Source organism: Danio rerio, chromosome 1 (assembly GCF_049306965.1).
Source record: "Danio rerio strain Tuebingen ecotype United States chromosome 1, GRCz12tu, whole genome shotgun sequence".
In the NCBI taxonomy this organism is placed as follows: domain Eukaryota; kingdom Metazoa; phylum Chordata; class Actinopteri; order Cypriniformes; family Danionidae; genus Danio; species Danio rerio.
The window spans coordinates 32,119,099-32,191,187 of NC_133176.1; the positions used below are offsets into that span (position 1 = coordinate 32,119,099).

At 36.7% G+C, this 72,089-nt stretch overlaps 2 protein-coding genes and 2 long non-coding RNA genes across 12 annotated transcripts; 3 read left to right on the forward strand and 1 right to left on the reverse strand.

Annotated features, from left to right (window-relative positions):
- Positions 1 to 14,128: 14,128 nt before the first annotated feature.
- On the forward strand, positions 14,129 to 24,430 carry LOC103908832 (uncharacterized). 2 transcript variants are annotated; one of them, XM_073951928.1, is made up of 5 exons: positions 14,129 to 14,233; positions 14,750 to 14,802; positions 14,934 to 14,993; positions 15,069 to 15,170; positions 21,039 to 24,430. In XM_073951928.1, the coding sequence occupies exons 3-5, from the start codon at positions 14,946 to 14,948 to the stop codon at positions 22,932 to 22,934; spliced, it is 2,046 nt and encodes a 681-aa protein (XP_073808029.1). In that variant the 5' UTR covers positions 14,129 to 14,233; positions 14,750 to 14,802; positions 14,934 to 14,945; the 3' UTR covers positions 22,935 to 24,430. The 2 variants fall into 2 exon arrangements, with proteins under 2 accessions (XP_073808029.1, XP_073808037.1); XM_073951936.1 differs by lacking the exons at positions 14,129 to 14,233; positions 14,750 to 14,802; positions 14,934 to 14,993; positions 15,069 to 15,170 and adding an exon at positions 16,343 to 17,247 and having other exon boundaries at positions 21,039 to 23,655.
- Positions 15,426 to 15,963, forward strand: LOC141385765 (uncharacterized). The gene is made up of 2 exons (XR_012406743.1): positions 15,426 to 15,544; positions 15,630 to 15,963. It is a non-coding gene; the product is annotated as an uncharacterized lncRNA (long non-coding RNA).
- On the reverse strand, positions 23,584 to 53,521 carry ednrba (endothelin receptor Ba). 8 transcript variants are annotated; one of them, XM_068222534.2, is made up of 9 exons: positions 52,883 to 53,521; positions 52,710 to 52,760; positions 52,138 to 52,250; positions 51,847 to 52,051; positions 51,511 to 51,660; positions 51,201 to 51,334; positions 50,939 to 51,047; positions 44,432 to 44,506; positions 23,584 to 25,176 (listed from the first exon to the last, which is right to left on the reverse strand). In XM_068222534.2, exons 1-9 carry the CDS (start codon positions 53,309 to 53,311, stop codon positions 24,832 to 24,834), a joined length of 1,611 nt encoding a protein of 536 aa, XP_068078635.2. In that variant the 5' UTR covers positions 53,312 to 53,521; the 3' UTR covers positions 23,584 to 24,831. The 8 variants fall into 8 exon arrangements, with proteins under 8 accessions (XP_068078635.2, XP_068078648.2, XP_073764233.1 ...); XM_068222547.2 differs by lacking the exon at positions 52,710 to 52,760; XM_073908132.1 differs by lacking the exon at positions 50,939 to 51,047.
- LOC141385757 (uncharacterized) lies at positions 44,917 to 48,325 on the forward strand. Its single transcript, XR_012406733.1, has 6 exons — positions 44,917 to 45,191; positions 45,437 to 45,580; positions 46,299 to 46,415; positions 46,507 to 46,548; positions 46,868 to 46,954; positions 47,339 to 48,325. It is a non-coding gene; the product is annotated as an uncharacterized lncRNA (long non-coding RNA).
- Positions 53,522 to 72,089: the final 18,568 nt, after the last annotated feature.

Genomic DNA, 72,089 nt, shown 5'->3' on the forward strand with positions numbered 1-72,089 from the left:
CGCGCCTCCCCTGGGGGGCGCCAGAGCATGTCAGGGGAGGCGCGGGAAAAAATATTATATAATAAAAATATAATTATTATGTTTAATTATTATATGTATTTTTATTATATTTAATTGTTTGAATTAAACAAAGCTAAAAAAAAAAAAATTATACGTCAAAAATAAGAAAACCTTTTTTACCCAGAAGGCCATAGCTGTGAATTTGCTTCTGTTTGGCAAGCCAGCCAATACAGGTATATGCCTGCTAATACAATGGATCGGTTTCTGAGACCCCCCGATTCAAAGCCTTCAAGTTCAAGGCTTAAACCCAAAAGACGACGATATGATGATCAGTATTTGAGTTTAGGATTTACGTGGACAGGACCAGCTGATGAACCACAACCTTTATGTGTGGTTTGTCAAGATATTTTGGCTAATGACAGCATGAGACCTGCTAAACTTCGACTGTTTTGACTGGGATGGACAGTTCTTGGATCTGTTCTATTCATATTGAACCATCATCCTAGTTTTAAAAACGTTATATTAAAATACTTGTTATTACTCTGTAAACAATTGCACTTTCATGCAAATGATGATAAAAGTGAGTTAACAGTCTGACATCTGTCTGTGTCTTTATATATACTGTATATATGTGTATATATATTTATATATGTGCGTGTGTGCGTGCGTGTTTGGGAGCAGGGGGGCGCCAATGGATAAGTTGTGTCAAAAGGGAGGCCCACTGTCTTAGACTTTGAAAAACCCTGTCTTAGAGTAACATCTCCAAATTTGGTTGAAACAATTTGTCAGAAAAACTACAGCCTATGCTCCATTTTCTAAGCCTCGTATATTTATGTTCGGTTATTTCACTTTAAAGACAATAAAAATAATGTATTCGTCACTATAAAAGTAAAATCACTGAGTACACACACAGAAGTTGGAAAAAAATACAAATTTTACAAGAAAATATAATAATGGCATTTAGAGGTTTTTGCATCTAAACTCTTCAAATATGAAAATATACTTATTTTTAAAATAAAATTTTTTAATCATAATTTTTTTTGGGAAATCTGTTTTTTTATTTATTTTTATTTACTTTATTTATTTATACAGGGACAATGTACAACATGACATGTTGTGCCAGAGTTAGCTATAAAGCTAATTTACATCTGTAGTCCCTGGGCAGGAAGTAACAAATTTAACACTTATAACAAATACAATATACACTTACAGTACAATAAATACAATACATCATTGTCAATAAAATGAAATCAAATCAGTGGCTGCATATTTGATTTTGTTTTAGCCAGATTTTAAGAACAGTTTTAAAATTATTAAAAGTGCTGCTCTCTCTGATATACACTGGTATTTTATTCCATCTTTCTGCTGCTTTAACTGAAAAAACTGATTGTTCAAAAGCAGTTCTCTTAAGTTTAACTGAACAATCACCTCTAACAGATGACCTAGTCTGTCTTATATTGTCCTTGCCGACAATCACACATTGTTTGAGGGGTGGTGGTGCAAGACCATGAAATATTTTATACATTAAACACACATCAGCATAAAATAAGAAACTGTCAAATGTTAGCAATTTTTGTTGTGCAATACAGTTGCAATGATGATAGCTCCTTGGCTTTTTAGCTAAAATTTTAACAGTTTGTTTATATATAACATACAATGGTTTTAATGTTGTAATGTTCGTATGCGACCAGCTTGTAGCACAATAAGATAAATGAGGTAAAATCATTGTATTCATGAAAAGTTTAGCAGCAGCCATAGGTAACTGATGCCTAATGTTTCTATAGATCCTCAGGCTTGCTCTAGCACTTTTGGAAACCTTCTTAATGTGTTTTTTAAAATTTAAATTGGAGTCAATAATTATACCTAAATATTTAAAATGATCAACAATATTTATTACTTCTCCATTAACTAAAATATCTGAGCAATGCTCCTCATTTTTCTTAATTGAAAAAAACATTCCCACAGTTTTACTTACATTGAGGGTAAGACATGAACGATATAACCAATCTGAAACCTTTTTGAGTGCAGCAGTTAGTTTTTTAGCGGCATGTTCTTTGGTTTTAGCGTGAGTATATACTACCGTGTCGTCTGCATACATTTGAACCTGAACTTCTGGACACACTGTAGGCAGATCATTAATGTATAAACTAAACAAAATTGGTCCAAGAATTGATCCTTGTGGAACTCCAAAATTACAATTGATGTATGGTGAGCATGCACCATTAATTCTTGTACATTGCTTTCTTGATTTTAAATATGACTCCATCCATGATAATGCGTTAACAGAAAAATTAAACCTTGATAATTTAGATAAAAGTATGTTGTGGTTAACATTATCAAAGGCCTTTTTAAAATCAAGAAAGACCGCCCCAACAACTCCACCCCTATCTAGACTGGATTTAATTTGTTCAATAAAGTAACAGTTTGCTGTCTCCGTAGAATGACGTGCTCTAAATCCAAACTGCATAGTGTGTAATGGAAATTTATCTAAATTTAAATGCTCTACCAGCTGATTACAAACAACCTTTTCAATTACTTTAGAGGCAATTGGTAAAATACTGATAGGCCTATAATTCACCACATTAGTAGGATCTCCAGTCTTAAATATGGGTGTTATTACTGCTGACTTCCAGGCACTTGGAACATAAGATTGTCTTATTGATAAGTTAACAAGGTGAGTTAAAGGTGTATTAAAAACATTTGCATACTTTTTAAAAAATGCTGAGTCACATTCAAAGGCATCTTTAGCTCTAGAACTCCTGAGTTGACTTAAAAAATTTTGTACACAAGATTCAGATACTTCAGAAATATTAAAAACAGTAAAATCATAATTTGGTAATGTAATGTCTTTACTTTTAAAACTAAATCCTTGTGCTAAATCTTGGACTGAATCTATAAAAAAAATATTAAATAACCTAGCAATTTGATACTTATCTTGAATTAAACGTCCCTGAGATTGTAACTCAATGGCTTTATTATTAGTTATCTTTTTTTGCACTTTATTAATATTCTTCCATACTTCCCTACTATTCCCTTTTGCATTATTTTTAAGATCAATAAAAAATTTAGCTTTTGCTTGTCTTAGTTCCTTTACAACTTTATTACGCAGTTGCTGAAAGGTTCTTTTATCATGGGCTAACCCTGATTTAATTGATTTCTTTAGGGCATGATCCCTCTGTCTCATTAATTTCCACAATTGTTCATTTAACCAAGGTAAATTTTGCTTTTTTTTAGAGAAGGTGATATTTCTACTAAATTTACTTTTGGTTTTATTAATTTCTGCCATTAAACACTCAGATGCATCTTCTAGATTATCTGTAGATAATATCTCAATCCAATCTATTTTTTTGATTTCCTCTTCAAATTCATTTTTTAACTTTTTTGGTATAACATTTAACACATTTCTTTTATCTTGTTGATATAAAAACCTATGTTTTGTTAGTTTTCTTACCACTAATATAAGATTATGATCTGATATCCCTGTTAATAAGTTTATTGACTTTGTTACTCTTTCTGGTTTATTGCTAAAAATCAAGTCAATTTGAGTTTCAGATGATGAAGTAATTCTAGTAGGTCCCTGAATTAACTGCACTAGGTCAAAACTGCTTACTATTTCCTGAAGCTTTTTTCTATGTAACTTTTCAGTCCAATTAATATTAAAATCTCCAACCAATATTAATTATTTTTTTGGGTCGAGCTCTTTCATAAGATTTTTTAAATTATCATAAAACCCACTCTTCAATGAAGGAGGTCTATATATACCCATTACAGTAAATGACATACATTGAGATAAAACAACTGTTACAGCAATATATTCTATATCCTTTACGGAATTAAAATCTATTTCCTTACATTTAATGCCGTCCTTCACGTACATAAGCAATCCACCGCCTTTTCCAAGCTGTCGATCCTTTCTGAAGACTTTATATCCCGGAACGAGATATGCAGATTTTGGGGATAATTCGGTCAACCACGTTTCCGATAAGCAGAGTAAATCAAGATTTGAGTTCGTAAGTAACTGTTCCACTTGCTCTGTTTTTGAGACAACGCTTCTAATGTTTAAATGTCCAACAAGTAATCCTTTAGGCTTTGAACGCGGATCCCATAGTAGTCTCTCGTGGTTTGCAGTTTTGAATGGTCGAAAATCCTTGATTTCATTGTATGCCCGTAGTTTGATGTTGCCCTGTAGTGTTTTAATTCCAAAAAGTTGTGCGTCGTTTTTGTTAAAATTAACGTTAGGTCCCGGATTTTGATGGACATCGCTTGCCAAAAGAAGCCTGATGGCTAAGTAGCTGATTGTTCTCCGAAATAAATGAGATGGTTTTCTTCTTTCTATCGATCGTAAATCTTTTGTTGGAGGAGTCACTTTTCCCTGATTTAACATCACAGAGAAACAGGTAAACTGACTTCTTAGATCAAAGGTTGTAACAGCTGCTTGCGTGCCTGTCCACCGCTGATTTGTGTTTGTTTCCCAGCAGCAGCGTGTTGATAGGAGTAAAAGTACCATAATATAACCAGTGATAACACTTTTCTGAAACTTTCAAGTTGAAACTTGATTTAAATTTAAATTAAAAACTGAAGCCTACTGGCAAATAACAAACTGGCCAACGCATTCAACCTTCCTCAGTGAGAATTTATCCATTTGAATATCAAGATAAATTCAAACATAATAATAATAATCCAACTTTTGGTCTTTCAAACCACCTGACCCCCCTTGGCAACGCACATGACTATGTAATTATAACTTAACTTAACTTAAGAAATTAACTTATTAAATTATTAACTTAATAAATTGTAACAAGAGAGGATTACTTAATTATACATTTTAATAGCAGTTAAATAATAAATAGCAATATATATATATATATATATATATATATATATATATATATATATATATATATATATATATATATATATATRTGTGTRTATATATATATATATATATATATATATATATATATATATATATATATACAACAGTTATGTCTGGTTCTCAAATCTGATTGGCTGATAGGCGTGCAATATTCTGCAATATCAGAACTCCTACAGCCTCTTTACCCTTTGTGTATTACTCCGCCGGTGGAGCTGCCAGGGGGTATGAGGTGATCCCGCCAGTGGAGCGCGCTATCGCGGTCAAACTTTGTCCGCCTGGCGCCTCTACTTGGCGGGGTCCACCCCGTCTCCCGTCCAAAGCCTGTAGGTTATCTGCCTCCCTCGGAGCTAGAGCTTACAAGGCTGCGGGCCAGGCTGCTTCCGCCTTGCACGCGATGGCCATCTACCAGCGCTACCAAGCGTAGGCGCTGGCCGAGCTGCACGAGGCTGGGTCTAACCCAGGCTTGTTACACGAGCTGCGCACCGTGACCGACTATGCTCTTCGGACTACTAAGTCCGCCGCGTGTGCGCTGGGGAGGACGATGTCCACATTAGTGGTTCAGGAACACCACCTCTGGCTAAACCTGGCTGATATGCGTGAAGTCGACAAAGTTCGCTTTCTTGACTCCCCCATATCCCAGGCTGGTCTGTTCGGCGACACCGTCGGTGAGTTCACCCAGGAATTCAAGGTGGTGGGAGAGCAGTCGGATGCGATGGGCAATGTTATCTATCGGCGGGACCGTAAGCCCGCTCAGACCGCCGAGCCATCCACCTTCGCTGCTCCTCGCCAAGGGTGCCCACCAACGAGTGCTGCCCCACTCCCACCTGCGCCTCCGGCGAAGCGGGCGCGTCGAGCACCTCGGAAGCAGGCAGCCCCCCCTGCCCAGGACGCCGTTAAGTCTGGTAAACGGACCGCGAAGCGTCCCTGAGACAGGCTATCCGGAGAAAAGGAAATTTGCTCTTTCCCCGCTGGAGGGCGGGGCCCCTATTCCAACGGCACTTTTCAGTGCCACGAAAACATCAATGAATTCAAGGTGGTGAGAGAGCAGTCGGATGCGATGGGCAATGTCATCTATCGGCGGGACCGTAAGCCCGCTCTGACCGCCGAGCCATCCACCTTCACTGCTCCTCGCCAAGGGTGCCCGCCAACGAGTGCTGCCCCGTTCCCACCTGTGCCTCCGGCGAAACGGGCGCGTCGAGTACCTCGGAAGCAGGCAGCCCCCCCTGCCCAGGACGCCGTTAAGTCTGGTAAACGGACCGCGAAGCGTCCCTGAGACAGGCTATCCGGAGAAAAGGAAATTTGCTCTTTCCCCGCTGGAGGGCGGGGCCCCTATTCCAACGGCACTTTTCAGTGCCACGAAAACATCAATGAAAGAGCACTTTTTCGCTTCCCCGGATGTGACAGCACGAACCCTGCCATTCCGGGACGCAATGCTTCCCAGCTCGCAGGCTTTGTGTGCTTTGCCAGTGGCTCACGAGCACTGGGGGGACGGTCTCCTTTCCCCCAACCCTCGAGCCCCCTCTCCGGAGTTGGGGTGCGGAGCCAGAGCGACCCTGCCAGAGTGCCCCTGTCTTGCGAGAGGAGATTGCTGCCCTCCTGGCGAAGGGTGCAATCGAGCCGGTCCCTCCGATCGAGATGAAGAGCGGGTTTTACAGCACGTACGTCATCGTACCCAAAAAGAGCGGTGGGTCACAGCCAATCCTAGATCTGTGCGTTTTGAACCACTGTCTGCACAACTGCCGTTCAGAATGCTCACGCAGAGGCGCATCCTCCAATGCGTCCGTCCTCTGGATTGGTTTGCAGCTATAGACCTGAAGGATGCGTACTTTCATGTCTCCATTCTTCCACGCCACCCTCAGTTTCTGCGGTTTGCGTTTGAAGGTCGAGCCTGGCAATACAAGGTCCTCCCCTTCGGGCTTTCTCTGTCTCCGCGGTCCTTCACCAAACGCCCGCGTTTTGGGTATAGGTGCCTGCTATGTGAGATCCCCACTAGGCGGTCCTATATGCTTACTCTGCCACGGTTCAGTCCCCCCTCTCGGGCGGACCCGTGTCTTCCCTCTCCGCTAACCACGTTTTATTATGCGTACTCCCCTCCTCATTCTCCCCACTGGGTAGCAGATGGCCTCTGCAGCGTCCTCCCTATCGGGACTGCACGCTTCCCAAGGTACTGTCGTATTTTCCTAGAATTATCTAGATGTTTGTGACTTCCCAAAAAATATATCTAAATCCGTAAAACTTCTGTTGAAGTGGCCAGTAAGGGCCAGGGACCACGTTGGAGGACCGCGCCTCTCATGATGTAGGAGCGTTCACGCTTGCTTGACTATCCTCTCATCAGAGGCGTTGGTAAGGTGCAGTCATTATGCTGTTTTCCATAGCTTCTCCCATTCGTGGATTTATAGATCAAATCCACCAATAGCATTGAAGTTCCTCATCCGAAGGGGAATGCAAATGCTATTTACCATCACCATAATGACTGTCCCTTAGCTGTTAGTTCAAGTCTCTTCATCGTAAAAGGATAGCGTGTGCTTGCTCCACCTGTTCTTATATGCGGAGATAATTGGCAATGAAGCACACGTACGCAAGCTTACGCTACCAATTCATTGGCATTCATTTGCCCGTTCCATACTCTTTCAGACAGTTGGCTTTTCTGAAACGAAACCTCCAAATCCACCAATAGCATTTCAGTTCCCCTCCTCGGGGAACAAGGGTTACTTTAGTAACCAGAGCGTTCCACGTACAAAAGGGTTTTTTGAGATTTTCCATGTTTGATTTTGTTTTTATATACACAATTATGCCGTCAAACTGTTGTATAAACCAATATCACACTTGTAGCAGTGCGATATGGCTGTATATCGGCACTGGTGGATGCACTAAGGCCCGCCTCCCACCAGTGCCGATATACAGCCATATCGCACTTATATATATATATATATATATATATAAAACAATATTCATTCTTGGGGTGTGGTGGGTTTGTATTTACCCATCCCCAGTCCCCACCAATGTCAAGCGCAAACCTATGCCCTTGTTCACCGCAATGTAAATATAGCTGCAGCTATGTGACGTTGCGCGACCTACCTTTGTTCACTGTGCGACCCACTAGTGGGTCATGACCCACAGTTTGAAAACCCCTGGTTTAGATTGCAACTATGCAGTTTATTTGCAAGAATAGTGCCTATTTTAAAATATTTACAATTTATGAGAGACAGCTTGTCGGCCACAGTTGACGTTTTCTATCCACAAGATAGTGACAGAACCGAATAATAAGCCCTTTCGTTTAACAGATATAACAGTCTGATTTCTAACTTTTTTTTCATTATAATTTAACAATATAAATATATATTTTAAGTTTAAAAGTAAACATCATTTCATATTTTATTTATTTGAATTGCATATTTTTTTTCATTATTTGTTTCTTAGCATGAATGCAAGATTTGCATTATGCTATTAACATTACATTAGCTTACCACTAACCTGTGGAAAGGCTGTCATCAAAATCAGGCAACATCTTTTTTCTGGGTTTGGGGCTTTTACATGGACATCGGTGATCTAATGCTTTGCCTTAATCTGAATAAGACAATAATATGATTCAGGTGTTTACATGAAAAATCAGAGTATTGGTATCCATGTAAACATATTGAAAGTGCCAGATGATGTCAAAAGCTGTCAAAGACAGTCCATTCCTCACCTTTGATTCCATGAGCCCTCACTTTTCATAAGTTCTGTAAGTTCTATAAGTTCTATAAGTGCTTCTGTAAATCATGTTGGTGTGTCAAAATCCTTGCTTGTAAAATATATACCATACTGTAGAATGCTATGTTTAAGCAAATTAGATGAATGCGGTCATGCATGCTGATGAAGGGAATCGCTCACTGCCGTACTGTGTGTTGACATCGCTGACAAGCATATCCCTAAAAGCTTTTTAGAATTAAACATTTAGTTTAGAAGCGGCGCTTCTGGTGTGCGACCTGCTTTACGCTCTTGTCACAGCACCAGTGACACCGGAATTAGGCACCGAAATTCTTATGCTGATTCAGTCCAGTGCATACCGGTTCCAATGGCACCAGGTTTCGGTGCCCAACCCTACCTGGGTGGTTTTAACATTACAGAATATGTTTTTCCACCATTCATAGGCTTTACACTGATTTTACACTGAAAATTACAATTTTGAATTTAAAACTATTTAATAGTTACAAAATTTAAATTAATTCACAAATTATTTCTCTAATAAATGGAAAAAAATATTTGAACCTATAGGTTTACAAATATATATATATATATATATATATATATATATATATATATATATATATATATATATATATATACATACACACTCTAAAAAACGTTGGGTTATTTATTTAACCCAATAGTTGAGTTAAAAATATTTGGTGCTTTGTTGGGTTATTTTAAACCTTTATTGGGTTATTTAATTAATAACTCAACCAGTTGGGTTAAAATTTTTGAATTTCAACCATCAACTGATTGAGCTGACAGAGAACAGCTGTATTAATTTGCGTACGTGATGATGTTTTTGCGCTCTAAAGTTTATGTAAGCTGTAACGGTAAGTTAATGTTATTTTTTTTTTATCACATTGCCTCTGCATGTTGTGTTTTTTATATCCGTTTCACCTGGACTCTTAATTATTGATGATACAAGCGTTCGTGCTTCATAGCTGATCTATATGCGGATAAAAACGCTTTCTCTACCTTTGTGTCAGTCTCTACAGCTGTTTTGGAGGAAATGATACACGTATTTTAGATATTCTGCCGTCATTTTTATGGAGCTAGATTTGTTTCTTTATTATTCAATCAAAAATATTTAGTTTTAAAGAAAAATTAAGTATGAAGTAATTAAAAAAAATAAATATTTCAAATAAAAAACACGTTTAATTTAAAAACTTAGGACAATGATAATAAAATATTTTGCATTGCAAAAAATAACCAATTGTCCTATTATGCAGTTACCACAATTTTCAGTGTACACTCATTAATTTTGCTCTTTTCTGCTGTCTTTTATTGCACATTTAGAATCTTTGCTTGCAGGTTGAAATGTTTTGCTTGTGAGTTGAAAAGTTTTGAACCCATGAAAGCCAGGGTTAATTTTGTGTCTTTTTTATTCAAACAAACATATGAAGTTTTTGACCAAAACTAGGTACAATGCAATTAAAAAAATAAAAGAATTCAAATAATAAAAAAAAACTTTTTTTTAAACAAATTCACACTGCAAAAAATAAACTATTGCCATTTTATGCAGTTACCACCAGATTAATTCATTGTGTGCTCATTCATTTTGCTTTCGGTTTTGTTTCATTTTTGCGGATCTAAAATCTTTGCTTTTGAGTTGAAAAGTTTTGCGAGTTGAAAACTGCAGCTTAGTGGGCGGGATCTTATGAAACACCTTATTCTGTTGGTCATCTTGATTGAGGTCACTTACCATCCACATTTCCCATCTGATTATGTTACGACTGCTAGTATTAAACTTTGTCTAGTCAGATTAGCTGTATGTCCACCAACATAATCTGGATGCAGACACGATGGAGAACAGTTGTGCACGTCTCAGCTGTGCACATACTTTTGAACACATGTATTGGTTTATATACATCTTGTACATATTTCATCTGTTAGTCAATCAAGAGTATTCATCAATATCACAGACTAGACAGAGTTTAGGAAAATGTGGATGGTAATATACAAGTTATTATACACTTTCAGTTAACTTACCTTAAAGAAGACCTGTTGCTCGCTCTGGTCACTAAAGGGAGTCCATATATATATATATATATATATATATATATATATATATATATATATATATATATATATATATGTATGTATGTATATCATGAGATGGACTGTAAACTCATCTTTAAAAAAGGTTGATTCAGGTCGCTGCCACAATTTTATATTAAATTAAAGCTGACAGGCATTTTTGAACATCTCTACTACTACAGTATTATTACTTAACACGCTTATGCAAAATATGTATATGCTGGCAAATGCACTACTAAATATATGTATCTGCTACACATTCCTTCCACATAAAAATATAATTTAAACAGACACATGCTATAGTACTTTACTGTAGTAAAGTGTATTATACCATTTATGTAACAGTATTTTTGTTATTAAAAGCTACAGCTGGGAAATATTGTAGCTGAATTAAGAAAAAATAAATAAAACATTTATATTTCTTCATTGCAAAATACACAGACATAAAACTGTATGACTCATTAAATGATTACTAAAGAGCTGTTTATATTACTTATATAATCACTATAATCACTTATAAAAAGTCAAAATCTACTATTGTCCAAATCCGACACAATTCCAGAAAATAATTCAACACACATCAGGTGGTGATTGATGAGTTTAGTGAATAAATGTCTGTGGTCAGTCAATCCAGATGTTGATGTCTAAGGAGATAATGCAGATGTGGACGCCTGTGGAATCATTGTAGATGTTGATTCATTGATTTAAGACAGTGCAGATGTAAACGACTGTGGAGTCAGCGCAGATGTGGACATCGGAGGAGTCAAAGCAGATGTTTTACGCCCGCTAAGACAGTGATATACCTGTTAGAATAAACTAAAGAAACAGATGAAAAAATAGTTCTAATTAATGTAATATTTTATTCCACATATTTCGTGCCTATGTATTGTTGTATTTTGTAAACCACATTTAAATTACTTTACAACTGATTTATAACGGTTCCTTTAAAGACCAAATATTTGCAATAATGCCTAAAAAAATTATATAGCGAAGGTCACCTGCAAACTGCCCTGTTACTTTTTTCAAAAACAAAGACTTTAACATTGTATAATTTGTTACTAACATTTGTAAACTCTTTACTAACATGGATTATAACCTAGTAACTACGCATTTTTCAAGGAAATCAGAAAGCTTTTTATGAAGTATGCACCTCTCCAACGTTAACTCTTTACTAACGTAATTGTTCTTATATATATATATATATATATATATATATATATATATATATATATATATATATATATATATATATATATATATATAGTAAAATCATTAATCACTGCTTTGTAATAAACCCAAAGATGTTAGTAACACATCAGTTATAATGTTGGGTTAGTGGTGAGTCAGTTTAGAAATGTAACGTGTTGAAGTAGTGTACACTTTACAACAATGTTCCTAATTCCCTTAACTTATGCTTTGCTAGAGATAAATCATGTTAGTAAAAAGTCTACAAACATAAATAACATGCCTGTTGAACAATGTGAGTTAAGTAACATTAAAAACGTTAAAAATTTAGTTTTACTGAATAAATGTTGTTTATTTAGTTATGTTATCTAGTCAATGAACAAATAAATTATTGGCTAACATCATTGCCTAATTACATCAAGCTGTTAATATAAGGAGATACAATAGAACATGACTAAGTTAACGTTAACAGTTTATGCTAAACAAACTCGTTCATCATAATTTTTTCACTAACGCATTAATATGTTTAGTTAACATTAACAAAGATTAATTATTGCTTAACAGACTGAACTAACATTCATATGCCTAACAAAATATACTAAATAAATATTTGTCACGTTTGTAATGAAATACACATACACTGAGTTACTACATTTTCTTACAGTGGAGAATGAATATGATGCTTTAGTTCAAAGAGACAGTAGCTCTTGAGTGGAAACTAAGAGCAACGGGCTGCCGATAATGTTTCCCAGTCTGTTTGCAGACCTACTGTACACCTGGCTATCGTCTACAGACAAAAAGCCTGACTTAAACGGTACATCAATGTATATTTTCCAAAATACACTGGCCTTGCGTTGTCCTTTACAACTGTACAGTAACTTACTGATGGCCGACAGACAGGGCCGGCGCGTCCATAAAGGCAACCTAGGTGGCCGCAGTATAGAGAGGGCGGCATCCGCGACACCTCCCTTACCACCCGCATCCTTAGATATATTCGCCCATAGACGACAGAATAGAGAGGGCGGCATCAGCGACACCTACATCAGCACCCACGCGTCCTCAGTTATATCCCTCCCTTACCTCAGTTATGTCCGCGACACCTCCCTCACCACCCGCATCCTTAGATATATTCGCCCATAGACGACAGAATAGAGAGGGCGGAATCAGCGACACCTACATCAGCACCCACGCGTCCTTAGTTATATCCGCGCATAGTGCGCTGGAAAAGAGGTCTGCGACACCTCACTTCATTTTCATAACCGGTCACTTTCGTTTTCACATTGGGGTTGAGGGTGGCATGATTGTCCTCTGCCTAGAGCGGCAGTTCAGCTTGCTCCGGCCCTGCCGACAGCATAATGTTAGTTAATCGAGAAAATTCAAAAATATCACTGACTAGAATTTAATTCTAGCAGTCGTAACATAATCAGATGGGAAATGTGGATGGTAATACACAAGTTATTATACAGTTTCAGTTACCTTACCTTAAAGAAGACTTGCTGCTCGCCATTAGCTCCCTCCTGTAACGGAAGGCAATTCCAACCGCGCGAAAATGTAATGGGCGTGGCCAACCTGTGACCTCAATCAAGATGACCAATAGAATTAGGTGTTTCATAAGATCCCGCCCACTGAGATGCAGTTTTCAACTTGCAAAACTTTTCAACTCAAAAGCAAAGATATTAGATCTGCAAAAATGAAACAAAACCGAAAGCAAAATGAATGTGCACATAATGAATTAATCTGGTGGTAACTGCATAAAATGGCAATAGTTTATTTTTTGCAGTGTGAATTTTTTTAATTGCATTGTACCTAGTTTTGGTCAAAAACTTCATATGTTTGTTTGAATAATAAAGACACAAAATTAACCCCGGCATTCATGGGTTCAAAACTTTTCAACTCACAAGCAAAACATTTCAACCTGCAAGCAAAGATTCTAGATGTGCAATAAAAGACAGCAGAAAAGAGAGCAAAATTAATGAGTGTGCAATGAAAATTGTGGTAACTGCATAATAGGACAATTGATTATTTTTTGCAATCCAAAATATTTTATTATCATTGACATAAGTTTTTTAATTAAACGTGTTTTTTATTTGAAATATTATTTTTTTAACTACTACATACTTAATTTTTCTTTAAAACTAAATATTTTTGATTGAATAATAAAGAAACAAATCTAGCTCCATACATTTTCACCTTTAGGACCCAGCAGAGACATCAAACCGAGCCCTATATTATTGTTTATTATTCGCCGCTAGAGGGCGCTGAATGGATCGCAACGTTTCTGTCTGTAACTTAGTCAAGAAGAAGTCAACCTTGAACGGGCCTGCAGCTGAATATTATTGTGGACAAGACCAGCTTGCTATATCATCTTTTATCAAAAGAGGATTCATTATCCATTTCAAGGTACTTGATTATTAACTATTGAAAGTTAAATGTTGTTGTTATTACTGTTTGTGTGTACTATATTAAAGGTCCTGAAAATTGCATTTTTACTACATCTTATACTAACCTACAGGGATGAAACCACACCCTGATAATGTTAGATGTTAATGGAAATTTTTAATCAGTTATAGATGACATACAGCAATTAAATATAAGCCTAACAAAATTTATATATATATATATATATATATATATATATATATATATATATATATATATATATATATATATATATATATATATATAAGAATTGTAACATCTGTTAGCTTTGTATAATAATAGTAGTAAGTTAAGTATGTTAATGGGCAAATAGTAGTATGTGCAAACAAACAAAAATACAAATCCCTTAAACATACATTGTCCTTGCCCAGTTTTCTATTCAGGTGAGATTTTAGTGATGCTGTGACCACTGAAATAATAAATGTTGTCTGTCAGCTCATGTTCATTTGTGGTTTATTTTTTGTTTGTTCATTGTAGTTTGCTCTGGACAGAGCAAGGTTTAGACCTCCTTGATAATCTTGCTGAGAAAGGTGAGAAAACAACAGCTCTGTATTTTGTAATATTTACATGATGTAAAAATGCACAGATACACACACTTAAGCAATAAGCAGCTAAAAATGCACATTTTCATAGTTTTTTTTTTTCTCTCTATCTGTTTAAGGTACCCCTGGAGATGACCACTTGCAGCCTTCCAGTTATCTTTTCTCCGTTGCTAAACTGGGTAAGTACATGATTTTTGTTGTTATTTGGTCCTGCAAACATGTGCAAATTAACAATTAAAAAAATTTGTTTTAAGGTTGGAGAAAACATCATTTGGTATATGGAGGATGATTTGCTTTGTCCATCAAGTTGTCATTTGTGGACAGCCGAAATAAGACAATTAATCAACAACTTGAGGGTGAGTAAATGATGATTACACCCAAAAATCTGTGAAACACCCATACACTCATTCAGCAGCAGAGGTGACTCCATGTCCTGGAGCTACATATATATATATATATAATTATTTTATATATATTATTATAAATATATATAATTTTTTATTATTATTATTATATATTTTTTTCATTTTTGTGTGAAATATCCCTTTAATAAATCCAGTCTACTGTTTCTTTGGCATGGATTGAAGTGCTGTTTTTGTTTTTATTTTTAGATTGCTCAAGACAGGTATTTTATACCAACACGCCAAAGATAAACTTTTTGAGGTTTGGGGAGATTCATCACTGTGGATTCTCTTGTATTGCAAAAAAGAGAGGAGAGCATTGGATCCTGGTGAGAAAATCTTGCATAATTTCACCTTTGATATAAGGGGCTTGTTTTGAGTTTAATTATTGTTTTTTTTCTGTTTGATTTAAAGAGAGCCTTGGAGATCCCACTTTGGAGATGGTGTTTAAACAACTCAGCCAGCTATCCGTTCTCCACTGCTATACAGATTGTGCAGCAAGATGGTTCGGCCCTCATACCAGGAGGCAAAACAAACATTTGTTGATTTGCGACCTAGGTGCATAATTTATGACAATAAATGTTGGACATTATTTCATTCATGTGTGTATACTTGGAGGAGCAACAGATACAGAACCCTTTTGTCCTGCTGCTTGGGGATGAACTAAACTGGTCTCAGACATTTGTTATTGTTGGAGGAGTGACACTAAATTCATGGATTTAAATAAAGCTTTGCCAATGTATTAAAAGCTGTGTATTTTATTTACATATAAAGATTACTACTATAATAATAATAATAATAATATAAATTTATTAATATATGGTGGTGAAGCCACTTTTTAGCGAAATAACCCAACAAATTAGTTGTTTTTGTAACCCAAATTGTTGGGTTGACCTTAACAACCCAATGTTTTGGGTTAAAATAACCCAACTGAAAGTCGGTGCCAAATTGACCCACCATTGGGTTACCTGTTGGGTTATGGGAAAAAAACGATTTTTAAAACTTTTTATTAAATAACATTTAAAAAATCTTTATAAACTAAACATCAAAGCACAATATTAACTATGCAAATTATTAACAATATAAACAGCCATATATAAAATAAATAAATAGCCAAAGCTATATCATACGGAAGCGTAGAGCTGCCACCCAGGTAAAAAAAAAATCTGAGCTTTATCACGTTTGTACAATATACTTTTCACGTTCTTACAATATAATATCACGTTTGTACAATATAATTATCACGTTTGTACAATATAATATCACGTTTGTACAATATACTTTTCACGTTCTTACAATATAATATCACGTTTGTACAATATAATTATCACGTTTGTACAATATAGTTTCACATTCTTACAATATAACATCACGTTTGTACAATATACTTTTCACGTTCTTACAATATAATATCACGTTTGTACAATATAGTTTCACGTTTGTACAATATAATATCACGTTTGTACAATATAATATCACGTTCTTACAATATAATATCACGTTCTTACACTATAATATCATGTTTGTACAATATACTTTTCACGTTCTTACAATATAATATCACGTTTGTACAATATACTTTTCACGTTCGTACAATATAATATCACGTTTGTACAATATAATTATCACGTTTGTACAATATAATATCACGTTTGTACAATATACTTTTCACGTTCTTACAATATAATATCACGTTTGTACAATATAATATCACGTTCTTACAATATAATATCACGTTCTTACACTATAATATCATGTTTGTACAATATACTTTTCACGTTCTTACAATATAATATCACGTTTGTACAATATACTTTTCACGTTCGTACAATATAATTATCACGTTATTACGTGAAAACTTTATTGTCCGGTGCGAAGACGAAGAGCCCGCCTAACGTTACCTGAAAACTGGCAGTTTAAGCTATGAGCTGCTTGCAACATGGCCACAATAAACGTGGATAGCCCACTACTGAGATTTCTACGGAATCGTGGTGTACCCGAAGAATGTCTCCAACGGATGCAACAAGAAAACGTAAGTGCTGTCGTTACTGGAAAATGAGTCAAATCGCACGGTGAAAGTACGAGGGCCCGGGCGAGTTTGAACCCACTACCTCCCGGGCAGTGATGCCTGTTACGCGTTACTTAATAATGATAAAAGTTCTTTATCCAAGTCAATGTGCGTTACTATTTTTGTAATTTTCCTTAAAAAAATGTTTGATTTCTTCTTGCGTCTCCTATACGTCAAGTCACGTTTTCAGCATGAGGACAAATCACGTGTAATAGCCCTGCTTTCTTTTACGGTGCAACCCCATATACCCACTCCTCCGCAGGGCATGATCCGACTGTTTCAAGTTAACAGTAAGAAAAGCGAACTCTCTTTACTACGGAAGCGTAGAGAAATGTTACATTTGTTATTTATTATGTGTTTATGCACGTGTCAGCATATGCCTATGATATCAAAGTAACATAAGAACAGTTACCAAAAGACTCTTACAAACCACTCCCGCGGACTCATGTGCCAATTGCTCTGCACATCACTGATGTCCCACAAACCTAGCCTAATATTTGAGGCAGTTTGGATGTGGTGACACAGGGCTACGTGTAATCGGGATGTACGTATCATTTATTTTTTTTATTATGGTGACAGCTGAAGCTAAAAGAGGAATTTAAACACACCCGGCATGCATTCAGATCAGGGGCGTTGCTAGGGTCGAAAGGGATAAGGGGCTTAGCCACAAAGAACCCCCCCCCCAACCCCCAAATTTTCTGCATGTCTTCAAATCTGAAAATATGATTTATTTTTTATAGTGTGAGTTGTTATCTAATGTGATACAAAGCTACAAACATGTTCATTTGGACAGAGTGATTAACTGAGGTGTAGTGTTGTCAAAATAATGGAATTTCTAAATTCAATACCTTGCAAAATATTGATATTCAATAGGCTACTATTTTTTACATAATAACAATTCTATCAAAAATAGTACGCTAGCTAAGGCTACAAAAAAAAATAAAAATAAAGATCTATATGCTAGAAATATGTTTACTTTAAATTTCTTCAGAGGGATTTTTTTTTCAGTTTTCCTCAAAATAGGGTGATGTGGGCATTGTAGCACTTTAAATGCATGTAATGCCTGTTTTATTCATACTTGAGCAGAAATTCCATATATATTCTTCACAAAAGTAGTAGAACATTCTAGGAAATCCCTAATATGGATGAAGGCATCCAGCTGTTGCTGTAGTAGAATAAAAATACGATCTGAATCAAAATAAAAAGGCTTTAACTGATCATTTACACGACTGCGACAATATTTTTTTTATACAGTTGAAGTCAGAATTATTAGCCCTCCTTTGAATTTTATTTTATTTTTTAAATATTTCCCAAATGATGTTTAACAGAGCAAGGAAATTTTCACAGTAGCCTATGTCTGATATTTTCCTTTTGAAGAAAGTCTTATTTGTTTTATTTCAGCAAGAATAAAAGCAGTTTTACATTTAAAAAAAAAAACATTTTAGGGTCAAAATTATTAGCCTCTTTAAGATTTTATATATTTTTCCTATAGTCTACAGAAAAAACCATCGTTATACAATAACTTGCCTTATTACCCTAACCTGCCTTTAAAGCCTTTAAATGTCACTTTAAGCTGTATAGAGGTGTCTTAAACAACGTCTAGTCAAATATTATTGCACTGTCATCATGGCAAAGATAAAATAAATCAGTTATTAGAGTTGAGTTAAAACTATTATGATTAGAAATGTGCTGAAAACAATATTCTCTCCGTTAAACAGAATTTGGGGGGAAAAATAAACGGGGGCTAATAATTCAGACTTCAACTGTGTGTTCTTCCAACCATTTTAGGTATTTTCATAAGAAAGTCGATTTATAATTTGATTCAAACTGACATAGCATGTTACAGTAGAATATAATAATAAGCTAGATGCATAAACTCACTGTGATTTAACTATTACAGAAACAGATGTGACTTGCTGTATCATATAAATATATGATATCTAGAAAGCTAGTACAATTTACGTTTTTTTTACTTGTATTTACATTGATATGATGCACATTTTACTGATTATAGTTATTTTATGTCACCAAAACTACACATATTTTATACTGTGGAAACAAGCTTCATCAGTAGTTAAAACTATTCAGTTTCGCGAAAGAGTTGTATTATTACCTCATTAGCTTCAGCTCCTCAAAATAATAAATGAATGATGTGCAGTGGCGGGATTTTTTTAACACCATGTGACAACAGAGCCACTCCCACCTGCCGGTAGAAACAGGTACTGCTGAACAGCTGACGGTTTAATTACCTGACACAAACGCTGCGTTAAGTGGAATGTTCGTGATGTATGTGGTAATTTTTAGTACTTAAATAACAAAATAAATGTTATACAACATATTTTTATTTAAGTGCAACATATTCCAAGAGATCAGGGGCTTTTGACAATACATCAGGGGCTTAAGCCCCCAAAGCCCCCCCCCTCGCAACGCCCCTGATTCAGATGCGCATTTAGGCGCGTTGGACAATAAAGCTGCGTTCTGTACCTAAGCAACAAACAAAAAAATACTCAATACATACTAAACTTAGAAAAAATGCCATTGAGCAGAGTCTGCAATCAAACTGCATATTAAAGAAAATACTACAAGCATTTTGCTAAATTTACTTAATAATGAAACTAAATAAAAATATTACTAATTTGCCATTTAAAACAAAACTGAATGATTATAATGTCTGCAAAAGTAGAAAAAGCTGTGTGAATGACAGGTAAAAACACATTGTCAAAAAAAAAAGGGCTTCAGTAAGGCTCGGGCTGAGAATTCTGATAGGCTGTTGGACAAGAGCTAGGCTAGGGCCTGAGTGTCTCGGGCCAGGGCAGGGCTAGGGCTAAAATTCTTAGTTCTATTCTTTTTAACTCAAATTTTATTTTGTATAAATGATAGCTCCACTAAATGATGCATAAGAAGTGGTTCCACAATTTACAATACATTTTATTTTAGAAAAATAGGTTTTAAAATACAAGTTTAACATTTTTCTTTTTAAAAAAAGGGCAACAAGACAAACAGGGAATAAAACTTGCAGGGCTGAGACTAACTGGAGGAGGAAATAGACACACGGGGGATTAAATCCCAAAAAGAAACAAGTACGAATAATATAATAAGGTCACCCCAGGCAATAGTGAGCATTCACGCCAACGTAAGGGGACCCACCACACGCACAAAAATGGACCGCCACCACCGAGGCCACCTTCACCACCTCCTGTCCCAGACTGCCCAAAAGAAAAGGGGAGCTACAAAAGGGGAGTTATCCAGGTTTAAACAATATATTATTCAAACAGTGGAAATAAGCTACAGGGAAATGTGACTTTTGTTTTCAAGAAACGAATCAGGAATGTATTACATTATTTTTTATTCTGTAAGGGAACTGATACAAAATGTACATGATATCAAACTAAAACTGGGCAACCAAGATGTTTTTAACCAAATTTATAGTGTTTATAATTGACGATATCTTGTAAAGATTAAATTAATAGAGAAAATATAGTTTAGAGAGAATATAATTTAATAAAGGTAATCAGCAAAATTGGATAAATGTTATTCTGTTACTTGTTACCAACTGTAGTAATTTATTCAGCATAGGTTGGAACTGCATTCTTTTTTTTTCACTTTATTATAGAAAAAAAAAAATTAAAAACATCTGAAGAGTGTATTTATAATTTTTACGTTTTATTGTGATCTACAATTAATGTAATCAGTCAGGATAGGCAGCAGGTATACCTTGTGTACTTGTAAAGTAATAAATATTTTTGTCATTACAGATTGATGCCACAGTGATTGATCTCATGGATGACAAGACCCTGTCTGGTTACATCCCAACATATGGTGATCGGATAGCTGCAAGACGGTTCTGCTTGCAAAACAATAGTGCAAGTTCAAAAGATTCAAGAAAAAACTCATTGTTTGAACGATTGAAGCAAAGGATGGGTATCAATGAAAATGAGAAGAAACCTGACCATGAGGAGACATTTGGGTCCAAGAGGAAAAGAGAATATGCACAAAATAATAGATGGGCTGAAAAAAAGACTCGAAAAATTGAGTTGGGGTGGATCCATGAAGGGAAGCAAGTGAGAAAGCGCAGAGGAGGAGGAACAAGGACCTTCCATGTTTCTGAGATTTTACAGCATGCTAAAGATCTTTTCTTTCCAAGTGGAAAAAACAAATTTGGGAGGTGGGAAGTCTTTAATCATGACATATTGGACTATCAAGAAGAGGCTGTATTTGATGAAGATGTCACAGTTGGAGACCTATACTATGCACTTAAAATGGGAATGCAGAGATTTTACTTGTGCACTAAAAAAATATCCAATGATGAGGATGATGATGATGAAGAGGAAGCTTTTGAAAATGGGGAAACGCATGTGAACACCTCAGCACAACTGACTGATCCACCTCAAGATGACATGGAAGCTCCTCAAACAATTGTGGTCTTGTCATCTGATTTTACGAATGCCGATCAAGATGCATCGGACACATCAGAGGTAATGATTGGCCCCTACCTTGGAGAACCTCTAGCTTGTCATCTTGATGACACTGTAATACTTGAAGATGATGATCTGGTCATCACATCCCTTACACCTCCTTCAATAAACATAGCAGTCAGTACTCCAAACCCATCCATAAGCAATGAAGCAATGAGTTCTCCAGCATCATATGATCTTGTCTGTATCACCATCAAACTTCATAGGGTCAATATTCTGGAGGAGATGATCACCCAGTTCAAAGATCCAGCACTCCTGGGCTACCCTCTAAAATACATCTATATTGATGAAAAAGGAGATGATGCTGATGGCGTATCAAGGGATGTGTATGCTGCATTTTGGTCAGAGTTTCTCGATAACACAGCTGAAGGGGAGGAGTTCAGGGTGCCTTCACTGTCCCCTAAATGGCAAGAGGAAGAGTGGAAGTCCATGGGTAGAATTTTACTAAAGGGATTTCAAGACCATGGATATTTTCCTTGTCGCCTTTCCCCTGTTTTCACGGTGGCACTCATCTTTGGTGAAAATCAAGTATCAAATGAAATGCTGTTTGATAGTCTTCTCTTTTATCTTAGTCAATCAGACAGGGATCTGGTAACGAGGGCTCTAAACGAGGATCTTTCAGATGAAGACAGGGATGAACTGCTGGATCTCATGGATCGCCTGGATGTATCAGTGCTTCCAACCACAGAGAACTTAAAAGGCCTTCTTTTGAAAGTTGCACACAAACAGTTAATCCAAAAACCAGCATATGCAGCAGAGAAAATGTCCTCAGTTGCAAGCCATTTCCTAAAAGAAGCTTTTCAAAGTCCAAAAGATGTCCTAAAAATGTATGAAGAGAAAAAGCCAACAACTAGAAAGCTTTTGAAGTTGTTTTCTGCATCTCCCACTACTCAGGCAGAGAAGCAAAGCTTCAGATTTCTGCAACAGTACATCAGAGGACTTGATGAAATAGGGTTTAGAAGGATGTTCAGGTTTGTTACTGGGTCAGATGTCATCTGTGTTTGCCAGATAGAGGTCCTGTTCACATCGTCGGATGGATTGGCACGACGACCCGTGGCACACACGTGTGGTCCTGTTCTGGAACTACCATGGACCTACACCTCTTACCCAGAGCTACGGACTGAACTTGACAATGTTTTAGCCGCCAAAAGCTCTTACGAGTTCAGCATAGTCTGATAGAAGTACACCATGTGTAAACCAAAGAATGAAAAGTTTGATGGAACAATGAAGTCCAAATTAATATGGTAAAATAACCTATAATGATCACATTTTTGTTTTGAAAAAAAGAGGAAGAGCTTACATATGTTAGGGGAAAAAGCTGTAATTGTATTTGAATTTCCTTTCAAAAATAGAAGATAATTTTTTTCTTCACAAGAACAATTTTTTTTTTCAATTTAAGGGTTTCATAATTCAAATGTTTACCAAGCATGTCTAACCAGCTCATATTATTATGCAACAAGAGGTCCACATTGTTTAAAATTACAGTTCTTAAAGGTTTCATAGTTCAAATGTTTACCAATTGAAATGTTAACTAAGCATGTCTAACCAGTTCATATTGTTTGGCAGCAAGGGTTTAAAATTACAGTTCTTAAGATCTGCCTAGGCTGTTTTTAACAGGTCTGTGTTATAATTCTGTGAAATGCAAGAAGTTGTATGTTTAATGCAATAATTCAAGAGATTTATTATTTTAAAGTATCTTATTTACTTTTTGCCATCATTCGCTTTATAATATTTTGAAGAATGACTTGAGATAATTTAATTGGCATTTTTTTATTGAAGCAATATTTGACGAGAAAAAAGTACACAGAACACTGGTATTTGAGTTGAGTTTTACAGTGTTTATTGAGAGTCCATGTTTTCTTCCATTTACATTCAAATTAAAGGGAGATTTATATATAACGGTGTTTGTTTATTGCTAAATAATTATGATTTATTTCTATTTACTAGTTAACAAGAAACTATTAAAGGGTGGATAACAGTTGAACAATGTTTTTATCCAATTTAAAGACACTGGTTACAAGATCTCATAAATGACAATGAATAGCATATAACATATTTTATATAACATTTTAAGAAACACCAAAACCATTTGTAATACATTACTGTTAGCCACTTGTATCAAATAGAACATCATTACACACACAATTATTGGTGCTTTACCCAGTCATTGTATAAGTTGGTATTAAGTTTAGTTTTAATCTTCATTTTGTATTCTCCAGATTGTCCACCTGCTCCAACAACCAAGCTTTAAATTGGTGCTTAAATCACAATGCAGTCAAAAAGCAGTTAAAAATAAGGAGGAATTTTATTGTTGAAAAATCATCTCTGAAGTTGAGTTTTTATTTGAAAACAACCCAGTAACTCCATTACAAACATCATGCTGTAATACTCAAAATTCAAGCCATAAAGACATAATGCCACCTTATACAAAATAAAAAGGTGTATTTCATATTATTTATGTTGAATGTATTTTATGGATGTAGATAAAGAATGATCACATTTACAGTGTTTTCATCTTCCGAAAGAATCTGGAATATGTTTAAACTAAGAAGGCAGTTTGAATCTTTGTACTTTTGTTTTTTCCTGCCTTTTGTCTGAATAATGTTTTGGAGGTTATGTATTATCGTGTGCTGAACTGGTTAAAGATGCACCAATAAATGAGTCATAGATTGTAATTTGCCAATATTCAAAAGGTGACATATCAAAAGTAACAAGACATTGTAAATTTTCAAAATATTTATATAGTTTTCTTTTAGGAAAAAACCTTAAAGAATTTTTTACAGATTATGCAAATAATATGTATCTTTCTCAAAAATTAGACTATAGTAATGTCACTGCAACTAAAAATCTCAGTTTATTAAAACAAAGTAGTGTACAGCAACCACACTTTGGCACTGCATTTGGAATTGTTAATGTCAAGGGATTTGTTTCATTTTGATTGTTCAATTGAGTACATAGATTTGGTTTAATATGTCAGCATTCACTTGCTATGATCTTGATTAGAAAACGAAAACAAATAAATAACAAAAGTGATAAATTGTCACACAAATAAAATGATGTGCCCAAAATTGTATCAGTAAAAGTGCCCAAGTTGTAAGTCCTTCAGGATATAGGCTCTCAGGAAAAGATACAGTTCAATGGATTCATCTGCTGTACTTGGTGGAGTTAAGAAGTTCTCTGACATTATAAGGCAGCACAAGCTGAAAACTGTTTCATCACAGGTATAAGGTCCTCTCTGTTGGCATTCTTGCTTACAAACATCCACTGAATTCTGAGAAACCTCTTTTAAATAATCCTGTCCTCCAAAAAGATGAGGGATGGTGTACATCAGAATCGGACGTCCACTTGGGGCAACTGCACTTCTGCTTCTGCGTATAATGTGGGTGTTCCACAGATGCACAACTTGCTGGAGCTCTTCCTGTAAAAAAAAGAAATAAACAAAAAACAAAACACAGGGACAGAGAAGAAGTCAGTTTGTCAAAAATACTTTCATCAAAATAATAACAGTGGTTGTGATAGAATGATGGTATCAAGAATTGCCCTGTTTGTGTGATATTGTGTAAATGTGTCTGGACAGTGAAATATTGCATGTTTCAAGTCTTGAACAGAATCATATTAAGTCTATTATAGTTATATGAGTGGTGTCAAAGCACATTTTATGTACTCTGTAAGAGGTAGGGCAGCAAGAGTACAGCTATATCCGTAAGTTTCAGAATTTCAAGTAGGCTATATAATAATACTGCATTACAATATTACTGGGGTAAAGTTGTGATAAGCTACTTGTCAAAGAAAACGTGTAGAATACCCAGTAAGTAAGCATCATCAATCTCTCTCTCCCCTCTCTCACTCAAACACGCACGCACGCACGCACACACACACACACGCACACACGCAATATACGCGCACGCACACAAACGAGAAAGTATAAGGATGGTGACGTATACCTCAATGACGTTCAGGCATGTAAACAATATGAGCTGCTTGTCCAAAAAGCATCCAGAGAAACTGTCATTGTCTTTTAGATCCTGGAAACGATTCATCCAGTCCTGAGCATGATGCCGTCTCAGAAAGGCCCACCAGCTTTCAATTCGCTGATTGTGATTACTAGACCCAGTAATAAAACAGTTAGTGACGTTATGATCCGTACTCCATCGCAAGAATCTTTGCATGTCTGCCATTGTGACATTTTCTGTTCCCAGATCGGAGCGAATCTGGGAAGGTGTCCCAAGCCTCTTTTCAACTTCTGCTATGAAATACCCAGCAATGATTTTGGGATCACTGTTTGTTGAAAAGGCATGAAGCCAAATCATAGCTCTCGAAAAACCATCAATGGCTCCATTTATACAGATTCCAAAGGGCTTCAGTTTGTCGTAGGAGTCGACGTGCCACATGAAATTTGGTCCAGGATTAACATACATCCGTCGGATTAGACGATTTTTGCGTCGTTGCTCAACACCATAAGGATCTAGATATTTAAGCAAATGACGGACAGTACTCTGAGTGACAACATAACCCGCTTGAATGCAATTCAGGTGGTGTAGTTTGTATCCATGGAGCCTCCCGTGTCCCTCGAGCTGATCAATAAGAAATGCAGCCACTTCCATCGGATCAGACTCATTCTTCCTCCTGTACAGCCCCATGTGTTTTAGGTTCCTTCTCAGTGTCCGCATGCTGATAACAACATTGTCCAAGCTGATCAGTAGCTGCAAAATTTCCCCATGTCTCAATCCAAGCATAAAATAAAACTTGATTAACTGAGTTAAACGAGACATTTTCTCACGCTCTAATCGCACCAGGTTAACGTAGCCTAAACAATTACGTTTTCACGTAATAACGTGATAATTATATTGTACAAACGTGATATTATATTGTAAGAACGTGAAAAGTATATTGTACAAACGTGATATTATATTGTACAAACGTGATATTATATTGTAAGAACGTGAAAAGTATATTGTACAAACGTGATATTATATTGTACAAACTATTATATTGTACAAACGTGATATTATATTGTACAAACGTGATATTATATTGTAAGAACGTGAAAAGTATATTGTACAAACGTGATATTATATTGTAAGAACGTGATATTATATTGTACAAATGGATATTATATTGTACAAACGTGAAAAGTATATTGTACAAACGTGATATTATATTGTAAGAACGTGAAAAGTATATTGTAAGAACGTGATATTATATTGTAAGAACGTGATAAGTATATTGTAAGAACGTGATATTATATTGTAAGAACGTGATATTATATTGTACAAACGTGATATTATATTGTACGAACGTGAAAAGTATATTGTACAAACGTGATAAAGCTAAGTTTTTTTTTTACCTGGGTGGCAGCTCTACGCTTCCGTAATATCACTTTTGTTTTCTTTGTAACAAAATACTGTTGAAAAACCAAACAGAACTAAATTGTGTAGATGGTTCAAGCATGTTGAAAAAATTTTTTTAATCAAGTTCTCTTACATAGAAAAAGTAAATTAAATAGCTACTAGGGATGCTCATTTCGGTTAATTTTGCTAACCGACAACCGCCGCTCATTAATCGGTTATTAATGGTTAACTGGTCAGATTACTAGGCTATTAATTTTATATTAAACAAATTGACGTGTCTATTTTGTGTCTGACACATTCAATATTGCATTTTAAAATACTGATTTATTTTTATATGCTAGCATATTAATAACAGAACAGAACAACAGAGCATCTTCACGCATCTGCAGTGTTTAAACAGAAGAGCAGAATAATCTAAATAAAATGAATAAAATAAATAAGACTGCCCTAAATTATTTTTATTTAAATAATTTATATTACAAAACGAAAATACTGACTGATTCTTTTTAATAACCAGCATAGGCTGTTTTTTTCCAATCATATATTTTTGTCTTCCGTCAAATAAAAATCGCAGACTTCCTCAAATTGCCCGCTCCACGGAAAATATGCATTTATTTAATGCCCCGCTGTTATTATTATAATAACAAAACTTTTTACATTTTTAACAGAAATCATTATTTTAAAGATTATGTCTTGCTATATGGTTATTTCTCTCCCTCGCGGTTCAAGTGCGCGCTGTGTGATGAAAAGACAACAACGAGCGCATATGTTGACTTTTTGTAAACAGTTTTGTTGTTTAAATATGATATTGCATTAATGTGCATACATGCTTTATAAGCTGTAAAATAAAAAGTAAAGCCTATTTGTTGCGTTTATTACGCAGATCCAGGTCAACATCAGCACTGGTTAGCATCACCACGTCTGTATCAAACAGCAATATTCTTCTTCCATTTTGCTTCAAATGTGTCTGTATGCATGGGTTATACGTTATCGTCCTGTAAGTTATGCCTTGCAGTTGAACAAGGGGCCGGAGACAAGGCGCACCTCACTGCCTTTATGTTGACAAGAAAAAAAGAAGAAGGAAGCGCGGTCCTCATATAAAATGACTGAATCAGCTGGGTATCGATTGTGCAAAAGTGTTGCTGTCTGTGTTGTTACAATTGTAATATTTATTACTATTGTGATATTCAAGATTTGTACATTCATCTAGCTCTGGATAACTTAAAACAGTGATTAGACCTTCAGAGCGGCATTAATGCGTCCTGAAGTAAAGCGAAACGGCTATAAACTCCAGCAAGATAGAGTGATTATATACAGAGCCATATACCTGTATCTATAAATAAACTATGATTATAGAAACTGTGTTCATCTTAACTAAAAGCTTTGTCCTGTTTCCTGGCCTCACGCATCGCGCACCTGTCAGTCAGCACGTAACGTTAACTCCCAAAGGGTTAAACAGAAAGCGCAGAGCACGGTTACAGAAAAGTTTCCTCTGCAGGGGAGTCGGGCATCTGGTGAACGCCCATCCCTCTCTGCGCAGCCACATTAACAACAATGCTTTGACAGCATTGGCAATATTTCAGCCGTTGTCTGTTGTCAAGCGGGGTTACGTTGGTTTTGTTTTTGATATTCCTGACACATTCAGACGGTCCCTTACTAAGAGCTCCGTGCGAGCTCTCCCGGTTAAACGCGTATTGCGAGGGCTTAAACGGAGCAGTGCTCATAATGTCGAGCGAAAAAAAGTGTTCCCCTTCGGGGGGAACTTCAGCACTATAAGTGGATTTGATTGTAAAATCCACGCATTGGGAGGTTCGGTTCAGAAGCTACTCGTCTGAAAGAGTATTGAACGGGCCAATTAAGAATGAATTGGCAGCGCAAGCCTGCGCAGGTGAGCGGCATGAGCAATCAACTGAGTATATAAGCTCACCTGGCGCCAGCAGACGCTATCCTTTTTCGCTTCAGAGACTTTCTGATCGAGTCGATGAGGGTTCCTCCTGCTGTGACCAGCGATTCTGAGCGAACGAGAGCATTCTCCTGGTCCAGAGTGTGTACACGCAGTGGCAGACGGTCGAGCTGGGTTTCTCCCTTGCCTGGCGTTCTTTGGGTCCGGTCCTCCAGAGCGGTGCGTATAAAGTTGCAAACTTCACAGAAAGAGCAACACAGTCGTGCAGCACGTCCTTATCAGGACGGCGCTCCGACTGTGCGTTTCTGGATGCGGTGGTTTCCTGTCCTCGGATGATGGGCGCGGGCACTGCGTTACATGTCTGGGGGTCCAGCATGTTAATGCGCTGCTCGCGGGCAGTTCATGTCGTCATTGCGATGCCATGACTGTTGCGCAAGATCGCGGTTAGCCTTTGCAAAAGGGCGAACCACCCCAGTTGTCCCCTGCTCTGCAGCGGGCACTCGGGCAGATCTGAGGGTTTCAGCGAGAGATAATCCGTCGCCCACGGGCCCGCGGACCTCCCGCTCCTCTAAGCGCTCCATCCAAGCTTCGGGCGGGGGAAGCGATCCGTCTAACAGATGGTAGCCCTTACGCCCGATGACACCGGAGACCAGATGTCCACCGCGGCATCGGAGGGTGGGCTTTTATTGTCCGATGATGATCCAGACCCGCTCGCCCCCTTCGGGCTGGTGAGCGCTGTCACTACGGATCCTGAAACGGACATGTTAGCCGTGCTTTCCCGGGCTGCTTCGGACCGACTAGAGGGGCGTTCCCTTCTTCCCGGAGGTGCACAGTAGGCTCACGCGGTCTTGTAAAGCACTTTTTTCTGCTCGTGCTGCGTGTTCCTCCACCCTAACCACTCTTGACGGTGAAACAGCCAGGGGGTATGTGGCGATTCCTCAGGTTGAGTGCGCGATGGCGGTAAATCCGAGCGGCGCCTCTTCTTGGCGGGGTCCGCCTCGTCTCCCATCCAAAGCCTGTAAGTTATCTACCTCCCTCGGAGCTAGAGCTTACATAGCTGCGGGCCAGGCTGCTTCCGCCTTGCATGCGATAGCCACCTACCAGCGCTACCAAGCGCAGGCGCTGGCCGAGCTGCACGAGGGTGGGTCCAATCCAGGCTTACGAGCTTCGCACCGCCGCCGACTTGGCTCTTCGGACTACTGAGTCCGCTGCGTGTGCGTTGGGGAGGACGATGTCCACATTAGTGGTCCAGGAGCGCCACCCCTGGCTGATATGCGCAAAGTCGATAAAGTCCGCTTTCTTGACTTCCCCATATCCCCAGCCAGGTTCGGCGACACTGTCTGTGAATTCACCCAGGAATTCAAGGCGGTGAGAGAGCAGTTGGTGGGTGATGTTTTATCGGCGGTCCGTAGCCCGCTCCGCCCGCCGTGCCATTCATACCTGCTCCTCGCCGAAGGCGCCCGCCTACGAGAGCTGCTCCGCCCCCGCACACGCCTCTGGCGAAGCGAGCGCGTCGGGCACCTCGGAAGCAGGCAGCCCCCCTGCCCAGAACGCCGCTAAGTCCGGCAACGGACCGCGAAGCGCCCCTGGGACAGGCCATCTGGAGAAGAGGGAACTTGCTCTTTCCCCGCTGGAGGGCGGGGCCCTATTTCCAACGGCACTTTTTACTGCCATGAAAACATTATGAAAGGGCACTTTTCACTTCCCCAGATGTGACAGCTCGAAATCTGCCAGTCTGGGACGCTATGCTTTCTAGCTTGCAGATTCGGTGCGTTTCGCCAGTGGCTCACGAGCGCTGGGAGGACGGTCTCCTTTCTCCCACCCCTCGAGCCTCCCCTCCGGAGCTCGGGTTTGGAGTAAGAGCAAATATCTCACCTCCAGCTTTTCCGTGGGACCCGCGAGCTTCCCGGATCAGCACACCCACTCCGCGCTGCCCCACTGCTGGTACGTCAGCGATTGTAGCGATGAGTCCATTAGCGAGAGCTCTGCCTGCCTGGTTAGCGCGGGCCAGCTCTTCGCGGTGGCTCATACGCACAATCAGACTCGGCTATGCGATTCAGTTCGCGAAACGGCCCCCCAAGTCACGGGTGTGTATTCACCAGGGTCAGCCCCCTGTCCGCCCCTTGTCTTCGCCCTCCTGGGATGCAATCGAGCCGCTCCCTCCAGCCGAGATGGAGAGCGGGTTTTACAGCCCACGCTTCATCGTGTCCAAAAAGAGCGGTGGGTCACGGCCAATCCTAGATCTGCGCGTTTTGAACCGCTGCCTGCACAAGCTGCCGTTCAGAATGCTCACGCAGAAGCGCATCCTCCGGTGCGTTCGTCCTCTGGGTTGGTCTGCAGCATTAGACCTGATGGACGCGTATTTCCATGTCTCCACTCTTCCTCGCCACCGACAGTTTCTGCGGTTGCGTTTGAAGGTCGAGCTTGGCAATACAAAGCCCTCCCCTTCGGGCTCTCTCTGTCTCTCTGTCTTCGGCTCGCGGGCATCTGCATACTCAATTCTTTACGACTGGCTGATTTTTGCCCTCTCTCGGAGCAGTTGATTATGCACAGAGACAAAGTGCTCTGGCACTTCCACCTGTGGGGGTTTCAGGTCAACCGAGAAAAGAGCAAACTCGCCTCCGTGCAGAGGATCTCTTCTCTCGGGCTGGAGCTGGACTCGGTCACCATGGCAGCGCGCCTCTCCGGAGAGCGCGCTCAGCTGATGCTGTACTGTCTGAGAGAGCTCGACAGTAAAATAGTGGTCCCACTGAAACTATTTCAGAGGCTCCTGGGGCATATGGCATCCGCAGCCGCTTCATGCCGCTCGGATTATTCTATATGAGACCACTTCAGCACTGGCTTCACGATCGAGTCCCCAGACGCGCATGGCACGCGCGCGCACACCGAGTCTCTGTTACTGCGCTGTGTCGCCGCGCCCTCAGCCCTTGGAGCGACCCCTCGTTCCTACAGGCCTGGGTGTCTCTAGAACAGGCGTCCAGTCTTGTTGTCGTTTCAGCAGACACTTCCAACACGGGCTGGGGGGCTGTGCGTTGCGGGCATGCGGCTGCGGACCTGTGGAAAGGTACCCAGTTGCATTGGCATATCGCCTGGAGCTGTTGGCAGTGTTCCTCGCTCTCCACCGTTTTTTTCCGGTGCTGGAGCGGCAACACGTGCTGGTCAGGACGGACAGTACGGCGGCGGTGGCGTATATCAGCCGTATAGGGGGTATGCGCTCTCGCCGCATGTCTCAGCTCGCCCGCCGTCTGCTCCTCTGGAGTCATCCGCGGCTGAAATCGCTGCACGCCATTCATATTCAGGCAAGCTCAACCGTGCAGCCGATGCGCTCTCACGGCAGCCTTGCGTCCTGGAGAATGGAGACTCCACCCCGAGTCTGTTCAGCTGATATGGGCGCGATTCGGGGAAGCCCAGATCGATCTGTTGCTTCCCCCGAGATCGCTCATTGCCAGTTGTTCTTTCCCTGACCGAGTGCTCTCGGCACGGATGCACTGGCTTACAGCTGGCCTCGGGGCACGCGCAAATACGCGTTTCCCCCAGTGAGCCTGCTCGCGCAGTTACTGTGCAAGGTCAGGAAGAGGACGAGGAACAGGTTGCTGGTTGCGCCCCTCTGGCTCAACCGGACCTGGATGTCAGAGCTCTCCCTCGCGATAGCCCTCCCCTGGCAGTCCCTTCGAGAGAGCACCTACTCTCTCAGGGACAGGGCACCACCTGGCACCCTCGCCCATCTTTGAAGAGATTTTAGACGCGAGGAAGACTTAGGTAACCTCCGATCGCGGTGGCTAATACCGTCACTCGGGCTAGAGCCCCCTCCCCGAGCGCGCCTATGCCCTGACGTGGAGTCTATTCACTGAATGGTGTGTCTCTCGCTGAGAAGACCCCCGTAATTTGCCAGATCAGCGTTGTGCTTTCTTTACGCCGAGAGAAGTTGGAGAGCAGGCTGTCGCCCTCCACACTCAAGGTTACGTGGCTGCCATCTCTGCTCTCATAACGCGGTGGCTGGCAGCACCGTGGGAACGCATAACCTCATCATCCGGTTCCTCAGGGGCGTTAAGCGAATTAATCCACCCCGCCCCCTCTCATGCCCTCTTAGGATCTCGCCCTCGCTACACAAGCCGCGTCAGATCCCTTCGATCCTCGACTCAGTATCTTTCTGTCCCTGAAGACAGCTCTGCTGGTCGCGTTGATATCGATTAGAGGGTCGGGGACCCGGAGGCATTTTTCGGTCAGTGACTCGTGCCTGTAATTGGGCTGGCTTCTCTCACGTCCTGAGACCCCGCCCGCGATATGTGCCCAAGGTTCCTACCACTCCGTTTTAATACGAGGTAGTGAGCCTGCAAGCGCTGCCCTCGGAGGAGGCAGACCCAGCCCTTCTTATGGTCCAGTTCGCGTTTTGCGTATTATCCGGACCGCACTCAGAGTTTAGATCATCTGAGCAGCTCTTCGTCTGTTATAGCGGTCGGCAGCAGGGAAGTGCCGTACCGAAATAAGTTCCCACTAGATTGTGGATGCCTTTCTTTCACTATCAGAGCCGAGATGAGCCGCGTCCCCCGAGAGCTAACAGACTTCTGTAGAGCTGCGGGCTGGGTGACACCCAACACATTTGCAAGGTTTTACAATCTGCGAGTGGAGCCGGTTTCCTCAAGGGTATTAGGTAACCCTTGGTGATTGAGGAAACAATTCGGTAGGGTGTTGAAACACGCTTGCTGCGCCATTTTCCCTAACACGGAGATACGTGCGCCTTTTTATCTGTCAGTAAAGTTCCCCGTCAGGTGAGCCCTGCAGATTCCTCCGTGGCCCCCAGCACTGACTCAGCGGAGGAGTCACTTGCTGGCCCACTACGTTGTAGGTCTGCACGCTGGTCAGCCCGCGTTTTGGGTTAAGGTGCCTGCTATGCGCGATCCCCACTAGGCGATCCCATATGCTTATTCCGCCACGGTTAAGTCCCCCCCCTGGGCGGACCCGTGTCTTCCCTCCCCGCTAACCACTCTTTTGCTATGCGTACTCCCCCTTTTTAGGGCTAGTCCATATGTAAATTCTGCCATCTATCCCCCCTTGGGTAACGGATGGCCTCCGCAGCGTCCTCCCTATCGGGATTGCACGCTTCCCAACGTACTGTCGTATTTTCCTAGAATTATCTAGATGCTCACGACTTCCCAAAAAATATATATAAATCCGTAAAACTTCTGTTGAAGTAGGATAAATTAGGGCCAGGGACACGTTGGAGGACCGCGCCCCCCATGATGTGGGTGCGTCACGCTTGCTTGACTATCTCCTCATCGGGGGTGTTGGTAAGGTGCAGTCATTATGGCGCTTTCAATGGGCTCCCAATGCGTGGATTTTACAATCAAATCCACTTATAGTGCTGAAGTTCCCCCCGAAGGGGAACGTTCGAGGTTACTAAAGTAACCCTTCGTTCCCCGAGGAGGGGAACGGAAGCACTATACTCCGTCGCCATAATGACTGTCCCTTAGCTGTTGAAAGTCTCTTCAGCTTAAAAAGGATAGCGTCTGCTGGCGCCAGGTGAGCTTATATACTCAGTTGATTGCTCATGCCGCTCACCTGCGCAGGCTTGCGCTGCCAATTCATTCTTAATTGGCCCGTTCAATACTCTTTCAGACGAGTAGCTTCTGAACCGAACCTCCCAATGCGTGGATTTTACAATCAAATCCACTTATAGTGCTTCCGTTCCCCTCCTCGGGGAACGAAGGGTTACTTTAGTAACCTCGAACGTTTCCTCACGTTCTTCTTCAACAAGCTCAACTTTTGCAGGCACGGGTGACGTTATTGGAAAGGTAGTCACGGGGTGTGTCGCGATTCTCCCTTATCACACACGATTTCGATTTCATATCGTGTATCGTTACAGCCCTAATATATATATATATATATATATATATATATATATATATATATATATATATATATATGTAGAGGACAAACTAGCCAGACAGTAGTGTGTGAATTGTGGATTAAATAAAAATAAAAAAAGGCTATATTTGTTTTTGTTTTTTGTCATTAATGTTTTAATAGACTTTATTACACTCACAAAATGACGTTTGTTGTTTTTTTCAAGCTTCTTATTTCACTTGAGCTTAAACAACACAATTCTTGTTTTTTTTTTTTTTGGAACAACTTATGTTCAATCCACTTACATTTTTAAATAAAAATAAGTTACCTAATTCCTTCATGCTGTCTCAACACAAACCGATTGTGTGGAGCGCAGCATTATTTACAGTGTAGGTAGAACTGTAGTCTGAGATACGAACGAAAGCAAGTGATACATCAAAGTTTTGATTTAAAAATGGTGTCATGTTTGGTATCATTTTAAATGTCTCTGCGTAATTGGTAAAATGGTCTTAATTTCACTGTAATATTTCACTTGTATATGTTGATTTGGTTTTTGGCTTTGATAAGATCTTTGCCAGATGCTCCCCCTCCTTAGAGATGATTTACTCCTCAAATTAACCAGGCAAGGGTCTCGGAGACCCTTTTATTGTCTTAAATGTATGGCTGTTTGTTCTAAGTTGAGTATTTAAGGTAAATTTGTACAAATAAAATTGGGATCTTGTAGGCAAGACACCCCGTTGGAGCATCTCTGAGACTTATGCTGCATCATACTTCTCTGTTAAGGTAAGCATCTCTAGCTCTTTGATTTATCAATGAGTAATGGATGTTGTATTTTTGCAGTATCATCTCTTAATTGGCTTTTCGATTGTTTTATTATGTAACTGGTCTAGTACAATTTTACCTGACAAATAAAATGTTGTTTTAATTCATCGTGAATTTTCCTGAAATATTTTTATATCCAGTAGATTAAGTGGAGTCTTGCGCTACCGGTATATGACTTTTGATTTAAAGACACATTTGACTGTTCGGAGCAGTGTGGCACGACAGCATGGAGATCTTTAATCATCTAATCACTGAAAGTAGCAAGGGGCATGGACTTGGCTAAATTTTCTATACTTTTAGGAATGAGTGAGCAGTTTGCAACCAGCCTATTTGAATATTAGTTAATCCTGCACCCTTTGACTTATTTTAGAGTGTAGACATACTGTCCTTGAAAGGACATAAAAACCCGGGGTGTCTGGTCCCTAATGAATGTATAACTGAAGAGTAAGGGAACATATATAAATTAAAACTCTAAATTAAGTCCTAAATGATGAATGTGATCAGTTCTTACAATTACCTGACAAAATTCAAAGCTAAAAAATAAATATAAATAATATAAATAAATTCTAACAAATAACAAAATTATTTTCAGAGGCACTAGAAAAGGCTTACATGTATTTAACCTTCGACCATGCTGTTAGTTTTGTCATGGGCTAATAGATGGACTTCTACGCTATACCAGATAAAAGATGGCTTAATTTGTGCTCAGATTTTTGTAACAATAACATTATGCATGTATACGTAAAAGCAATTGCATTTAAAGTTGAAGTTTTAAAAAAGAAAAAAATATATCAATATTGAATCAATGTGAGTATTTTTAATGCTGGGTAATGAATAAATTATCAACATTTATTTAATATAAGTAATTTTAACAATGGCAAGTTATTGAATCATCAATATTAAATAAATGTAAGTTTTTTTTCAATGTTGGGAAAGTGGAAAATTATCAACATTTACTTAATATCTGTATTTTCAACATAGGTAAATTATTGAATTATCAGCACTGATTCACTGGAATTAATTTCAATGTTAAGAAATCTGTAAATTATCAACATTTATTCAATGTAAGTATTTTCAACAAAAGTAAATAACCAAAACATCAACATTAATTCAATGTAAGTATTTCCAATGTTACGAAATGAGTAAATTATCAACATTGGTTAAATTTAGGGGCGAGGCAGTGGTGCGGTACTGCTGTCGCCTCACAGTAAGAAGATCGCTGGGTCGCTCTTTCGAACCTCGGCTCAAATTGGTGTATCTTCTCTGGTTTCCCCCACAGTCCAAAGACTTGTGGTACAGGTGAATTGGGTAGGCTAAATTGTCTGTAATGGATGAGTGTGTATGTGAATGTGTGTGGATATTTCCCAGAGATGGGTTGCGGCTGGAAGGGCATCCGCTGCGTAAAAACTTGCTGGATAAGTTGGCGGTTCATTCCGCTGTGGCGACCCCGGATTAATAAAGGGACTAAGCCGACAAGAAAATGAATGAATGAATGGTTCAATTTAGGTATTTACAACAATGGTAAGTGATTAAATTATCAATGTTGATTCCAAATATAAATTAATGCTGAATATTCAACCTCAACCAAAATGATGATTCTGATAGAATTTTAACAGTAAATCAATGCCTGTCTGCTATCTGGGACACATTGATTTCTTATTTGAGAGTGCATTTTGTTTTATTATTTGATCATTTGATTTATTATTTGGGTAGTTGTTTGAAAATTTCGATTTATTATTAAATGTTTAGACATATACGTACATAACCATTAAATACAAATTAAAAGTTCACATGTGAGAAGCGTTCCTTTTGTAGGGTGAACTAGGTAAATGTGAGATGAAATTTCATATTAAAAGCAGTTGTGGGTGTACTCACACTAAGCATGTACTTACACTAGGCCATCTGAACCATGTATTACATTTTGTATAGGCCTTTAGCATTTGTTGATTTTAATTTAGTTTTAATTTATTTTCAGAAAAGTTTAAAGAATGCAAAATTAAACATTTCATTGACAGATATTTAAAATAAACTAACCATACAAATTTAAATTTTGGTTTTGAATGCTATTCAATGAATATCTGAGAACAGACAAACCATTTAAACACATTTAAATACATCACTCTAATTTATTTTAACCAGAAACTGGCAAATGACTCACAAAATAAATATAGAGATAAAAAAAACTATCAAACATAAAACAAAACAGGGCTACATAAATGTTTATTTTTCTTATTGTAACTGAGAAGCAAGGAAAGTAAGAATTAATGATTACAAACAAGTTTGTTTATGATAGATTTAAGATGTTTATGTTTTATTTAATGTAAATATATTCTGGTTGCTATATTTTTGAAGACTCTCAAAATATATAAAAAATATATTTAAATTATTATATATCATATCATTTTAAAAGTAAAACAGACACAGATTGGATTGGTGTGTTTAAAAAGAAAAGGCCTTAATAATAAGTACCTGAACAAAGTAATGGCTTCACTGCAGAATAAATCTCATACAGAATCATTCCCCTAATAGAGCTATCCTTTTGTCTGTTTGAAGCCAAGGGTATTATTTAATAAGAGCAAGTGACGTGGAAAAAGATTTTATTTGGACATGAGGTGGGCAGTCCATCATGTGATGACTCTAAGAGATGCTGTTGTTGTAGTTTATACAGTCACCAAACGAGGAGGAATTCTGTTAGGAATGAAACAAAGAGACTCTTTCATGGCATGATTTGCCATGCATTATGATCATTTAAAAAAGGTCATGAGAAAAGGGCTCACATGCTTATCTTTAGTCATGCCCTTATGAATCATGTGATCTTGTTTCTGAGAAGGTTATACACAAAGCTGTTGCTATCATTTAGGCTCATTTTTGCAAACTGTCTTCCTTGGTTTTAAATTGATAACAGTACGGCTTGTGGGAAGAAAAAGCTTCTTTTTTTTTCTGAAACAACGCTACTATTCACCATTAATATAGAGACAAAGAATGCAACAACGCTACATTTTATGTGAGACATTTTATTTTACATTTAAGATCCATATGTAATTTTGTTTCATCCTTAAAGATAATAGTAAAACCAGATCACATATCTGAATCCTACAAGACAAACAAACATTTCAAACCAAACAACAACACCATTAATAATAAAAGTGAAATTGTGTTGATTTAATCATAACTAGTTGATTTAATTATAGGGCATGTGATGATCAGCCTAAATGAAATAATTAAGCTACTAAACTATTTTATTGGTAAATGTGAGTAAACTACAGCAGTTAAAATAAACTAGCAAATTATAATAAATCTACATAAGTTATTAATCTTATTTTTTGTCAAAATTTTAAAATCAAAAGCTGTATATATTAAGATTAGTTGCTCATTATATCATTGTTAGTACTTAATGCTGTAACTGAGACTAGGACATGGACAGAAAAAATAACTGCAAATAGTGTAATCAGTGATTTACACTGTCATATGTTTTTCTACCTTTACAGTAAAAAATAATTTATTTGCAACAAATTTAGGATACAAATCTTACATAATAGATGGACAACAGAACAAAAATTGAAATACTATAGACAAGATTTTTAAAAGAAGCTGAACAGCACAGCGGGATTTATAACACACGATTAAGAAATAGGCAACATGCTCAAGGCTTCGAGACATGGAGATTAGCATGTAGACTACTCAAATCCCTTGCTGCACCCATGCAATAAGCTTGTTGACTTGAAATGTCCTTTTGGGCAACTACTTATTTTTTCACTTAAAACAAGCATTGTTGTTATAATAATTTGCTTTAAAGACATTAGGATATTTTTAAAATGTCCAGAGAACTGTACATGTGATGTGCATTTAAGAGATTACAGTCAAATGTGGTCTAACATTTCTATTTTGTTCCTAAAGCATAAATGTATGAATAAAAGTTAAATGTGTGAAACAAAAGACTTTTGTTTTAACCTTCTCATAACAGCTCAGTCTTAAACATGATCATTATTCATCTGTAGATGCTGAATGTTAATTCAAATGAATTAAAAAAAACAAACTACTACTCAAATGCTTGCATAGAAATCATGACATGACACATCATGAATATAAAGGGGAGTCCATATGTGCTTATGAAAATTGCAAGCTGATCAATAGTTTTAGATCTCTTTATGAAACATTATCAATAAATGTACACCTGTCAGCATCTTTCTCATGAAAACTTGGCATTATCAAGACAGCATAACTTGTCATGAATATGCTATAAACATGATATATCAGATATCAAAGATGATAAACAAACTACTTTAAATTTACATTAATTTAAATATATCAATATTAATATACAATTTTATGGAACAAAATCAATGACAAAAGTCTTGAATTAAAAAGCTTGTTGAATAGCACAAACTGAAAAAAATAATACACCGTATTAACAAGTTCTTGCATTTTAATGACTTGAATTCCAGGGTTTGTATTTGTAGGTCCTGAAATTTAACATAGCTGTTTATTTAAGCTGTGAATTTTTCAATGAAAAATATTTCAAACATGTTTTCATACTTAAAAATTAAATAATTCATATTCAATTTCCAGATTTCACTTACGAAATATTCAATACCCTTTAAAAATACAATGTATAATATTCAAAATGTCATTTTCAGTTCATTTTATTTCAGTTCAAATATTCGCTTCCATAAATTCAGTGGCTCAAATTCGACTGTTCAAATTCAACATTACATCATCAACATACAACTGCAGGAAAAGCAATAGATTGCAGATTGAAGATCGTCAGCTGCTCTAGCTTTCACCAGCAGGTGGAGATGGAATAATGTAAGATTTTTAACCCAGTAAACATGCGAGAAAAAAGCTAATAAAGGCACAAAAGTAGTATTTAATATTAATATCAATGCCTTGGACATTATATATGATAAAAAGTATGAGTAAAATGAGTAAATGAGGTTTTAGTCATCTATTTAATTGCCCTTATGTAACGGAAGCCAGCTGGTGATCGCGTAAAGCTCACTCCTTGGATCCAGGGACAGACATTCTGCAATCTGTAGCATCCTCAGAGCATTTGTCTTCCATGCCGGTATCGCCGGCTCGCTCCCTGCTCGGACCGGTGCGGTTACACATAAACCATCTTTTGATGAATATGATGTTACACATTCTCTATCTTTATTAACTCTTTCTTCCATAGACGTGAAGTATTATTTTGACAGCTAAAGAATACAAACATAAGAGAAACAGGAGAGGAAATCTTATAATAATACAAAATAGATAAACGAGGAACAATTAAGAACGAAGATATTCAAAACCAACAGTTAAACAAAAACCAAAAGTAACAAAACAGTTTTTTCAATAAGTCATCTGTGATTCTAAATTAATATTTCTATTTTCTCTTATTTTTTTCTAGGTTTTGGGGTTCTGCCATGGTTAAACATTTGCAAAATATCTTTAGTTTGTCCAAATTATTATTTTATTGTTATGTAGCCTATAAGCGAGAAAAAAGTATTAACGCAAAAGTGGCAATGTTGCAGCCAATTATAAGTAATCAAATGAGTCGCCTGTGGTTTGATAATAGGGCCATCATAACTGACTTTAATTATTTTTCAGTATAAAATAAGAAATTCCTTCTCTGAACAGTTTTTATTGTAGTCTAATAACTTTTCAGCGACCAGTTGTATTTTATGATTAGCAATGTTGATCTTTTTTGCAGTTATTACACATCTAAACTTAATTAAACTGGATTGAATTTAATATAGTTGTCACTTCAGCTAGTTTCATAAGATTAATGTTTAAAATGTGTGGTTTAACATACATGGTTGAGTGGTTCGTGCAAAGCAGCTCAGTGTTCATCATCATGGGGTTATTACTGAGCTTTATTCGCCATCCACTGGAGAGAATGTATTTGCTCATTTATTCTATTAACTCTTTTCTGCAAGTCTGTTTTATGATATCACAAAGTCAAACCATTATGTTTTTATTTTATATTTTGAGATGATCATATTTAAATAAACAATTGCTAGGGTAGCTAATAGTTTCTTTTTTCTTGTTTTTTTTTTTTTTTTAAATCAGTAGCCTATAAAATTATAATTTTTGCTTGACATAGTTATTGGTTTAGGATTCTCGATGCATTTTTGCTAAATGAGTGTTGGATAGTCATAAGCTTACACTAGTTAAATCAATTATATTATCAGAAATGACAGATATAAGAAAGCCATTAATATTCATCACTCTTTTTACAATTATACAAGCAACATTTTGAGCCAACGTCAGCTCCACTTTCGGAAATGGTAAACAGTGAGGTGTTATTCATATAAACCCAAGCCATGTCATGATTAATATAATAATCGAAACACTCTTGTAGGCTATATTCTTATGCTTGGCCAAATGTCACGACTTTCACTTTCACTTTACATAATTATGCACAAGCCCAGATATCATCTGAAACTTCAGAAGAATTCCCATCATATATTGGCAGCCATCCAGCATCTCTTAACCAGTTTGATGTGCGGCGCTGGCTCTGACCGGCCACCGGAGCTCGTGGCCACTCATTCGACTTTGTCGTGTGCAAGCCGCAAAGCACAGGTATGAAAATGCCAATCATTTCCTTCATTCATCAATTCATTAATTTTCCTTCTGCTTAGTCTCTATTCTAGAGGAAAAACTATTAATCTGGACAAACTAAAGACATTTTGCAAACGTTTAACCGTGGCATAAAATAAATGTCATAAAATAATAATATTAACAATCATAATAATAATTTAAATAATGAAAATATATAACCTATCCCAATCCTGACATATCTGCGTTTAAATAATAACTGAAGACGCTCCTTTAATGCATTCGCATGTTATGTTAAATTATTTTAAATTACACGCCCCATCCTTACCCAACCTTAAATCATACCTGAACTCTCTGTTTTTACAGTTCCAAGTAACTGTTTTGTGTGACATTCTCATAAAATCTCTCTGGTTTTGAATATCTTTGTACTTAATTGTTCCTCTGCAATGTTTATCTAACTTGTATTATTATAAGATTTCCTCTCCTGTTTCTCTTACGTTTGTATTCTTTAGCTGTCAAAATAATACTTCACGTCTATGGAAGAAAGAGTTAATAAAGATAGAGAATGTGTAACATCATATTCATCAAAAGATGGTTTATGTGTAACCACACCAGTCCGAGCAGGGAGCGAGCCGGCGATACCGGCATGGGAGACAAATGCTCCGAAGATGCAACAGATTGCAGAACGTCTGTCCCTGGATCCAAGGAGTGAAGTTTACGCAATCACCAGCTGGCTTCCGTTACATAAGGGCAAAAAATAGATGACTAAAATCTCATTTACTCATTTTACTCATACTTTTTATCATATATAATGTCCAAGGCATTGATATTAATATTAAATACTACTTTTGTGCCTTTATTAGCTTTTTTCTCGCATGTTTACTGGGTTAAAAATCTTACATTATTCCATCTCCACCTGCTGGTGAAAGCTAGAGCAGCTGGCGATCTTCAATCTGCAATCTATTGCTTTTCCTGCAGTTCCCGGATGTAATGTTGAATTTGAACAGTCGAATTTAAGCCTCTTATTTTATGGAAACGAATATTTGAACTGAAATAAAATGAACTGAAAATTACCTTTTGAATATTATACATTGTATTTTTTAAGGGTATTGAATATTTTGTAAGTGAAATCTGGAAATTGAATATGAATTATTGAATTTTAAGTATCAAAACGTGTTTGAAATATTTTTCATTGAAATATTCACAGCTTAAATAAACGGCTATGTTAATTTTCAGGACCTAAAAATACAAACCCTGGAATTCAAGTTATTAAAATGCAAGAACTTGTTAATACGGTGTATTATTTTTTTCAGTTTGTGCTATTCAACAAGCTTTTTATTTCAAGACTTTTGGCATTGATTTTGTTCCATACAATTTTAAATGTCATAAAAAAACATGAACAGGTATTAGAGAAATTAAATTACATATAAACCAAAAATACAGTGTTACAGTGATCTCATAGATGGCTATGAGCCTGTTGGCTTAGAGAGCAGGTAAATTACAGATCATTTGATTATTTGAATAACTCCTAAAACTGATTAGAAATACTGATGACGGGGAAAAAAATTATTTTGGTTGAAGGAAACATTATTGAAATGAAAAAGAACCATTACATTGTTACAAAAATATTTGACTTGTAACACCTACTCTTGAGTATTAACATTTAATGACATTTTAATAACAAAATCGAATTTGTATCCATGTAGTTGAGGTCAAAAAAAATATTAATGATGCAATTATAAAACAATTTGACATTGTTAACACTTTTAATGACAAATTGTTTTGACCAATTTAATTTGTACCACTGAAAAAGGTTTTCAAAAATATCTGTAACAAAATTATAATCCACATATGACAATCAAAGAGTCAAAACCTCATAAAGCTTAGTTTAAGTTTGATAATTAATCTGCTGAATGACCCTTAAAGACAGTTGTAAAGATATAAATGCCATAATTAAGAAGGTGTCATGACAGTCTTATGCAAACACCTTTAAAACAGGAACTTATATGTAATATGTATGCTTTTTTTAAACTTACAAGCACAATCTTAGATTTGCCTTTTATATCACCATTTTATGGTTCATGGTTTTATTTGCATAGTATTAAATGTTAAAGTAAATTTGTTGGCCATTGATACATGTAAGCATATCAGTGCCTAATTTGAAGTATACTTGTTGGAGACATGGCTGTTATGGCTGATCCTCGCTCTGTTACCTTCAGCTTTATGCAGGACTGTTTGTCATCCATGGCTAGTATTTCAGGAGGCAGACACCAGCAACACAGACATGACTGAACAAAACAGAAAAAATACATATTTATCATATAATGTACCAGGACAACATCAAGTAAATATAGAGTTAAACTAAATAATTTCTTAAATAGGGAGCATAACAAATAAAATATAAAAACTTTTGAAAACTGGATTTTACAATATATATATATATATATATATATATATATATATATATATATATATATATATATATATATATATATATATATATATATATATATATATATATGTGTGTGTGTGTGTGTGTGTGTGTGTGTTAGTTTTATTTTATGTTTGCCATGATGAAAGTAAATAATATTTTACTAGATATTTTTCAACACACTTCTATACAGCTTAAAGTGACATTTAAAGACTTAACTACACTGTTAGACATTTCTGTAAATTACACAGTTATTTACTGTATTTCACCCAGTGTAATACTGCAAATTCCTTTTACGGTAAATAACTGTATTTACCGTTGCATTATGGGAATTTAGTGTGACGTCGAACAACATATACAGCGATGTACTGTATTTGTAAAAATTCGTGTATTATACTGTATTTTCCACAACTGCTTCAACGCCACCTTGCGGCGATTCGACTACTCTGCACCACATTTTGCCTGAGGACCCTGGAGCAATTCTGGAGGACAATTTATTAGTGTGCCTGAAGAACATACTGGATTTAACAAACTTTACTCTGGTAAGCTGAGGCAGTGTTTCATTTTACAGAATATTTTGTGGACGAGAATAGAACAAAGTAAAGTATAAAGTTGGCTATTATTATTTTCTCTGGCTTGGCGTTATTTCGCCCATTTGAGAAATATATCATATATTAAGATGTTACCTTTATTTAATTTATTACATTAACACTACTATTACTTTAAATAAGACTGTTTATGACTATTAGCCATTGTTCTCGTCATATCTTTTTATTTATTTACATAGGAACCGGTGTTGCAGCGGGTTTTGGTTTAGGAGGGAACCAGAGGTATGCAGACAGTTTTGGAGGACACTTAGCACGAGACAACGGTCCGGCAGAGAGTGTTTTCCCCCAGAAGAATATGAATGAAAGACCAACAAATAATCCAGGTAAAAGCGCGTCTGTCTGTGCTGACAACACTCGACATTGATTTGAGCACCTCTATTAGCATTTGTTTGCTCGGCAACATTGGCTGAAGCGATCTTAAAATGGTAATGTTAACTGTTAGCTAAACTGAGCTAAGTTTATACTGAATTGGACTCAAACTCATTTTAACGTGCAACGTTTAACTTATATTGATTTATACTATATATATTAGATGTTGTGAACTTATTTTTCTCTGGTTTAGAGTAACTTATAACGTTAGCTTGAGAAAATAACATCGCGACGTAACCTATAAGAACGTTAACGTAAATCTATAACGTTACAATATGCATAACGTTAGAGGTAAAGTTGGTTTTATATTCGCACATTCGTTCATTTAGAAGTCTCTATACTGTTTACCATGTTGAATATTCGATCAGAATTAGCATGCCAGTATGACTTGAAATAAACATTAACACTGTTTATTTGACCGTGAGCTTGTTGTACTTTGATAGTCATTAGCTGCTAAAATGATTTCGCTATTTAGAGTTTGCAAATAATACTTTTATGAAATTAAATTATTAAGGGGGAAGTCTGAATCTGCTAATATAAAACCAATTTTACCTCTATGCATTATGCTAATAACCACCTTTTTGCTATTTATTGTTTGCTAATTATTTTTTTATCACAACTCTTGACATTTGGTTTAACATAATTGTTACCATTATATTTTTTTCTGTTTAGATATGGCACTGGCACAGCAGCAGGTTTTGTCTGAAGAAACAAACAGCATTTCAGAGGAACATCTTGATCAGCACAGCCTTATGCTTAAAAAATAAGCAAGACCAGTAAGCAACCAAGGTAAACAAATAAAAAAAAGTTGTGTGGAGGTTGTGGATTGTAGCATGGTATTCTTATCTGTATTTTTGGCTTTTTTATGGTCTCAATATAGAATACTGGGAGCCTGCCTGTGCAAACTGGACCTCATACAACAGTAAGTACTGTACATCTATTTGTTTCTCAATATAGTAACATTACTTTTAATACAAAATGTGTCACATGTTTAGTTGCTAGCTAAATAAAAAAATCTTTTCCCTTTTTTATTAAACCATTTAGTAGGTTTTTTTTCATCTTTGTTTATAATATTTTTGAGCAGATTGAGGTCTGTCATGGGTCAGACATTTCAAAATACAATAATTAGTATTGGGATACATGCATTTGTCTATGTATTAAATGTCTTTTTCCCCATTTCATGTTGCCTAAATATTTTGTAATAAATAAAATAATACAATTTTTTGTATAAATAATTCCAGAGGATGAAACAAAATGCACAGCAACAACCAGAGTGAGCCAGAAGATAGCAGGAGAAGTAGTGAAGAGAATGACAACCATGAACAACAGTGAGTTATCCTTCTTTCACCAGCTAACTGAGAACTTGGATAGGTGAGACACTCTCAATAGTTGTATCAGTATTCAGTCAGTTTTAGTTTATTAGGAATACATAAAACAAATAGTCTAATCTGTCCTGCAGTGAATCAACCCATCACAAATGCTACAATGTTTTTGTAAAACCTTGTTAGGGAAAAAAATAAACAGGACATTCTGGTTAGTTATCTTTTAAACATGGTAGTGAGCAGGTTATGAGCAGGAGCCAGTTGCTCAGTACCAGCTGAAAACTACCCCAACCTAGCTGCCATGCTTCAAAATAATTAACCAGTATATGATTTATTTTTTTTTAAACAAGCTTCTTCTATGCTTATGTTAGTCTGTTTGTCCTTATCCAGAGTTCTTCATAATCCTGGACTGGGCCAAATCCTGACCAGATGCTGTGGTGGTCATGGAGGAGTGAATCCTGAAAGACACACGTGATCAATGAGTTTCCGCATTGATCCAATGGGCCAGCCTGACCACCCACTGGTGAACTTTCAAGCCTCTGGTGCCTAGACTGCGGCCTTGCACAAGTTTGGCTAGAGGAGAACTGGTCGTGCCCAACTGAGCCTGGTATCTCTCAAGGGATTTTATTCTACACTTTCGTCAGTTGGTGAAGTTTGTTCCATGCCACTGTCGCCACTGGATCACTTGGCTACGATTGGTGGATCGGTGGATTTGCTCTTCAGTGTTTGGACTTTCAGCAGTGACATTTACTGCTTCAATTCTGAAAACTGGACTGAAGCAGCTTCAATTTACAAGAACTTCTATGTTAAGCTGCTTTGACATCATTGATCTACATTGTAAAAGTGCAATAGAAATAAAGATGAATTGCATTTGAACATGTGAATTCAGACCTTGTTGAGCATTTGACACCAGAACTAGTAATATTTTAAAGTTGGGTTGTTTCTGAGTCGGCTAATAGTTACAAATATTTATTTTTCCAACAATATGCAATTCAGAAGTTTAAATTTTTATTGTACATGTATGTTCTAGTGCTTTGTGTGATTTATTTTTAATGTGTTGATTTTATTGCTTAATGTAATTTTCACACATTTTCCTTAAATGCTTTAAGCATTATTAATGTTTTAAAGAATGGAATATTTTGTAATTGTGTCTGGTTTAATGTCAGTAGTACTTAGTACAATTGTTTTTTTTTCTCAACAATATGCAGGTCAGACACTTAAATTAGTTTTGTACATGTATGTTAATGTGCTTTGTCATTTTCAATGTTTTTTTTTCTTAAAATAAAATATTTTGAATGATTGAAATGTAATGTTTTTACACATTTTTAAGCTTGTTTTAAGCATCTCCAATGTTTTAAATAAAGAGTGTTTATTTTGTTAATATTTTGTAATTGTGTCTTTTTTAGGTCTATAGTATTAAAATAATATTAATAAAATTATATTATAAAATATTTAGGACAAAATTAAAAGGTTTACAGTAGCTAACTGTTAACTTAGGTTTTTACAGTAGTTAACCATTTTCAGACACTACGGTAACATACTGTAAACGGATTTACAGTTGTATACTGTAAATCTAAAATACAGTAACTTACTGGCAACAGTGTTGCCAGTAAGTTACTGTAAAAACCCTTTGAAATGTCTAACAGTGTAGGTTAATAGGTTAACTAGGCAGGATAGGGTAATTAGACAAGTTATTTTATAATGATTGTTTGTTCTGTAGACTATTGAGAAAAAAAAATGCCTAAGCGGGCTAATAATTATGTCCTTACAATGGTTAAAATTAACAACAGCAAAAAAAAATAAATATGACTTATTCCAGAAGAAAAAAATATTATCAGACATACTGTGAAAACTTCTTTGCTGTTGCAGTTTTTTCCAATTGTTTACACACAATTACTTGTACTTCAGATACAATGACTACAACATTATAAGTGATGCACCAACCTCCTGAACCAATTCTACTAAACTACAAGCACAATTCCTGCACTCAAATTGCATATTTAAAACACACTTTTTCCAAAACACAACACACAATTCTCTGCATTTGGCACAATTTTCATGCAAAAAAATCTCTTTTCACAAGGAAATTGTAAAGTCAGTTGTCCTTCTTTGCATACTCACTCACCACCGCCCTGTAACTGTAACTGTATTCTGTAAATGCTTATGTTGATGGTATATGTAGACCACGTTATGTGCAACTTTTTGTCGATTGGGATGAACACTGTGTACACTGTCTTTGTGGGAAAAATAGAGTAAAATATATTTGGTACTGTGTATTTGTGTGTTTTGTATAAAAACAATATTCTGACATATTTTACAATGCACTAATGTAGGCTAATGTACTGTCTGTAGTAAGTGTAACACAAAAAAGGCTTACAGTAAGTCATTATGATAAATGGAGACGAAGCTGTCGGAGTGTTCAAATGTTCTTATAAATGTCTATTTATGTGATAGTTGGTGTGTGTCATTTGAAAACAAAATGCCATTTTGAAAAAAAATCACATTGTTTTGAACGTTGAGTTTCATTTTGCAGAAGAATTGAAGGGTTTTGCCCTATGTGTGTGTTATGTGATATGTGTGTAGAGTTCTGACAATATGAGACATGCTTTCAGAAAATGTGTGTAAACAATTGGGAAAAGCTGTAAACATCATTTGGGAAATATTTAAAAAAGAGAAAAATATTTAAAGGATGGCTAATAATTCTGACTTCAACTGTGTATGTTACATGAGTAGTTTTTTTTGTTTACATTTACTTTTTTTCACTTACATGACATTGCATCTTTATTGTGCATCATACTAAAAAGATTCCTGTCTAGTACATGTTAGACAGCATACTCTCATAAAAGAGTTCAGTTGAGTGCAAACGTGTTTTATGTAAATAATCTCTTAAATGCAGGGACCTTCATGTATGACATAAAATGTATTATTTCTATTATACTCACATCAAAAAACTGGAAGCAGTATTATTTATTTTTTAAATTATATATATATATATATATATATATATATATATATATATATATATATATATATATATATATATATTAGTGCTGTCAATCGATAAAAAAAATTAACTAATTTAATCACACTTTTTTTGCAATTAATCATGATTAATCACATTTAAAAGACTGAAACTTGCAATTTTAGCTATTCAAATGTAAACACAAGACAAAAACTATTTAAGTTCAAAATATAATTGTTCATTAGAATTTTTGTTTAATTTGTAACAAAGATTTCTTCATGTAAGCAACATACTTGAAATAAACCATCAAGATCCTGGCTTGACAGCCATATTTATTACAGAAATAAAAACACAGGCATGTTAGTGCCATTTGAATGTAAACATGTAAACCTTACCATGGTGCCTTACCATGTAAACAGCCATGTAAAACATTTTTGACTACCTTAAAGGACCACCAGAGTCCCGAAATGCGGAGGTTTTTCTTTCCGTTTGCCATGCAGTATCAAATTCAATTAAAACAAAAGTCGAAAGATTAAAAATTAAACATACAAAATTAGATGAAACGAGGAAACGCTGGATAACCGAGTAATGTGACATTAATTGTTTTATACTGAAACTTGTCTTCAAAAAGTGCTTCATTTGTCTTATCCATACTTCTGTGTATGTTGAACACACGTCAGCAACAACAGGAAAAAAAACCTGCAACTGCGTTAATTGCATAAATTTTTTAACGTGTTAAATAATTCAAATTAATCGCATGCGTTAACGCACTAATTTTGACAGCATTAATATATATACCAGTTCTTGGAGGGCCTTAGCTATGCAGTTTTGTTTCAACCCTAATTAAACACACCTGATCAAACTAATTAAGTCCTTCATGCTTGTTTAAAACCTACACGTAATGTTGAAGCAGGGTTGGAACTAAAGTGTGCAGGTCAGCGGCCCTCCAGGAAGTGAGTTTGACACCCCTGCCTTACATCATAGCATCATCATTAAGCTTACTGAATTTGTTTGAACTTTGAACTTACTCTGAAGCAGCTCTTGAAGCGCTTGCTAACCATGTACAAAGCAATTGGGTTTATACATGAGTTCACTGATGCCATATTGATCCCAATATAATCAAGAACCAAGAAGAAACTACATGTAAACAAACACAGTTTGATTATTATTAAGAAGAACACAAAGTAAAAAAATGAACATATTTGTTTTTACACTACATGTCAGAATTGTTGTGCTCCAATAGAAGGACATTGCAGTATTTTAACAAAAGCTTGTAAGACGAGATCCTACCTCAGAAGCTCACAACGGTTGGGGTCCCTTTCATCATAAATTGTACGTTGAAGAATACGACTAAGATGCAGTGGAAGCCAGCACAGTGCAAAGACTAGCACCAAACAGAAAACGGTTTTAGCCACCTCACGTCTCTGAATCATGTATAAGAAATAATAATAAGTAAATAAGTTTCCAATCATGTGAATTAGACATAAGTACATTAAATGATTATTACATATTTCAACTAATTAGCAGCAGAAAATATGATTATTATTTGTAAATAAGCTTATGTTTACTCTGAACAGTACTCTTTCAGTAATACTCTGACCTGTTTTATGTGATCACTGAGTGCAATTTGGACTCCATTTTTTTTCCGAAGCATTTCACAGGTCATAAGAGTGTAAAATATGGCAGTACATGTCAATGGCATGCAGAAGTAGAAGCTGAAAAGCCACCAATCTTTGGCTTTCTTATAAAACTGTAATTTAAGAAAGATTAATTTAGGGTTGCAATTTTTAATTGTTAGGCAATTCAAATATATATATATATATATATATATATATATATATATATATATATATATATATATATATATATATATATATATATATATATATATATATATAATATGCACAGGACATCTTTACTATATATGCAAACTGACCTGCATAAACTTGATTCTTTGCTTAGGGTGCAGAAGGCAAATCCTGAGCTGCTCTCCTTTGTAGTCCATTGTGATCATGTCAAAGGCAATGGCCTCTGGCACTGCAAGTATAATGGACAACACCCAAATCAGAATGATTTCAATGGCTGTCCATTTGGGAACACCAATGCCTTTGATGCGGTTCCAGGATGACACTGCTCGAAATCTTGGGAAAATGATTAGTGCCAGATGCAAAACTGATTAGTTAATAAATATTAAACAAAACAAGCAAATACAGTAAATTAAGAATACCTGTCTATGCTCAGTGCACACAAACTCAGAATTGTAATGCCAACTGATGTCTTTTGTATAAAAGGAACCAGTTTGCAAAGTCCAACACCAAATGGCCAATCTTTAGCCAGAAGCTGAAAAACAGGTACTTTTGTGTAAACATCTAAGAGCAAAATAAATAGTAAAATAATAATAACAAAAACATTGTTGTTGACTTCACAGTTTCAACTAAGATAAGATAATTTGTTTTTGGACCTTCAAGCTGTTTTGTATGAAATCATATGACGATTGCTTCTGTGAAATTTGACCTTTGAAATATGTATCTCATTGCAACTTTCAGATTTAACACCTCCAGATTAATATGGAAATGCAATATCCTCGTTGTAGTAGGCTATACTTTAAACGTATAGAAAGACAAAACAGTATTGCTAAATACTAAAAACATTTTATTGTTGTAATTAAAACATACTAAAATATAGTATACTGGTGCCGGAAACTAGATTTTGAACTGGACGTAATGATTTTGTTTAGAAACTGAAGGGGGAAAAGCATATATCCTAATTCACACACTTGGAACAATTTATTTTACATACTGGAACGATCATGTCAGTGAAGAACTGGGTTTCAGATTTCAGAACTGTGATCTATAAATAATGTTACAAGTGGCAAATTAGGAACAACTCACAAAATAAAAATATATTTATTTATGTATTTATTAATATTAACTTAAATACTAAATTAATTATTTGCGTTAAATAATACTTACCTTATACACATTGATGGGAATGTCTATCATGATGTGTAAGAGGTCCCCAAGCGCCAGACTTGCAATGAGAATATTTGGACCGTTCCGCATGCATTTGTTTTTATAAATGATTCTAAGCAGCGTGGAATTTCCGATTATACCAACTACAAATACAAGGCATGAAACCACGGTGTTAATATACTTGAAGGTGTCCCTGATTTCCGTGGGATCTGTACACATAGGAGGCAAAACTTTTGGTCGCCGAGGCATGGACTCGTTGATCTGGTTTCCTATTACAATCGTAGATTTTTGAGTTGGAGACAAAGGTCCCATGGAAAGCCGACTCTGATTAAAATCCTTTCCTTGAGCACTCATCACTGCAATGTGTTCAGTCAGGAGAAACAAAAAACAAAAAACGCATCTTGTTTCCATAATAATTTGGAAACGCATGACTATTTAACAGTCAGCACTGTTTTCTTTAGCATAACACAGATATCAACCCGTCTGTAGGCTAGAATTACAAAATCATTAATAAACCTATTGCAATAGTTTTCTATGCATGGTTCTTGCAGAAAAAGTCAAAATGAATACACGCACATGCACACAGACATTTGTTTAAAATGACAGCAGCGTTTCTTTCAAGGATTTTATCTTCTGTGCAGTTTCTCAGGAAACGACTCTTCTCTTTACTGGTTGTCTAAATACATTGACAGTCAAAGTGGACCAATGAGATGAAAGTGGGAGATAGGGATTATGTTGGTGTGGGTGTGATTAACAAATTTAAAAATAGCAACAGGAATAAAACCGGGACTATCCATTCTCATGCTCAAGATTATAAAATATGTGGTAGTATGAAAACATAATAGTAGTAAAATTTATTTTGCAATGTATTAAAACCGGGGCGGCACGCAGTGGCGCCCCCAGAAAATTTTCTTAGGGGTGGCCAGAAGAGGCCGCTCCAAATCTTGGGGTGACACACAAAAAAAAATAATGAATTCAGTGTAATGTTATATTTTTGTTTCTGGTAAATGAAATAATGTAGTTTTATTCATTTAATTAATTCTACTTGAAATATTGCAATTTATTCTTTGAAATAATTCAGCAAGTACATGTGCAAACCAAATAAAAATCTATGTTTAGTTTAAAAACACTTTTCATATACTGTATAAATGACTTCTTTTTTTACGTGCCTTTATTGTACATCATACGAGATATGCCATGTCTAAAATGAATGAAGATTAATGAGTTTATTATTCCCAGTGATGGGTTGCAGCTGGAAGGGCATCCGCTGTGTAAAAATGTGCTAGATAAGTTGGCGGTTCATTCTGCTGTGGTGACCCTGGATTAATAAAGGGACTAAGCCGAAAAGAAAATGAATGAAAGAATAATGAGTTTATTAATTACCCAAACAAATGAACAAACTGAACAAAAGGCATTACTATACACACTCACTATACCTAATAATATTATTTATCCATATTGCTTTTTGAACCATTTTATTAATGCAGCTTCTTCTATTGATATACTGTAGCTTAAGGTAAATATTAAATAGCCATTGCTGTCTATCGGGGAGGGTAGTGGTGGTTCTAGTTTAAATGACACCCTGGGCGAACCACCCTATACACCCCCACCTCTCTTGAATTGTTAGATTTGTTATTCAATAAATATAACAATTTATTTATATTTATTCTAAATAAATACAATTAATATTAATATACAATTATTATTCTAAATAAATAACAGAAATCAGTCCTAAATATTACTGGAAAACAACAACTGGAGTGATATGCCAACATCACTTAAGAAACCTTTTGCATGAAAATTAATTATGACAATTCTAAAGAATACAAAAAATGTATTATAGAATTATCTGTGGTCTTAGACCAGATCATGGCTGAGAAATCATGTTATGAAGTCTTACCTCCCTGACTCATTATCCCTCCTTTCTGCTTTAAAGACATGCTTAGTGAAAGTAACATCATCATCATCATCATCATCATCATCATTATATTATATAAACTTTAAACGACTTTCAAAACTCGCTGCGTGCCGACACTTCTGCAAAAAGGCTGTTACTCCGGTTTCACGGCGCATGAGCGGTGCCTATTATGTCAGCGTGCATGCAAACAACCAACCGGGATTCACACAGGAGTGCGTGAGGCGCGCGGGAATGGTTTTCCGCGCGCATGCGTCAGTTTGCTTTCACCAGCATTGAACCAGAGGGGGAGAGCTACGTCAGTAACACCAACAATAATTTAGTGACTGCATTTTATTTATTTATTTATGTATTTATTTATTTATCTAAATATTGGGAATTTATAAGTTCATTTAAATCAATAATGTCAACCGCAAAATTATATTGGGGTGGCCAAAGGGGTGGCCACAGGGGTGGCCAGAGTTTACCGAGGGGTGGCCGTGGCCACCCCTGGCCACCCCTTGGAGGCGCCCCTGGCGGCACGGTGGCTCAGTGCCAGTGGTTGGAATTGTCACCTCAAAGCAAAATCTCGTCTCAGCTGCAACAGCGTAGGTTCTAAGCCGGCACACGACCGACCTTCAACGTTGAAATATGGTTGAAATACGGTCAAATGTATTATGTATAATGTCTTTACCGTTGAACAGTTTAAATTTTTTTGGTAAACCAGTCTGCATGACCAGTCAGTTGTTGTTTCAAAGTTGAAACAATGTTGAATAATAAACGGTTGAAAAAAGTTACAGAAATCCTTATATAAATCAACGTTGACATTTTTTTTTTTTTGCATGATCTGTGTTGAATAAACATGGCTTCACTTCAACAACTTTCAAACGCACCTCAAAATTATACTGCTTCATAAAACAGGCACTCTCTAAAACAAAATGATTTAAATTTTTATATGAAAGTAAACATAGACATGATATAATTGAAAGCTAGGCGCCTCGTTGTACGTTTCGATCCATTGCTCCGATACGTCAACGCTGTATGGAAGGCCGTTGGGGCCAAAACGTTAATGCCCATTGGGGCCAAAACGTGTGCTACTTACGTATTCTACACGCCATCTATACAATGATCTTGAACTCCTAAAATTACCTAGGCACAGCAAGCGGTAAACAGATGCAACTATTGCAGCTTGAACTAGAATGAGGAACTCGTTTCACTGTCAGAGATGTGTCGCGACACATGGGGTGCAAGGCAATGTCACTGATAATGTATTTTGCATTCATGACGTTCAAAGTTTGTGTTTGATTTTATTTATGACAATTAGTACATTTTATGTACAGTACCTTGGTAAAACGGTGTAAACAATAGGTCTCCGGCAGAAACGGTGACATAAACAAATGAATAACCATCCATAATTCAACACTATTGTGTCGGTGGACTAAATATGCTTGATAGGATATTTTTTCTGTGGACTCTTACCTTTCAAAATAAACTGTGATGCACAGCAATGAATGCGTGTGTGTATTGTTATTACATGATATGTACGCCATATCTAATAAGCGTTTTCTGCAAAACTATATATAAACTATATTATAAGCTTTCCATTGAAAAATAACTACACTCTCAGAAAAAAAGGTACAAAATTGTACCTTTTAGGGTACAAATGGCCCGTCACTGGGGTGGTACCCTTAAGGGTACAAATTTGTACCTCTATTTAAAGGTACAAAATTGTACCTTCTATATTTGTACCCTTTAAAGGACAATTTTGTACCCTAGACACTGAAGGTACAAAAATGTACCTTTTTATATTATATAGTATTTTCAGGGTACTGACCCAGGCATTTTGATCATTTGGTGACTGTATGCACAAATAAATAAATAAAATATTTTGGTTCACAGATGTCCATTTTTATTTATTAATGTAGAAATATTTCATTACAACTCACAACTGAATGTGTTAAGAAATAAAATTACACAGCAAGTATAAAGCAGACATGTAAAACAGTAAAAATAACAATTTAGATAAGAATAAAAACTAAATAATCTACACTTAATACAAAGACCACAAGAAAACTGTTTAAGATTTATAAACACATTACACAGGCTACATCAAGTACTGCACTTTATAAAGTCCAAAGCAGAGGTGGGACCAAGTCATTGTTTGGCAAGTCACAAGTAAGTCTCAATTCATTGCCCTCAAGTCCCGAGTCAAGTCCCGAGTCAAGACAGGCAAGTCCCGAGTCAAGTCCCGAGTCAAAGGCAACAAGTCTCAAGTCAAGTCCAAAGTCCTGCAGTTTGATTTTCGAGTCTTTTCGAGTCTTTTTAACAGAAAAATAAAATATATACAGATTAGGTATGGTTGTAAGATCTGTATTAATTAAACAAACCTTTTTATGAAAGAACATTGCTCAGATATATAAAATACAAATGCAATTTTCTGAAAAAGTACTGAACAGTGCTGTGTCTCGTCTTCACAGCATAATGCACAAGAACGAGTTCCACCAAAAAAAGACTCCATTTTGCCTCACATCACACAGAAATTGCAGGTCTACTGCTGTCTAATTCATTAGGTTTAGTTGTGCTATGTTATGTCTTCGGTGATCAACTTGTGATTAACCAAAATTACATAACCTCAATGTGGTAGCAGACCAACTCCTGTATATGCTGCAAAGTTAAATTGAGTGAAATTGGAATTTTGTCAATTGAATCTTGTGTGTGCTAAAGAGATGGAGTTGCAAATCTGTCTAGCAGCAATGTAAAATGGTAGCACATATTGTTTATGAAGTAGGCTACTTCATACAAACAATAACGTTGTTTTATTCACATAGCGTTGAAGAGCTTTGCTCTCTACCTTATGTGATGCTCGTGCACAGATTTCCTCTGTTTGTGGACAAAACTGATTGCGACTTCTCAAATATACGCTGCTCACGCGCAAATTTTCTCTCGCTCTCAAAGATGCACTGCTCACACACAAATTTTCTTGAGCGCTCTCAGATATTATATGCAAACTCACAATTTGTGTCGTGTTCCCTCTTCCTTTCATGCTTTTTGATATGATTCATATTGCTGCACTGTTTAATAACAATACCCAAAATACTAAAATAGACTTACATATTAAATGTTTAATCTAATAAACCATAACATTTTTGGTTGTTTTATATGATGAGATATTTTCAGTTTCAAACACTTAAAGACAGAGAATAGACCAGTGGTGCCCCCCTGAAAATTTGCTTAGGGGTGGCCAGAAGAGGCCAGCTTCGTCAGTGGCACCAATCAATCCACAATAATTTAGTGGCTGCTATTTATTTATTGAAATATTGCATTGTATTGCATTTATGCAAGTAGATTTAAATAAATAATGTCAACAGCAAAATCATATCGGGGTGGCTAGAGTTTACACAGGGGAAACACCCCTTGTAAAGGGGTTTACACCACTATAAGGCACCCCTGGAATAGATGTTGGATGTAAAGAATACATTTTATTTTAAAAGCATTTAAACAAAAACTAATGCAAGCGGAAATGTAACTGTGATAAAATAAGGAAACACTTGATAAGGTATTATAGCCTACTGTACTATTCACTCTTCAAATAAATCTCACTATCAATCTCATTTTATCATGGCAGCTAAAATAAAGTAAACTAGTGTCTGCTGGCTTCCACTTTGCTGATGAGATTGTGGAGGACATTTTCCATGTCATCCTCTTCATTTTGAGGAAAGCTGTTCCACAGGGCCCCTAAACACGTATATTGGCATGTACTGTGTTTTGAACAGTAGCCTACTACAGTAAAGAACTTCAATTGATCAGTTGTGGTAATAATATATATTTGCTATGGTAACACAAGTGTAATATAAACAAATTACCCAGTGCTGTATTATTTTACAATATAGGGTATTTTATACTACAAATCACTACACTTTACTGTAGTAAAACTACACTTTGTATTTTATCTGTTCACTATTGTTAATACTACTATAATAAGTATAATACAAGTATACAACAAGTATAATACTCAAAAACACTAGAATTTATTAAAGAATTTACCTTAACCTTTTAGTTTTTGGTGTATTGTAAATAAATAGTAAAGCAAGAAAGAAACCATATCAACATTCTTGGAATAACCCTTCGCTAAGCCTCGCCCTCCTTAGTTACTGTTGCTACGCCTGTCAAGCTTTCATGCCTGGCACATCTCTTACAGTGTGTATGCGCTGGTGTCAGACATTCCCAAGGATTTATTAGTCATTTTTGACAAACAGGTGAGATATCTGAGAAAGCCAGACAAAAGAGGACTGCAGTATACATTACAGGGGTATATTCACAACATAATAGCAACTGATTAGAGAATAATTTTATCAAAATTGAAGCAAGGTTAGCCTAGCAACCTCATATGCTGAACATTCAACAGCATAGTTCATGCACAGCAGGAGAGGTGAAATTATAAAATAATATAATAACCTAAGAAACTGATAGATTTGTGCCGAATATTAGCATCATTGACCCATAACAGTGTACAGTACCTATTACTGTCAGCATGTTTGTGTGCTCTTTATCCAGTTTTTATTCAAATTTGCAGTTAAGTGGAAGAAAAAAAATTGAAATGCAAATCAAAGTATAAATAACAGAAGTGAACAAATAGATATTTCCTACCAGCAAATATTAGTGTATGTATTTATATGCGTTACAATGGCGAGGGTTTAAACTAAGCAGTGCTCATAATATCGAGTGGAAAAAAAGAAAAAGACCGCTGGTAAACATAACCTGCTTTTTTTTTTTTTTATAAGAACACAGTTTAGATCTGTTTAGGATAAGAGGAGTGTGAGTTATTGCCACCTATCACTGAATGTGAATATCGAAAACAAAATCAACTTAGCTGTTAACTCCTTTACCGCCCCTCACACCAAGTACACCCGTCTGCAGCCCGCAGATCGGGGCGGGGCTGAATATGGGGCGGAGCTGAATGTGCAGCCCCGCCCATAAATGGGCGAGACTGAACATGTCACTCCGCCCACAAGTCTTTCATTGGTTCATGGAAACAGACGTTGATGTAATGTATGCTTTCGATTCCGGTTTTCATCTCTGCATGGTAAGTACACATCTTCTGTCATGTAAATGGTCAAATTATAGTGCAGTACACCTCACGTATTATGTGTCATTTATTTAATTAAAGGCCTTTAAGGAGATATGAAGTTTTAAAGCCTAAAAAAAAATGTTTTCTGTGTTAGGGTTGGCGTTTTCCAGGTTGATCGTACAGTTGGTGGTTTTATTCACTTAGAAGAATAATGTAAACTTTAAAGAGTTTTGAGCAAAACAGTTCATCACATGAAGTTTATTAATATCAAAGATAACAAAATATATTTTTCTTTGTGGCATGTTCTCTAATTGATATACTCTGGTAATGTTAATGCTAAATATGTACAATATAAAACTTGATTCTTAACTTACTGATCTATACTACATTCTGTTTGCAGATCATTGGCATTGATATATATAGTCATCACTATGATTCCTGTGGAGCATATTCTCTGTTTTATTTTATTTTACCTCAGTTCTTTCTCTCTTTTGTTTTAATAGATTTGTGCATTTAATAATTTTTAATATATTTATTTACACTTCATGTTCTCTCTTTTTTTTTTTTACTTTATAACCCATGCATGAAACTTATGCAAAGGGGAATGTGAGGAGGGGCATGCCTAGTATAAACAAATTTAATTCTTTGAGTTTAACTTTAATATACTGTATGTTAAGCGACATGTTGATGATTGTTGGTTATTTTGTACAGATGCCGCCTGAGATCCTGTAGTGTATCCTACTGAGAGTTGTCACACAGGATGGTGATGGGACATTTCTGCAACTCTCACTGACATCCAGGACCTTCTGAGCAATTGTCATTCATTCATTCATTCATTCATTTTCTTGTCGGTTTTGTCCCTTTATTAATCCAGAGTCACAACAGCGGAATGGACTGCCAACTTATCCAGCAGGTTTTTTACGCAGCGGATGCCCTTCCAGCCGCAACCCATCTTTGGGGAACATCCACACACACACACACTCATACACTACAGACAATTTAGCCTACCCAATTCACCTTTACCGCATGTCTTTGGACTGTGGGGGAAACCGGAGCACCCAGAGCAAACCCAGGCGAAGGCAGGGAGAACATGCAAACTCCACACAGAAACGCCAACTGAGCCGAGGTTCGAATCAGCGACCCAGCAACTTTCTTGCTGTGAGGTGGCAGCACTACCTACTGCGCCACTGCCTCGCCGAGCCATTGTCAGTAATCCAAAATTCAAGAAGCAGGCTGTGTGTGTGTGTGTGTGTGTACACATGATAAAGAGTACAGAATATGCCAAGCACTTTTTACTGCAGATTGTTACTAATGCTGTAGTGGAATTTCCCTGTAAAAAATATATAATTGTTTTTATGTTTATTAAAGATATTAATCACAAACTGCTGTATCTTAAATTATTATTATTTTTTTCTATAAATTGTCAGTCTTCCTTTTGTACGTGTGCATGTGCATACACAGATGTTCTGTAGGTGAGACATCTGACATCTAAAAAACACAGATCTGCCAGATTTTAACTCGAACCATGAAAGAGGGACTTTCAACTGACTGTATTGCTTTGTGTTGGTGTTTTACTGAAGATGAAGTTGGTATTTATTTGTCAGGATTTGTCAAATAAAAAAAATCAGAAGTTTACACGAGTGCTGCACTTATTAATGTCAAATTTATTTTCATTAATTTGTGTCCTGATAGATAAGTAATAAATAAAACTGGCCGTTTGTGCCAGACTATTAATATAATATTAAGTGTATTTAATATTCTAATTAAATGAAATAGAATAACAATGTTGTATGTGACTCTTAATAACCAAACAAAATCATTATAAAAAATATTTTTAAAGATCTACAGTGCAGAAATGGACACAGAAGGGTTGTTAGAAAGTGGTATTAAAGTATTTACGCTGCATTTACAAATAATACAAAAATAAAACCAAGAAGACTGCATTTTAAATCAGTAATATTAGATTATGAAATTATTTGTAACTTATTAATTAAATTGTAGAACAGATATCAAAACCACCCAGTAGGTAGCAGCAGAGCACTGTCTTCATTCAAATGGAGTAACTGAACAAAACTTTAATGGATTAGTAAATAATAAATAATGAAATTGATTGCATTCATAGATGACACACCATGTAATATGAAAAAAATTAATATAAAATTTTACTCATGCTGGAACATTTACATATAACAGATCATATACATGTATATTCATAGCAGCATCAAAGTAAAAATAAATCCATTATATGATGAAATAATCTGATTTAATAAGTAAAAAGGTTACAAACGTATACTTCCCTTAATAAATAATAGCTTATTCCTGCTCTTAATAAAACTCAAAGCAGTGCAGTATTGAAAGAAAAACAATTGGACACATGCCCAATATTTTTAATAGACTTAAATCAAAGTATAATTTTAATATTTTCAATTGTAAATTTTCCAGAGAACTCTTTCATTCAAAGGGAAAAAATTAAACTGAACTAAAAACTCTGCATTTTTATTTATTTATTTATTTTTCTCTCTCCATCTTTATTTGTTGTAAATATGCAATATGCATTTGCATTTTGAAGCAAAATAATAAACCATTAAAATATCAGAACTAAAATCACTGCGTTTCTGAAGTGACACCATTGTGAAAAGAGTCTTTTGAGTCTTTTGTAATATTTTTTAGCAGGAAAAATACCATTATGAAATTCACATAACTGTTAACATAATTAACATATAAAACGCTCAGCAAGAATGTCCACTTTTGTGCATTTCTGTGTTTATTAACAATAAAAATAATATTTAAGAAATTGTACATGCATTTCCTGTTTACTGACACTACGTAGTGGGCATTCACGCTATTACGTTTCCACTAACCAATGAAATTACAGATGGGCGTGGCTGAATGTGCAGCCCCGCCCCACATTCATCCCCGCCCAGATCTGCGAGCTGCAGACAGGGGCTTCTCCCTCACACAGCTTGATCCACGCTGGCATTTCTCCGCTTGGGCTTTAGGTTTTGAAAAGGGAAAGATCCCACCACCCAGTCCAAACTTTTAGGATAGCGGGTGTCAGATTTGCACAATCCAATAATTGCGCAACGATTTGGCTTGTTTCCCTCGCTCGAAAGCTTGACAGAGCCCCTGTCCGTAGCCACGATTGGTAAGCCGCGATTGGTGGGTGGCGGTTTTTGGGCGTGGCTTAGCGAAGGGTCAGTTTAAAAGGAGGATCCCGTGAGAGCAAAAGCACTAAAGGTATGAGACGCCATCGTAAACAAAAGTCAAGCGAACGCAAAGAGACTGAATGCACAGGCGAGAGAGAGAGAGAGAGAGAGAGAGAGAGGTGTATGTTGTATGTGAGAGAGAGAGAGAGACAGAGTATTGGCACGCGAGTATTGGCTCGATCTCAAATTCAAATTCTCTCTGCGTTCGCTTGACTTTTGTCCACTCCGGCGCCTCATAGTAGTCACGTTGGATACTGTCGAATCAAAACAATCTACCGTGCTTTGATTGGATGTCATGCCGAAAGCGCGCATGCTGTCACACACACACACGCGCGCATGCTGTCACACACACGCACACATAAACGGGGAGAGAGAGAGAGCGGTCCATGTCAACATACTTTTTTATCTTTGGGCTTTTCATGGGAAGCAGCAAGTCTTTACAAGTCAATAGGGGCAAGTCCTAGTCAAAGTCCGAGTCATTTATGTTCAAGTCCAAGTCGAGTTGCAAGTCTTTTTATATTTTGTCAAGTCAAGTCTAAAGTCATCAAATTCATGACTCGAGTCTGACTCGAGTCCAAGTCACATGACTCGAATCCACACCTCTGCTTGAACCACCACAGGAGTTGGTGGTGTCTATACAAAAGAAACTAGTAGATTTTTTCTGGACTGGTCAACATTGGATTCGTGCTGCACAACTGTATTTGCCAAATTGTGAAGGAGGGCAAGGATTAATAGACATCAAAAGTAAAATTCAAGCTTTCAGACTGATTTCAGCCTAAAAACTTTTGTGTAAAAGCAAGTTGTCATGGACTCATACTGCTTGTGCAATCTTGAGAACAGTAAAGGGGCTGAATTATGATCTACATATTTTTTGGATACAAACTGATGAGATGGATTTAACAGGGATTACATCGTTTTATAAATCAGTGCTACAAGCATGGAATAAAACCTTCAAGATTCAAAGAATATTTGACATCCCTAAATATTGGGTGTTGGAGAAACCCCTTTTTCATAATCCAGTGGTTCATGGTACATTGATATCTTCGAGGAGTGTACAGAACAATATGATTAAAAGGAACTGGATGGAAGTTGATAGAGGACATAATGGTTTTTACAGGACTAAGATCCCATCGTTTAGCTACACGATTCTTGGAGGAAATACACTCTTTTTTGCCTGGACAGTATAGAGCGATTTTACAAGAAGAAGACTCGAGTGAAGAAGTTAAAATTCTCCCTCTGGTGGTATCTTCAAGTTGTGAATTTGGTGGGTTCGAGGAAGAGACTGGAATTTCTAAAACATGGACGGTTGACGGAATGTCTAAAGAGGTTTTATACATCTTATGTGTTAAGAATGTTCACAAGGACATACTAAAAGAACAGTTATTGAAATGGACTAAAACGTTTGGACCTAATTTCCCCTTAAGAGATCAGTGGAAGTCCCTATATAAATCTCCTCTTGAGAAAAGAATCAGGGACTTGCAGTGGAGACTTGTTCATGGGGCAATAGCTACCAACAGTCATGTGTCTCATCTTAATCCAATAGTTAGGAGGGAGTGTGCCTTTTGTGGTAAGGAAGAGAATGTAGAACATTTGTTTTTAAGTTGTACAAGATTGAAAGACCTTTTTAATGTTTTAAAATACTGGTTTAGAGGTTTTGGTGAAACCTTTACTGAATGTATTTTTATAGGGGGAGTGAAATATAGAATGTCTAAAAAGATCCTTTTTACTCTTTTAAATTATGTTATTGGCACAGCAAAATTGTCTATTTGGAAAACTAGAAAAAACAAAATATCAGGTGTTGGTGGAATAGATCCAGTGATTATGTTAAAAGGTTTAATTTCAAATAGATTGAAAATTGAATTTACTTTCTATGAATTGGTAAGAGATCTAATAACATTTGAAGAAAAGTGGTGTCTAGGAAGCATTTTATGTAGTGTTTATGAAGAACAGCTTGTACTTAATTTATAAAAACAATAATAAGGTAGTTGGGTTTCATTTTTTAATTTTGGTTTTTTAATCGACTCAAAGATGAATGGAATATGATGTGAATGAACATTTAATGGAATAAGAATGTTTTGTTAAAAAAAAAAGAAAAATTGTATATAATAAAGCTGTTTTAAACCTCTCTCTCTCTCTCTCTCTCTCGGTGCATGCTGGGAGTGTTTGGGGTGTGTGTGAGAGTGATAACGGGGAGAGTTTGACTGAATTGGTGTTTTCTTCACGCCTAAATTTTTCATTTTCCTCTTGTTTTCAATTCACATGTACGAAAACATATGATTTTGTTTTGTTTCTTTTTGTTTTTGTTTATCCCCGAGGGGGTTTATTCGAAATGAGGAAATTGAAAAGGCTCTGTTAAGATCTGGAAAACTGGCTAGTGAGATAAAGATGCAGGGGCGCCTCCAAGGGGTGGCCAGGGGTGGCCACGGCCACCCCTCGGTAAACTCTGGCCACCCCTGTGGCCACCCCTTTGGCCACCCCAATATAATTTTGCGGTTGACATTATTGATTTAAATGAACTTATAAATTCCCAATTTTTAGATAAATAAATAAATACATAAATAAATAAATAAAATGCAGTCACTAAATTATTGTTGGTGTTACTGACGTAGCTCTCCCCCTCTGGTTCAATGCTGGTGAAAGCAAACTGACGCATGCGCGCGGAAAACCATTCCCGCGCGCCTCACGCACTCCTGTGTGAATACCGGTTGGTTGTTTGCATGCACGCCGACATAATAGGCACCGCTCATGCGCCGTGAAACCGGAGTAAAAGCCTTTTGTGCAGAAGTGTCGGCACGCAGCGAGTTTTGAAAGTTGTTTAAAGTTTATATAATATAATGATGATGATGATGATGATGATGATGATGATGATGATGATGTTACTTTCACTAAGCATGCCTTTAAAGCAGAAAGGAGGGATAATGAGTCAGGGAGGTAAGACTTCATAACATGATTTCTCAGCCATGATCAGGTCTAAGACCACAGATAATTCTATAATACATTTTTTGTATTCTTTAGAATTGTCATAATTAATTTTCATGCAAAAGGTTTCTTAAGTGATGTTGGCATATCACTCCAGTTGTTGTTTTCCAGTAATATTTAGGACTGATTTCTGTTATTTATTTAGAATAATAATTGTATATTAATATTAATTGTATTTATTTAGAATAAATATAAATAAATTGTTATATTTATTGAATAACAAATCTAACAATTCAAGAGAGGTGGGGGTGTATAGGGTGGTTCGCCCAGGGTGTCATTTAAACTAGAACCACCAATACCCTCCCCGATAGACAGCAATGGCTATTTAATATTTACCTTAAGCTACAGTATATCAATAGAAGAAGCTGCATTAATAAAATGGTTCAAAAAGCAATATGGATAAATAATATTATTAGATATAGTGAGTGTGTATAGTAATGCCTTTTGTTCAGTTTGTTCATTTGTTTGGGTAATTAATAAACTCATTATTCTTTCATTCATTTTCTTTTCGGCTTAGTCCCTTTATTAATCCAGGGTCACCACAGCAGAATGAACCGCCAACTTATCTAGCACATTTTTACACAGCGGATGCCCTTCCAGCTGCAACCCATCACTGGGAATAATAAACTCATTAATCTTCATTAATTTTAGACATGGCATATCTCGTATGATGTACAATAAAGGCACGTAAAAAAAGAAGTCATTTATACAGTATATGAAAAGTGTTTTTAAACTAAACATAGATTTTTATTTGGTTTGCACATGTACTTGCTGAATTATTTCAAAGAATAAATTGCAATATTTCAAGTAGAATTAATTAAATGAATAAAATATAACATTACACTGAATTCATTATTTTTTGAGATTTGGAGCGGCCTCTTCTGGCCACCCCTAAGAAAATTTTCTGGGGGCGCCACCGTAAAGATGATTCCGTTTGGATGTAAAAAGGCTGCTCTGAAACATGTGATGTCTTTTAGACGCCAGGTGTTTATGTTCTTGAATGAACTGGAGTTAGACATATCTTTCAGAGTCATGCATGAAGAGAAAGCATTTGTTATTTATGCGAATACTGGAAGCATGAAGTGCTTTGATTGCGGGGACATAGGGCACAAAAAGTATTTATGCCCCCATAAAGCCCAGATTAATGTTTTGGAAGTGAGGCCTAGTATTTCTACTACTGGAGAAAGTGGCGTTTCTAACGTTACACCTTTTGTGGAGGTTGTGCAAACTGAAGTTGCACCTCAGATGATGAGTACAGGAAATGTTGAGATTACTGAAAGACAGATTAATAAAGTGATTAAATCTGGTAAAAATCCAAACGTTTCTGAATTAGAAGAAAACGCTGTAAGAGTTGATGGAACTTTGGTTTGTGTTGAAAAGGATCCCGATGAGGTTTGTGAAATAGCCAATATGGTTGAAACATGTACAGATGCTGGTATGGAGATGGGAGATGATGATTCATTTTCTGATATATCCGAAATTGGATCACAGTGTGGAAATGTGGATGATGTATACACACTGCAGGACTTAAATGACTTTCCGGATGAAACTAAGATTTTAACATCAATGATTTCTTTTCTGATGTTGACAAATTCATCCGCTTAGTAAAATTGTGGCAAAAAAAAATGTTAGTTATGATGCTTTAAGCCACAGGTGTCAAACTCAGTTCCAAAAGGGCTGCAGCTCTGCACAGTTTAGTTCCAACCCTAATTACACACACCTGATCAAACTAATTGAGTCCTTCAGGCTTGTTTGAAACCTACAGGTAAGTGTGTTGGAGCAGGGTTGGAACTAAACTGTGCAGGGCTTCGGCCCTCCAGGAATTGAGTTTGACACCCCTGCTTTAAGCAAACAGAAAAGATTTAGGTTGAGAAAATTGTTAACAAGGTTGAGAAAGAAAAAAGCAAATGTTTCCAAAAAGAAAAAGAGATCAAATGTTAAATGCATGTGTGGTGTTTTTTAGTTGAAATAAAATTTTTACATGTTTTTCATGCATAAGAAGGCTTAAACAATTAACCTATAAAGTGTTAATTATTGTGAAACTGTCAGAAGTGTTGCAAACTGCTAAGTGCTGCAAATCGCATGCACAAAATACAGAAGTGTCACAAGGGTGCAAAAGGGGGCAAAGAGTTCTGAGGAAGGACATAATGTATGAGCCGTGTGTGTGCTATAAGGAGACATTTGCCTTAAAAGGTTAAACCAAGTGAAGATGCACGGAATACAAACAACTGTGGTATAAAAAGGATGTGTCTCTGAAAGAGAGTTCAGAGTTGAACCTCTCCTGCGCAGTGTATTGCTTTTGGTTTCTTTCCTGCTTGAGCAAATAAAACTTATAATTTTTGACAGACTGACTCCGAACCCATTTTTGAACATGCACTGGACCCTTTGAAGTCCAACAATTCCGGTGACCCCGACGTGATGGGAAAAGGAGGAGATTTGCAGGACAGAAGGAATATCTGAATTCAACACAAAAGGCGCCTAAAACTTAAAAGGTAAGCAGAAACCTTTTTAAATAAATTCTGTGATTGAAAACTGCAAATTAAGTGTTGAATTCAGCATAATCCTGATGTAAGTAAAATACAGAGAAACCAAAAGTAATATTTAACATTTTTAACATTTTTTAGAAGAGTTATTGTGAGACGTCTGGAAAAGGATATCAGCGTAAATTGTTAGAATTTAAAGGGAAAGGCCTTGTCCCTGCAAGGTAATTTTAGGGTGAATTACTAGAATTCAGATAAAATCCTTGTCCCTACAAGGTATAGGGGTGAATTTTCGCGCAAGAGAATTCTAAGGAAATCCTCTTCCCTTAGGAGGTAAAAGATTAAAAGTGACCCAACTCGTGACGAAGGTAGAAAGCTTTTAATACCAGGGACAAAGACAGAAAGTCATGTCTTTGTAAGGAAGTCCTTCTCCTTGTGAAGGGAGTTTTGATGGAAACTAGAAACTTTCAAATACACATTTTATTTTATGGGATTGTGATTAAGTTTGGCTAAGGTATCAGGAAAAGATAGAGTAGGGAAAAAAAAAAGAAAGACGTAGGGACAGCTTAGGTAACCCCGGGTGTGGGTGACGCCGTATACTGAGGGTCAGAGTAGGGAACAGAGCTCAAAACATCTAATGCACGAATACAGGAAAGACGTTGTGGAAGAAGAATACGAGAGGGAGTGTTAAAGGAAAAATAAATAAGAGAAAAAGTTAATATTGCAATTTGAGGAACATAAAGAAAATATGAGATATACTGTATATATATGAAATACTATAGAAAATATTAAATATACTGTAGAATAGGGACTAGAAGAAAAGGTTCCAGAGAACCAGGATTAGGACAGTGTAGGGAAAAGCGCTGACCTGACGAGGTCATGTGTTGGTATGAATGAGATAAATGGTAAAGAAGTGTGAGGATGAGTGACAACACAGCCTAAAAACAATGTTAATGTGAAGGTTAAAAGTATATGTGTAGTTGTGTCTTGAACAGGAACTAGCTGAGTCTCTCGGGTCCAAGAGAGGGAGGCAACCAGGAAGGAGACCATTGCAGAAGGAGGTGACACACTAACACATACACATATAGGAAAAGACCAAAAAACATTTTTCCATTAATCACAAAGTAGTCTACAAGCTTTGCAATTGGTCCACAAAACTGGGGATTTATTCACAGAAAGATACGGGGTTGACAAAGTAAAGGCAGACAGGCTTAGACAGACACAAAAAAAGGAAGATAACTGGAGCCATGCCTTTTCATAAGGAATAAACAGTTAGGCAGAATATTGTAAAAGAAAATAGAAAAAATAAATATATATATTTGATCAAATACTGATAAATGTTGACATAATGATTAGAGATATAGTATAAGTTACTAAATAAACAGATCTATTATATTGAAGGACAAAAAGACAAGTAAAATAAAAAATAATGGGAGATATACTTAATATAGTTATAATAGTTTAAACAGACCTTGAAGCTATATGAATAAATAAATAAAATAAATAAGTATAATAATAAATAATAAAGAGAAATTAAAATACAACATAAAGACCAGATACTAAAGAAACATTAGAAGAGATACATTGGAAGAAAGATGGAGAACTGAAATAAGAAATAGAAAATAAGCTGTTAAACAGCAAAGAGATAAAATTGAGGAGCCTTTGGTCGATGGTGAGGAAAATTTAAAAGAAAATTTGACTGGTTGAAAATGGTTAACTGAAGTGTTACTGGCCAAATATGTAAGAAAGAAAATAATAAAAAAATAAGGAAAAATTAAAAGCTAAGAAAAAAAAGAGTCCTAATTATGGTTTAATAGAAAGAAATGTCAAAAAGATTATAGTTTAAAATATGTCTAAAATATATATAAAGAAAGAGAGATATTAAACAGATGAGATAGAAACTAGAAAAAGCAATAACTCTTTAAGGAAGTAACCATTTGAGGAACTAAGACTTGATATTAGAGGATGAAATTGTGTTTAGGTGCAAAAAAATAATAATTAAAGAAGATTATAATAATAATAATAAAAGTTTGTTGTTATTCTAAGATTACTAATGGAGAATTGAGACAATCAATCAGACACTCCTTTTGGCAAAGTAGCAACTGCGTGGGGCACAGTAATAAGGTGAAAATTTTCTGCACCACCTGGTGCTATACATAACATAAAGTCCACCCCTAAGGCATATGAAACATCAGCAGCATATGTATTGAGATGTAAACTGGAGTGAGAAGCCCAGACTGGGACACATATTCATGCTAACCAATTTATGAAGAAGTGGTTGAGGATACTTCAAGCTGTGTTAAATGACTAAAAAAATACAAAGTGAACAAAGCCAGACAAGAAGTCAATGATCAAATGAGAAAGATAAAGGCAAACAATTGGTGCAGTTGCCTGACCCTGAACAGTCTTACATGGCACCTGTGTACAAACAGCCATCAAACCAAACACCTAAACGCCAACCTCAATTTAGAAGACAGAATAGGGAAGGCATTAGGGTCAAGGGGTTCCCGGGGGCTTACAGAGGGTGTGGATTTGGAGAGGGTTGTTTCAGGTGTGGCCGCCTAAGTCAGCTACATCGCAACTGCCAGGTTAGTCAATGCTACACCTGCAATCAGCTAGGACGCATTTCGACAAGATATCCCAACAGACAAAATCCGTATGCCGAGAGAGGGGGCGTGCAAGGAGGCAAAGGCTTTGTGGCACCACTTGCAGGGCAAGCTCCAAACCCTGGAGGACAGAACCCAGGGCAGGGTGGAACACTATCCACTCTGGGGAAGATGGGAGCATTTCTGAGGAGGCCCACAGGGAGACCAAAGCAGGGCTATGGTGGAGCCACTGTTATCTATGAAGGGTCAACAAAGACTGTCTGGACTTTTTTGGTCAAGACGGGTGCGACCTATTCAACATTGATTAACCCTGTCAATCAGGACTTGATTTCACAAAAAAAACTATGGAAGTAATGGGTTTCACTGGGGAATGTGAAAGACTGTCTTTAACTGAGCTAATACCAGTGTCTGTTGATGGACAACAACTGAAACATCACTTTCTGTTGTCTGACAGAGCCCACATGAACTTATGTGGCAGAGACTTGCTGATAAAGCTTGATGAATCATTCTATGCTGTGCTGATAGTGTTATTATGAGATTTTTTTTACAGGGACGACTAAGAACTGTTCACTGGGTACACCTCACCTAGGAGGACAATAGTTGCTGTCATCGATGCAAGAGCCTGTAGGAGCTGACATTTACTGGGGCAAACTGTAGCCAGAAACCATGCCGGGAGACGGCCTTCCCTCACTTTATGCTCAATGGAGACCTTGGGTAACTCTTATTGCACCATACATGCCTCCCACCAACCCACCGCACATGACTTTATTCTGTGACCAAAACTAAACTGAAAGAAAAAAAATAATAATTAGAAGGGTGTGGTTGGCAGATTAGCTAAACATATATGGGTCACAAGGTGGCATGGAAAAGAAAGAACGGATCATGAGGTGACAGCACCAATGCTATACATTTTACCAAGCCAATTTTGGTCTACAGGACCAGCAGATGTGGGTTTTTGCTCCTCACTTTCAGAC

Bases quoted from the DNA above. Each gene is read 5' to 3' on its own strand.
- LOC103908832 (XM_073951928.1), top strand. From the start codon at position 14,946: ATGACCACTTGCAGCCTTCCAGTTATCTTTTCTCCGTTGCTAAACTGG. The intron at 14,994-15,068 runs GTAAGTACATGA...ATTTGTTTTAAG, and splicing joins TTTCTCCGTTGCTAAACTGG to GTTGGAGAAAACATCATTTG. The intron at 15,171-21,038 runs GTGAGTAAATGA...TTGTCATTACAG, and splicing joins AATTAATCAACAACTTGAGG to ATTGATGCCACAGTGATTGA.
- ednrba (XM_068222534.2), bottom strand. From the start codon at position 53,311: ATGCGTTTCCAAATTATTATGGAAACAAGATGCGTTTTTTGTTTTTTG. The intron at 52,052-52,137 runs GTATTCTTAATT...CATTTTCCCAAG, and splicing joins TGTGCACTGAGCATAGACAG to ATTTCGAGCAGTGTCATCCT. The intron at 51,048-51,200 runs GTAGGATCTCGT...GTTTACATGTAG, and splicing joins AACCGTTGTGAGCTTCTGAG to TTTCTTCTTGGTTCTTGATT.